Source organism: Macaca thibetana, chromosome 7 (assembly GCF_024542745.1).
Source record: "Macaca thibetana thibetana isolate TM-01 chromosome 7, ASM2454274v1, whole genome shotgun sequence".
Lineage (NCBI taxonomy): Eukaryota > Metazoa > Chordata > Mammalia > Primates > Cercopithecidae > Macaca > Macaca thibetana.
Window position 1 is genome coordinate 164707415 of NC_065584.1, and position 72089 is coordinate 164779503.

Consider the following 72089-nt stretch of genomic DNA (forward strand, 5'->3'; position numbering starts at 1 on the left):
TCTAGTTTTATTCTTCTGCAGGTGGGTATAAAGTTTTCCCAGCACCATTTATGGAAGAGCATGTCCTTTCCGTAGTGTAAGTTTTAGATGCTTTTTGTCAAATGTCAGTTTTCTGTAAATACATGGATTTATTTCTGAGTTCTCTATTCTGTTCTATTGGTCTATGCATCTTTTTATACCAATATCATACTGTTTTGGTTACTATAGCTTTGTAGTATATTTTGAAGTCAAATAATGTGATGCTCCTAACTTTGTTCTTTTGCTCAGTATTGCTTTGGCTATTCAGGGTCTTTCGTGGTTCCTGACAAATCTCAGGACTATTTTGTTTGTTTGTTTGTTTTCTGTTTCTTTGAAGAATATCATTGTCATTTTGATAGAGATTGCATTGAATTTGTAGATCGCTTTGGGGAATATGGTCATTTGAGCAATGTTAATTCTTCTGATCCATAAGCATCTAATCTTTCCATTTGTTTGCATCCTCTTCCATTTCTTTCATCAGTGTTCTGTAGTTTTCCTTGTAAAGGTCTTTCACCTCCTTGCTTATATTTATTTCTAGGTATTTTATTTTTTCAGCTGTTATTAATTGGACTTCTTTCTTGATTTCTTTTTCAGCTGGTTCATTATTAGTATACAGAAATGCTATTGATTTTTGAATGTTGATTTTGTATACTGTAATTTTGCTGAATTTGTTTATCATTTCTAAGAGTTTTGGTGGAGTCTTTAGGTTTGCTATACTTAAGATTGTGTCATCTGCAAAGAGAGACAATTTGACTTTCTCTTTTCTAATTTGGATGCCTTTTATTTCTTTCTCTTGTCTGATTGCTCTGGTTAGGACTTCCAGTACTATGTTGAGTAAGAGTAGTAAAAGTGGGCATTCTCATCTTAAAAGAAAGACAGGCTCTTAGACAAAGCTCTTAGCAAAAAAGGCTTTCAGCTTTGCCTCATTCAGTATGATTCTAGCTGTGAATTTTTCATACATGGTTTTTATAATGTTGAGGCATGCTCCTTCTATGCCTAATTTGTTGAGATTTTTTTTAATTACAAAAAGATGTTGAATTTTATCTATGATTTTTCTGCATCTATGGAGATGATTGGATGGTTTTTGTCCCTCATTCTGTTGATGTGATGTATCACATTTATGGATTGGCATATGTGGAACCATCCTTGCATCCCTGGGATGAATTCCACTTGATCATAGTGTAATTATCTTTTTGATGGGTATTGGATTCAGTTTGCTAGTATTTTGTTGAGGATTTTTGCATCTATGTTCATCAGGGATATTGGCTTGTAGTTTTCTTTGTTGTTGTTGTTGTTGTTTTTGTCTGGTTTTAGTATCAAAGTAGTACTGGCTTTGTAGAATGAGTGAGGAAGAATTCCCTCCTCTTCAATTTTTTGGAATAGTTTGAGAAGAATGGATATTACTTCTTTGTAAGTTTGATAGAATTCAGCAGTAAAGCCATCTAGTCATGAGCTTTTCTTTATTGGGAGACTTTTATTACTAATTCAATCTTGTTACTGGTTCTTGGTCTGTTCAGGTTTTCCATTTCTTCCTGGCTCACTCTTGGGAGGTTGTATATGTCTAGGAATATATCTATTTCCTCTAAGTTTTTCAATTTGTTACCATATAGTTGCTCATAATAGTCTCTAAAGATCCTTTGAGTTTCTGTGCTATCAGTTGTAATGTCGCCTTTTTCATTTCTGACTTTATTTATTTGAACGTTCTCTCTTTTTTTCTTGGTTAGTCTAGCTAGTGGTTTACATTTTTTTTCCCAAAAAGTCAACTTTTCATTTCATTGATTCTTTTTATTGCTTTTTATCTCTATTTCATTTAGTTCTTCTCTGATCTTTATTATTTCTTTCCTTCTACCAGTTTTGGGTTTGATATACATTTTTAGGTGATTTATTTGAAATATTTCTACTATTTTGATGTAGGCATTATTGCTATAAACTTCCCTCTTGGAACTGTGTTTTCTGTATCCCATAGGTTTTGGTATGTTGTGTTTACATTTTTGCTTCAACAAATATTTTTATTTTTTTCTTAATTTCTTTATTGACCCAGTGGTCATTCAGGAGCCTGTTGTTTAGTTTCCATGTATTTGTGCAGTTTCCAAAGTTTCTCTTGTTAGTGATTTCCAGTTTTATTCCATGTGGTCTAAGAAGATACTTGATATAATTTTGATGTTTTAAAGTTTGTTGAAATTTGTTTTGTGGCCTAACATGTAGTCAATCCTAGAGAATGTCTCATGTGCTGATGAGAAGAATGTGTATTCTGCAGCTGTTGGATAAAATGTTCTGTAATTGTCTGTTAGGTCCTTTTGGCCTAAAGTTCAATTTAAATCCATTTTTTGTTGATTTTCTGTCTAGATAATCTGTCCAATGCTGAGAGTGGAGTGTTGAAGTCCCACTATTATTGTACTGGAGTTTATATCTCCCTTTAGATTTAATTTGGTTTACTCCATTACTGGGTTCCTATGTATTTAGAATTGTTGTTATTTCTTCTTGCTGAATCGATCCTTTTACCATTATATATTACTTCCTTTCTTCCTTCTCCTTAAAGGACTTACATTTCCAAGGAGCTGGTTCCCTGACCAAGAGTTGGACCTAGGCTGTGATGATGAAGGCATGGAATCTTAACTATTAGACTACAAGATGGAGTGCCTTTATTACAAATCCCACAGGAGATCCAAAGTGGGCAGTTTGAGCATACAAAGGATTTTAACTTTTTTTTTTTTTTTTTTCTTTTTCGAGACGGAGTCTCACTCTGTCACCCAGGCTGGAGTGTAGTGGCACGGTCTCGGATCACTGCAACCTCCGCCTCCAGGGTTCAAGCGATTCTCCTGCCTCAGCCTCCCAAGTAGCTGGGACTACAGGCATGTGCCACCATGCCCGGCTAATATTTTTGTATTTTTAGCAAAGACCAAGTTTCATCATGTTGGCCAGGCTGGTCTGGATCTCCTGACCTCAGGTGATCTGCCCGCCTCGGCCTCCCAAAGTGCTGGGATTACAGGTGTGAGTCACCGTGCCCAGCCTTAACTTTGTTTTAAATCTGATTTCTACTTTTAAAAAAGGATCTTGCCAGTCGGGTCTCTCAGGCCATATTCTTTGTGTAGCTTTGTATAGGTAGAAATGAGATAGCTGTTTAAAATGACAGTTTGCTAAAACATTTTCTTTTAAATATAGCCCACTTACTCATTCCATAGTGAACTAGTTCACATACTTTTTTTTCCTGTTAATCCAGTTTTGGGAAGGGAAAAAGACAGACTATTTACCACCCTCTTTTAACCTGGTCACCATAGGCAGAGAGCTGGGACAATTGGCTTGGTAAAAAAAAAAAAAAAAAAAAAAAAAAAAAAAAAAAAATCTTACTTTTCTTTGCTGACTTTTCATCAGATATCCCAAGATGCCACCCCAAGGCTCCTGAACAAACCGAGTGATTTGTTATCCTGTTCACACTGCCAAAACTGTAGGAAAGATTACATTTCCCCCCTGAAGTTTTGCTAATTTGAATCTATAAAACAAACTGATAAGAGATTAACAGAAAAGAAAAGCATGCAAATTTTATTATGTGCACATATATGCACGGGAATAACACAAATATTAAAAACTCCCCACTTCCCAGCGTCTTAGGACTCATTCATGAACCCCCTTACTGCTGGAAATATGTATGTTTTGTGTTCTAGTTTGTGTCTCCATGGCATGTTATACATGGTAAGGACACTGTTCGACTTAGATCTTGAAGACATTTTAATGGCTATCCTGATTTCTTCATTTTTGTTCACATATTTACTTTCGTATTTTAACTATAATAATCACTATCAATTGTTGAATGTTTTAACTATAATTGTTATACATAATTGTTATACATACATAATTGTGTTATACATAATTATAACAATTGTATAACAATTGTTATAATTGTTGAATGTTTTAACTATAATAATCACTATCAATTGTTGAATTTTAACTATAATAATCACTATCAATTGTTGAAGTCAGACTATCTGCTAGGAACTTTACATGCATTTTCTTATTTAACTCTCACATCAACCCTATTGTGCTGCAATTATCATCCTCATTTTACTGATGAGGAAACTGAGGCTCAGAGAGTAATATAACTAGTAAATGATGTAACTGGGATGCAAACCCAGACCTATGTGAGGATAAAGCCTGTGCATTTAACCAGTAGATTACATTCAGTGATAGTCTGGTAAGCAAATTTACAACTGGCTCCCTGAGGAAAAAAAAAAAAAAAAAAAGCCATAATTTATAGTCTGCCTTTTCTGATTTCCATGGTGTAAATACTTCCACCATGGTCAGTGTCAAGCTAACTAGGTGACTTCACTGATAGCAGTGTTAAGAAAAGATGCACGCATTTGACCTTTCTGATTCAGTAGACCCGGCTCTGGCATACCACTGGTTAGACTGCCCCTTACTCTGAGCTGGACCTTGTGCTAATCCCTGACAATACAGAGGTAAATGTTCCCACGGTAGAGGGGCTCACAGGCTCATACTCTAGAGAAGCATGAGGCTTCAATCTCCTGGTGGTCTATTGCATTGTTGTAAAAAATCTCGCAGCCTGGCCTGTCAACCTGCCCTAGTAAAGAGCCATACTCCCATGCCCTGTGCTACTGGCACATTCTCAGATTCCCTGCCACTCTCCTGAGAATCCTCTCATAAGAATCCACAAGCCATGCATAACCATGCATGGGCTCTGCCTAGAAGCTCTGGTTCAAAGAGGCCAATAAGGAGGCAAGGGTAATTCATGGATGTTCCAGGATATATACCCTCCACTGCAGAAAAGAGGTCTGGGGACACTATCTCATCCTTTAATAGACAATACAGAGTGCATTACAGAAAAATCTAGGGAGAACCCCCCACCCTCAAATCCTTGGATGTGACAGTGATCCCCAAAGTTTTTGGCATCAGGGGCTGGTTTCGTGGAAGACAATTTTTCCATGGACCTGGAGGTGAGGATGGGGATGGTTTTGGGATGAAACCATTCCACTTCAGATCATCAGGCATTAGTTAGATTCTCATAAGGAACACACAGCCTAGATCCTTCTCATGCACAGTTCACAACAGGGTTCCCACTCCTTTGAGAATCTACTGCCCAAGCTGATCTGACAGCAGGCGGAGCTCAGGTGGAAATGCTTGCTTGCTTTCTGCCCACCTCCTGCTGGGTGGCCCAGTTCCTAACAGGCCACAGACTGCTATAGGTCTTTGACCCAGGGATTGGAGATCCCTGGCCTGTAACCCAGGAGGTCCGAAAGCCTGACTGACAGCACAGCTAGACATTGTCCATCTTGGAGGAAGAGTCCTGGTAAAGAGCTTCAGCACAATCCAGAAAACTGAATTCATATTCAGATGTTCCAGGGACGTTTCTGCTTTCTTGTGATGCCCTATTTATTGGCCACTGTTACGGTAGACCATGTTCCAGGAAGCATCATACACATCACCTCATCCAGAGCTAGGAGGAGTCCCAAAAGGCCTCTACTCTAACTTCCTTCTCTAAATAAGCCTCTCTCTCCTGATGGCCCCTGGAGGGTGACCTGGACAGAGTGCTGGCATCATGGCTCTAGTGTTGCAAAGGAGCTCAAATTAAGGAATAGATTTCTACCTGGGTCAGCACAGGGCAGGATCCCCCAGGGAGGGCAGGCCAAATCAGGAAGGAGAACAAGTATGGCCCAAAGACCAAGAGCATGGGTTCCAGCATCAGGTTCGCTGGGTGTGATTCCCAGCCCTATCCAGCACAAGTCATGGCACCTTGGATAATCTACATAATCTTCCTGTGCCTCACCTTCCTCACCTATGTTTCCTCATCTAGGTAATCTTCCCATGCCAGTTTTCTCATCTAAATATAATAATGTGTCCTTGTAGAGTTATAAGAAATGCATATGTTAATGTAGATAAAACTCTTAGCACAGTGCCCAGCACATTAAAATGTTCAATAAAGAGCAGCTTTGGCTTAGCTTAGCATAATTACCTACTACCTCTAGGAAATGCCAAAGTTCAGATACCAAGAAGATGAAATATAAATGCTGAATCTGGATGACAAGGGGAGAATGGATGTCAGGATAGTGAAATCTCCAACAGGGGATTTTCAGCAAAAAACCCGATCTCAGTTTTGTATTTTAAATAAAAACCTCAGCAAGCTATAAGAGTAGATTAGATGAGAGAAAAGGAGACCCACTGCATCCAATTGAGTGACAGGGAAGGCTTGAAGTAGAAATAGAGATGAAAGGAGAGTTTTGAGGGTGGAGTAAGGGATGGATTGGCCTGGTGATGATGACAGGCAGGTTAGGGAAAAGGAGGAATTTCCGTTTCTGGTGTGGGCAGCCAGCTAGACAGGGAGGCTGTGGGAGGCACAGGAAGGTTGAGGGTGGGTCTGATGAGGAAAGCTCAGGACATGGTAGGAGGAGATACATGGTAGGTGGTTGGGGAGGTGAGTCTGGAGCGCTGGTGGCAGAATCAGGAGTCATCGGGCTCCCAACTTTTTTGGCACCAGGGACTGGATTCATGGAAAACACGCCCCCGTGCTACCTGGCACATCCAGGGGCACATCCCTCTGACAACCAGTCATCATGTTTCCTCCTTGAGGAGCCGAAGCTTTCACCAGAGCACCGAGTTCTGAAAAACTGGCAAAAGGTAGAAGAGTTTTTTCGGAGTAAATGAGGAGGTGACAAACAGCAGCTGCTGGAAAGATAACAGCTTTCCATGGCACGGAATGTAATCTCACAGAAATTAAAAGTAGGCAAGTATTTCAGAACCACAGCAGGGCCTCTTGAGATAGCAGTAAATATGATAGACAGTCAAAAAAATTAGAAAAACAAGACTCCATTTTAGGATGAACTTTTTTTCCTGTAAAATAAATTAGTTTCCATTATTGTGTATATGAGAAGATTTTTTAAATGACCAAAAAATGGGAAGACAGAGAGAACTATGAAACACAGTCTCATACAAACACTAAAATTATTAACATTTTAGGTTTTACTTCCAGTCTATTTTTACTGTGTATATATATGCATATATATACATACACACACATAAATATATACACACATACATATATAAACTTTGTATTTTATTTATTCACTTAACATTATAACAAAAGAATTTTTTTTTACTATTATTATTATACTTTAAGTTCTAGGGTACATGTGCATAATGTGCAGGTTTGTTACATATGTATACTTGTGCCATGTTGCTGTGCTGCACCCATCAACTCATCACCACCCATCAACTCGTCATTTACATCAGGTATAACTCCCAGTGCAATCCCTCCCCCCTCCCCCTTCCCCATGATAGGCCCCGGTGTGTGATGTTCCCCGTCCCGAGTCCAAGTGATCTCATTGTTCAGTTCCCACCTATGAGTGAGAACATGCGGTGTTTGGTTTTCTGTTCTTGTGATAGTTTGCTAAGAATGATGGTTTCCAGCTGCATCCATGTCCCTACAAAGGACACAAACTCATCCTTTTTTATGGCTGCATAGTATTCCATGGTGTATATGTGCCACATTTTCTTAATCCAGTCTGTCACTGATGGACATTTGGGTTGATTCCAAGTCTTTGCTATTGTGAATAGCGCCACAATAAACATACATGTGCATGTGTCTTTATAGCAGCATGATTTATAATCCTTTGGGTATATACTCAGTAATGGGATGGCTGGGTCATATGGTACTTCTAGTTCTAGATCCTTGAGGAATCGCCATACTGTTTTCCATAATGGTTGAACTAGTTTACAATCCTACCAACAGTGTAAAAGTGTTCCTATTTCTCCACATCCTCTCCAGCACCTGTTGTTTCCTGACTTTTTAATGATTGCCATTCTAACTGGTGTGAGATGGTATCTCATTGTGGTTTTGATTTGCATTTCTCTGATGGCCAGTGATGATGAGCATTTTTTCATGTGTCTGTTGGCTGTATGAATGTCTTCTTTTGAGAAATGTCTGTTCATATCCTTTGCCCACTTTTTGATGGGGTTGTTTGTTTTTTTCTTGTAAATTTGTTTGAGTTCTTTGTAGGTTCTGGATATTAGCCCTTTGTCAGATGAGTAGATTGCAAAAATTTTTTCCCATTCTGTAGGTTGCCTGTTCACTCTGATAGTAGTTTCTTTTGCTGTGCAGAAGCTCTTTAGTTTAACTAGATCCCATTTGTCAATTTTGGCTTTTGCTGCCGTTGCTTTTGGTGTTTTAGACATGAAGTCTTTGCCCATGCCTATGTCCTGAATGGTACTACCTAGGTTTTCTTCTAGGGTCTTTATGGTATTAGGTCTAACATTTAAGTCTCTAATCCATCTTGAATTAATTTTCGTATAAGGAGTAAGGAAAGGATCCAGTTTCAGCTTTCTACTTATGGCTAGCCAATCTTCCCAGCACCATTTATTAAATAGGGAATCCTTTCCCCATTTCTTGTTTTTCTGAGGTTTGTCAAAGATCAGATGGCTGTAGATGTGTGGTATTATTTCTGAGGACTCTGTTCTGTTCCATTGGTCTATATCTCTGTTTTGGTACCAGTACCATGCTGTTTTGGTTACTGTAGCCTTGTAGTATAGTTTGAAGTCAGGTAGTGTGATGCCTCCAGCTTTGTTCTTTTGACTTAGGATTGTCTTGGAGATGCGGGCTCTTTTTTGGTTCCATATGAACTTTAAAGCAGTTTTTTCCAATTCTGTGAAGAAACTCATTGGTAGCTTGATGGGGATGGCATTGAATCTATAGATAACCTTGGGCAATATGGCCATTTTCACGATATTGATTCTTCCTATCCATGAGCATGGTATGTTCTTCCATTTGTTTGTGTCCTCTTTTATTTCACTGAGCAGTGGTTTGTAGTTCTCCTTGAAGAGGTCCTTTACATCCCTTGTAAGTTGGATTCCTAGGTATTTTATTCTCTTTGAAGGAATTGTGAATGGAAGTTCATTCATGATTTGGCTCTCTGTTTGTCTGTTACTGGTGTATAAGAATGCTTGTGATTTTTGCACATTAATTTTGTATCCTGAGACTTTGCTGAAGTTGCTTATCAGCTTAAGGAGATTTTGGGCTGAGACAATGGGGTTTTCTAAATATACAATCATGTCATCTGCAAAGAGGGATAATTTGACTTCTTCTTTTCCTAACTGAATACCCTTGATTTCTTTCTCTTTCCTGATTGCCCTAGCCAGAACTTCCAACACTATGTTGAATAGGAGTGGTGAGAGAGGGCATCCCTGTCTTGTGCCAGTTTTCAAAGGGAATTTTTCCAGTTTTTGCCCATTCAGTATGATATTGGCTGTGGGTTTGTCATAAATAGCTCTTATTATTTTGAGGTACGTTCCATCAATACCGAATTTATTGAGCGTTTTTAGCATGAAGGGCTGTTGAATTTTGTCAAAAGCCTTTTCTGCATCTATTGAGATAATCATGTGGTTCTTGTCTTTGGTTCTGTTTATATGCTGGATTACGTTTATTGATTTGCGAATGTTGAACCAGCCTAACAAAAGACTTTTTTGCAAGAATATATAAGATCATCCTTTCAACATAAAAACTAGCCTTAAAACGGACCATTTAACTCCAGGCATGGTAGCACATGCCTGTAATCTGAGCTACTCAGGAGACTGATAGAGAAGGAAAACTTGAGCCTAGGGGCTCAAGTCCAGCCTGGACAACAAAGTAAGACATTGTCTCTTTTTTTAAAAAGTTGGGGGCATTTCATATAGAACAATTTATCAAATTGTAAGAGAGGCATTAAAAAAACAATGGGAAAGCAGAGGTTTATCAATAAGTGGTACTGGAAAATTAGTTGGCAACTTCAAAACAAAAACCAGACATTCAGTTAAGGGTCTTTGTCTTACCCCTTGCACTAAAACAAATTCCAGATAGGTTAAAATTTTTTTAAAAAAAAAATCAAACACAAAAACTAGAGAAAATATAATCATTTACTAAACTTCTAGAAAGGACTGTTTTAAGTTAAGACTTGATAGAACTAATCAAATATAAACCACAGAGGATTGACATCTCTCCTTTGAGAATGGAATCAAATCGATCAGGAAATCACTAAAACCCCTAATGATAAAATGACAAAAGACACAAACAGATCAAAAGAGAAATACAACTAGTCAACAAACAGAAAACTGTGTGACTCCAGTAATAAAGAAATAAAAACTAAAAATAATGTTATTCTTTTTAAAAAAAAAAACCATTAAATTAGCAAGTTTTAAACATTGCACTCAATAAAGCAGTCAGGAACGACTGTAATAACAAATAACCACAAAGAGTCGATGGCTGGAAAGAAGGAGTGACAAGTTTTTCTGTTAAGGGACAAATAGTAAATATTTTAGTCTTTGTGGGCTTTCTATTACAACTACTTAACTCTGCCACTGTGGCAAAAGGCAACCATAGATTATTTGTAAATGAATAGGTGTGACTGTGCTCTAATAAAACTTAAAAAGACAAGAGGTGGGCCAGCCTGGCCTGTAGGTCATAGCGTACCAACCCCTGGCTTAAAATAAGTTTTATTTCTCCTTCATGCTTCATGTCCATTGCAGGTCACCAGGAATGTTCTGTTCATTATAGACACTCAGGGATTCAGGCTGCTGGAGGCTCCAAATTGACTTCGGCTTCTACAATGACCTCATCAAAAGAATTCTAGAAACTCTCACACAAGGAATTAAATGTTTCAACCACTCTCTTCTATTCACATATCATTAATCAGTCACATGGTCTTGCCAAACCACAAGGGGGGCCAGAAAGTTCAATTTTTCCTCTACCCAGAGCTGGATATCAGTGAAAAGCATGAATGTGATAAGCATACATAGTGCTAGTGAGGATGGGGAGAAACATGTTCTTATGCTTGGCTGACTTTTGACATTCATGCAAGGACAGTAGGTTGCCAAATATAAAAATACAGGACTCCAGTAAAATTTGAATTTCAAATAAACAACAAATAACTTTTTAGTATAAGTGTGTCCCATTCACACATTCCTGCCAGCCTGCATCGCGTGCACTTGTCAGACCTGTGGTTACCACAAGGGGACCAGCCATCATGGTAAGGATTTCAGAGTCCAGGTCTGTAAAGCTGTGTATACTGAATGCTGACTATATACTTGACACATGCATGTATATAAGTTATTTTCATATTATAGGAAACAGGCTAAAAGAGTTTAAGTACAAATGTATAATATTACAAATGTGGTTAATGGTGGATCAAGGACAAGACTCTTAATCTCCATGCTGTATTGGTCCTGCCATGCCATAAAAGAGGTCTGGAGGTGCAGAGTTATCCTGCCTCAGTTTCTCATCAGTAGAATGATGGAGTTGGACCCAGAGGTCTTTAAGGATCCTGGTTCGGAGAGCTTTTGAGTCAGGGATGCTTTGAAATCAACCATTCCAACAAATGTGTATTGTGGACCCAGGGACGTGCATTTTGAGAACAGTTCCAGTTTAACGAATATCAATGCCAGTTTTGATTGTTTCAAATGAAATTAAGAACTGTAACAAATTCAGTGACTCACTTATTTCAAAGAAAGTGCCTGATGGGTGGAGGAGGTTAGGAACTTCAACCTTAGAGGCCTGAAGAAAGAGCCTGTGTTTGTCGTAACTGCGCTGGTCTAACCTGGGTGCCAGAACACTTGGGACAGAAATGAGTTCAACCTTTTACTAACCATGAGCACTTAGACAAGTTACTTCTCCCTTCTGTGCCTCACTTTTCTTATCAGCAAAATGGACAGCAATAATAGACAAAGTTTTTATAAGAAATAAATGAAGCAATACATAAAATGTACTTGAAACATTGCTTGGCACATAAATAATAAACAAACAAAAAACACATAAATGCTATGTTTTATTATTATTACCCTTCTCCAGCGTCTAGTCCCTTTGGTTATTCCTTTCAGCCTCTGACTCCAGAATGACCCAACAAATGTAAATATCATACTTCCCTTGCAAAGATTTTGTCATCGACCATACTTATGCTTGATCCTGTAAATAAAGATTCCCATCCTTCCAAAAATTATTTTCATTCATTTATTCATTCACTCATTTACTACATATTTACCGAAAGCTTCCCTTGAGGCAGACACAGATTCACAGATTGGAGGTTACAGCAGTGAAAACAAGGGGCAAACCTCCTGCCCTCAGAGAGTGAACAGGCCAGTGCAGGAGACAGATAATAAACAGACCAACATGAGTATAGATGAGTAAACTGTTTTAGACAATGTGGTCAGTGTTGACAGAAAGAGTTCATTTTGTTCTACACAGTAGAGTGAAGAACAAGCCTTTGGCTGCTAATTTGAAGGAGACAGCTGTGTGTACCTCACTTGGGGGACATTCATGTTATAGAAAGGCTTTCTAGGAAGTCTGGGGGCCTTTCGGCTTTTCCAGTGGGGATACCTGGCCCAGGGAGGTTACAACTCTCCTAAGTATCAGAGTTTGGATTCTAATGAAAGTCCAGCTGCTGCTAAAGCTGCAGAGATTTCCATGGGATCTGTCACCTCTTGTGGGTCCTGGGTTCACTGACATGTGACTCAGTGGCCACATCTTAGGAGACAGTGTGAGACTCTTGGCTTAAGAATTGATCTCAGGGCACTGAGACCAGCTCCCAATGCAACCTGGGTATCATCTCCATGGAGTTCTGGGAATATCTGAGCAACCCCCTCTTGATTTTCCCAAGGACTTCTGCAAGGAGTCCCCGTGAACCTAAACCACAGGGAGGGAGTCACCTTTTGACTTCTCTTCTTCAGTTTTTCACCTTCCCCACATATACACTCAGAGCACTCAGAGAGAAGAAACTTGTTCTCTGAGAATATCAGGTAAGAGGATGATTTCCAATGAGGCACTGGGCGTGCTTCATCTCCCCTGGAGAAATTACCAGGCATCATCTCCGGTCTCAGCCTATTGACCCCATCCACCAACGCTGGAAGATGCTGCCTGCTCCTGGAGAGGAAACCTAGGGAGGGTCCTCTGTGGGGGATCCCTCTCCACAAAACCCAAAAAGGTCCATCTTACAGCCCCTATGGCCTTTCTCTGAACCACACAGACCCACCTCCCTCAAAAAGACAAACCGTATAGGAAAACATCTTAGCATATCTCATCTTATTCTAAGCAGAGCATCTTCATCTTGAACTGGCAAACAAAACAGATTTGTGAGGGAAGTCAGGCACAGCTGGGCACACCTAAAATGCCCAAGGGCTTACAGGTTTAGTGGGTTTAGTGATAGCTTCAGAACAAAATATAAAGAGTCGTACACTCAAAATAAATAAAAATGCATTTCATTCCCAACCAAATTGAAAGGCTTCAGGCTCTGTGAGTAATCTTGGGCTTGTCTTTTTATATTCTCAGCCTCCTAATTTAACCATCTGGAATTCTTTCTAAAGTGCCATCCTATTCAGCATTTAGAAATGAAAGACTTGACTTTAAATGGAAAATCTACATTTCATTGTAAAGAGAGAACTTGACATCCGTGGCCCATTCTGCACAAATCACAAATATGTGTACTTAGCGGATGATGAAGGATAACTCCAGAAATGTATTTCACACATGGCAGGAGACATGCAAATGGAAGAATGCACCGAAGAACCCATCAGTGCACCCCTGTCCAGCATCCTAGTGTCCTACAGTATCTTTTCTGAGCTTCTGGAATGTTAGTGTAACACATGTTGACATCATATCCAGATGCAGAGTAACCTGTAGACTGCAGCATGATCCTTGGCTGAACTACACACCACGGTCCTGTCGACACAGTTCAAAATCAGTCTTAGTTGCTTGATCTCTAAAATGGGACTGAAAACAAAACTTCACAGTATTTTTATGATGCTCAAAAGTTAAAATCAAGAATATGTGTATTATCTTGGGAAAATTTAAAGCACTATTTAAAAGTTACTTTCCAAATAAGAATAATTCAGGATGGGGGCGGGGGGTGTCTAAGAGTTACAGACCCCAAAGGACCCTGGAAGTGGGATGGGGGCCTTGAGGTCCTCAGCATTGTCATGGCTATCATTTGGCAAGGGCAAACCCTAAAGAGCCCAATGTGCCCTCATAAATAGCATGGGCTTTATCCGGTCAGGGTGAGGAGCTTCCAGAGGTTTTCTCACAGGGAAATGACATGAACAGATCTGAGTTTTCTTTCTTCTGCTTCAGCTCCACTTTAGGCTACTCTGACATTTCCATTTCCTGCATATTACAACAGCCTCCTAGTGTGTTATCCTTTTCCCAATGGTGGTGCAAGAAGAAATTGGGAGCAGGATAACACATTAGGAGGCTGTTGTAATATGCAGAAAGTGGAAATGTCAGAGAAGCCTAAACTGGAGCAGAAACAGAAGAAAGAAAAGGAGGAAAGATACTCATAAGTATTTAGAAAGAATTGGCAGAGGTGGGGTGGGATGCAGGAAGGAAAGAAATCTAGAATGACTCCTAGGTGCCAGCTTGGGAAAACTAAGTGGAAGGTATTGATTGAAGTCATAAATCCAAGAAGAAGTCGTAAATCCAAGCAGGATTTTCCCAATTTCTTCTGGCACCACCCTTTGCAGGGTTTTTGCAAGGTTTTTGCACCACCATTGGTGATCACTAATATGTTGAGCCTTGGAAATGTTGTGTCTGAAGATGCCGAGATGGGAACAGATCTCCAGCAGGCAATTGGATATCCTGGTCCTGAATTCAAGATGGATGTCAAGGCAAAGAAATTCAGTTTGGAAATTGTTGGCACTCTATTGCTAATAGTTGAAGTGATAAATCCAGATGAGATCGCCTATATGGAAGACATACCGCTTTACTTGACGTGGAAGTATCAAACACGATTGTTGGGGATGTCAGTCATAAAGCTGCCACAATCCCAGGTGAAACATGGCCAATCATAGCAACCAAGGCCCTTGCATTATTCCAGGATGGGCACTTAAGCCAAGAAAGACCAATGCAGAATCTTCTCTGAGGTAGATACATGGAATCAAGGAAGCCTAACTGCAGACTAAAGCCCCCACACAGAGGAAGACAGAACAAGAGATGGAAAGAAAGACAAAATCCAGACAACAACGCTTGCATCATAATTTAGCTAAGCCTGAAGCTGGATTCTCCCCTGAACTTGCCAATTGTGAGCCAATGAATTACCTTTTATTATTGTTGTTGTCTATGTTAATTTGATTTGAGTTTCTTGCAAACTAAATAGTCTTCACCCCAGAAATTGGTAGCAGAAGTGAGGTGCTGCCAAAAACAAACAAATAAAAACAACAACAACAAAAACAAACAAACAAACAAAAAGAAAAAACAGCCTAAGAACAGAATTGGCGGAGTCAATGCAAAGTGGAGAGTGATGGAAATCCCTCTGCTTTCTGACTGAGAAGCTGGTGATGCATGTCGTATAGTAGCAAAGTAAGTAGCTGAATCCTCATCTATCTCAGGACTCAGATCATCTGCCCATTAAGCCAGGAATCTTAGGGAACTTAGTTAGAAAATATGCATCTAGGGGAGAGGGGTAATAGAACTTGGCTGGTGCAGCTACACTGTGCAACAGGTTGAGAACTGCGAGATGGGTTACATAAAAGAGATTGAGTATATAAGTAAACATACTGCAGGTAATTATAGCCAGATTTCTCACTGTCACCAAAGAGAAGTAGCGTATGAAAAGTGGAAAGATATGAACAAATCCTGGGGTGGTGGATTGGAACTGGAAGTATCAATGTAGATTTACCGTTTTTAATAAACAAAGGGAGATAAATATAGAGAGACATGTGGAGGTATGTATGTACATAAATGTATTTAGATACACATATTTCCTGACTGTTTCTACTAAGAGGGCTGAGAAGCTATGACCTCCCAGAAACACACCAGATCTTTTGAATTTTGGCTTTTAGATCTTATTCTTCACTAAAAGGAGCAGGACTCCATGAAGAAATCCCTGAGTGCAGGGAAAATGCAAGATGGACCTAGAATACCTTGATATGCCAAAAACAAAGAAAACACTCGAACATTAATAGAAACATGGACACAGGACAAAGGAGCCAACTTGGAAGGTCTCCCACTAGTCAGGCTTTGGGCATCAAAATAAATAATGATAATAATGGATTGTAATCTGTTTAATAAAATAAGAATCCATGAATCTGTATTGATTTAAAAAAAATAAATGGATAAATACACAAAGGAGAAGTTCTACCTCATAGTAGAATACCAACTAATAAATGTAGAAGAAAGAATGGAATTAGAAGAATCACCATATGGCCAACACTACAGTCATAATTGACTAAGGCATGAATTATTAGTAGTTGCAAAAATTAGTAAGTGAAAGTTTGATGAGGAAGAGAATGCTTTGCAGAAAACTACAAAGCAGGAAACATGGTTGAGAATAAGACTAAGACCCAGGTGGAGCTCCTCTCAAACTGTCCCTGCTGGCAGATACAGGAGCCAGCAGGAGAACCTGATGCAGGGTAGGCACACCTCAAAACTGGGACTTAGCCTGGGAGGGTTCTTGGCTTTGCCTGGGAAGGAATTCAAGGGCAAGTCAGTGGTGTTAAACAGCAACTTTGATTGAAGCAGCAGTGTAAGTGTACAGCAGCAGCAGAGGTGCTGCCCCTTGCAGAGCAGGGCTACCCCATAGGCAGTGTGCTCAGGGTAGCAGGTCAGAGCCAGTTCTGCAGTCATGTTTATACCTACTTTTAATTATATGAAAATTAAGGGGCAGAGTGCAGAAATTTCTAGAAAAAGGGTGGTAACTTCTGGGTCATCAGTCATTGACATGGAAAGGGGTGATAACTTCTGGGTATTGTCATGGCAATGGTAACCTGACATGGCACATTGGTGGGCATGTCTTATGGAAAGGTACTTCCACCCTGTCCTTGTTTTAGCTAGTCCTCAATTTGGTCCAGTGTCTGAGTGCTGCCTCTGGAGTCAAACCCATCCATGGTGATGCTACCTGGGCAAGGGCCTTACCTCCCAGTTCTGTTGTTTCATATTGCCACAAAGCCATGTCTGAAGAAAACTACAAAGCAAAACATCTAGGCCTGTAGCTAAGACACAGATATTAAAAAACTGAAGCTTAGATTCAAAGAGCACTTAAAATTTTTCTGTGCAACAAGAAGGCTGGAAGTAGGTGGTTACTGACATCAATCCAGTAGCTTTAGGGCTAACATCTCTGAGATTTTCTTGGCTTTTCCCTCATATTCCTCCCCCAAACTGCTGCAACTCCAGCCACCATATCTGCATTCCAAGCAAAAAGGAAAAGGCATATCAGTTGAATCTGTTCCTCAATGGACAAGAGAAATTTTCTTAAGGAGCGAAATGAAGTGTAGCCAAATTGATTGATGATGAGTCACCCCACTGCCAGAAAAGGGAATTGTTGCTTTTCCACTACAGCAGAACATGTGACCACAGCATATTATTTCTCCTCTCTTTTTCTATAAGGGGAGACTTTATTGTGGTTATACAGCACAGCAGTTATGTGTTGCCTTCAAGAAGCAATGCAAAGCAGAGGCTTAAGCAATGAAGACATTTAATTACCTCACATTGAGAGATGTCTGGAGGAAATGAGTTCCAGCTTTCGAAAGTAGTTCAAGGATATGATCAAGAGCAAAGCCCTTTTCACCTATCTGCTCTGGCATTCTCAGTAGATTAGCTTTTTGTCTTTAGTTGTATAGGATTGACATGTAGTCTTAGGAGAGATATTCTCTCTCTGCTGGGGTTTCCATGCTGGCAAGATGTGAATCTGAAGCCTTTGAAGAAAATTTTCCCACCACATGGAAAAAGAGTTTCTTCAGCACCAAGTCAGCAGACAGGAAAAAGTCAAGACCCAAAAAGTGGAACTGTACCATGACAGCACCAACCGAGCTCCTATGTCCAAGCGGCCCGGAGTCCACCTCCACATGTCCCAGTTACTGTGCCCACAGCTCTCCCTTTTTATTTTTTCTTCTCCTATTTCTCTTTTTATGGGTGTGTGGGGGAGTTTAGAAATGGAGTGGTCCAGCAATGCCACTTTTGGATATATATCCAAAAGAATTGAAAGCAGGGTCTTGAAGAGACATTTGTACACCCATGTTCATAGCAGCACTATTCAAAATAGGCAACGGACAGAAGCAACCCAAGTGTCCGCTGACAGATAAATGAATCAACAAAATGAGGTATATACATATGATGGAATATTTTTCAGCCTTAGAAAGGAAGAACATTCTGATACATGCTACAATATGGATGAATTTGAAGACATTACGCTAAGTGAAAGAAGCCATTTACAAAAGGACAAATATTGTAGGATTCCACCTACGTGAGGTACCCAGAGTGGTCAAGTTTACAGAGACAGAAAGAAGAATGGTGGTTGCCAGGGCTGGGATGACGGAGAATGGGGAGCTCTTAACGGGTACAGAGGTTCCATTTTACAAGATGAAAACATACTGGAGATTAGTTGCACAACAATGTGAATGTACTCAACACCATGAACTACACACTTAAACCTGATTAGGATGATAAATTTTATGTTACATGTATTTTGCCACAATTAAAAATTTTGAGACAAGAATTGAGTGGAGTTTTTGTCACATGCAACTAAAAGTGTCCTGACTTGAAGAAGAAGAGAGGGAGAAAAAGAATGAAGCATATTGTGGAGAAAGAAGAAAAAAAGATAATGAACTGAGCACCAGAGAATCCCAACATTTAAGGAAAAGCTGGGCAAAAAGTAACCATGTAGATGGCTGGGATGAAGCTTCCCAGAAGTGAAGGTGGATGAAGGTGACGTCCCTTCATTTATGAGACCAGGAAAGAGTCACAAGGAAGCCAGGGCAGAAGGGTTTCAGGTTGGAGGGATTAGTGAACAAATCCAAGTGTATTTCAAGAGGCCAAATAATATAAATAGTCAAAAGTGTCTACTAGATTGGACAGTTAGAAAGTTTTTCCAGTGAAGATTCAATAGAACCAACAGAGAATACTTTGATGCAGTGGGTTCAGGAGCAGATGAAAAGGGAAGTAAAGAGACAGAAAGCATGCATAGCTTCTCAATGACCTTAGAAGCCTATCACCTAAAATTAATTGCACAAGTATAGTTTCCAGGTGATTAACAGTGAGGCCAAAGTTAAGAAGTAGCTCCCATTATCCACAACGGTGGGAAAGAGCAGAAAGGCTTGTCCTTGGCACAGTCCAGGGGGCCTTGTTGAGTGGACTTCCTGCTGACAGCCTGAAAGACTGTGGAGACTCAGGCTGGCCTGCTCCCTCGGTCTCTCTTCTCCCTCAGATTCTTTGCAAAATGAGGGGTAGCCATGTTTAATATTTTACCACATGTGTCTTATCTCTCTCTCTCTCTCTCTCTCTCTCTCTCTGAATCTCTCTCCTCCATGTATGTGTGCATGTAAGAATATGTGTGTGTGCACGCATATGTGTATATATGCAGATGGCTTTCTCTGAACTACTTGTATTTCATGGCCATAATAATTTTTTAATTGAAGTTTTATTTTAGGTTCAGGGGGTTCGTGTGCAGTTTTGTGGCTTGGATATATTGTGTGATGCTGAGGTTTGGGGTAAGGATGACACCGTCATGGAGGTAGTGAGTGTAGTACCCAATAGTTAGTTTTTCAGCCCTTGCGCACCTCCCTCCCTCCCTTTGGAGTCCTCAGTGTCTATCATTCCTGTCTTTGTGTCCATGCATACTCCAACGTTTAGCTCCCACTTATAAGTGAGAACATGCGGTATTTGGTTTTCTGTTCTTGTGTTAATTCACTTAGGATAATGGCCTCCAACTCCATCCATTTTGCTGCAAAGGACATGATTTCAACATGATTTCATTCTTCTTTATGGCTGCACAGAATTCCATGGTGTATATTTACTACATTTTCTGTATCCAGTCCACCATGGATGGGTACCTAGGTTGATTCTATCGCCAATAGTGCTGTGATGAACATACACAGTGAGTGAGTGCATTTCGTAGAAAAAATTACTTTTCTTTGTAATAAGATTACTGGGTCAAAAGGTAGTCCTGTTTTAAGTTCGAGAAATCTCTAAACTGCTTTCCACAGTGGATGAACTAATTTACATTCCCACCTGCAGTATATACGTATTCCCTTTTCCCCACAGCTTTGCCAGTGTTTGTTATTTTTTGACTTTTTTAGTAATAGCCATTTTAACTGGTGTGAGATGGTATCTCATTTCAATTGGCATTTTTCTGATGATTAGTGATGTTGAGCATTTTTTCATATATTTGTTGGCTGTGTATGTGTCTTCTTTTGAGAAGTGTCTGTTTATGTCCTTTGTCCGCTTTTTAACAGCATCATTTATTTTTTTGTTTGTTAAATTATTTAAGTTCCTTATAGATCCTAGATATTAGACCTTTTTTGGATGTATAGCTTGTGACTATTTTCTCCCACTCCATAGAGTGTCTGTTTACTCTGTTGATCTTTTCTTTTGCTGTGCAGAAGCTCTTTAATTTAATTAGGTCCTACTTGTCATTTTGGTTTTGTTGCAATTGCCTTTGAGATCTTAGCCATAAATTCTTTGCCAAGGCCAATGTCCAGAATAGTATTTCCTAGATTTTCTTCTAGGATTCTTATAGTTTTAAGTCTTCTATTTAAATCTTTGATCCATCTTGAGTTAATTTTTGTTTATGGTGAAAGGTGGTGGTTGTTTCATTCTTCTGCATATGACTAGCCAGTTATCCGAGCGCCATTTATTAAAGAGGGAATCCTTTCCTCATTGCTTACTTTTGTTGATTTTGTCAAAGATCAGATGGTTATAAGTGTGCATTTTTATTCCCAGGCTCTCTGTTCTGTTCCATTGCATGACCATAATATTTTAGAAGAGTTTAACCCAGTTCCATTGCAGGATATCACATTTTGGTTTGCTTCAGATTTCCACATGGTTACATTTGTATTATGTGCTTTTTTGGGTTTTTTTGCAAAAATAACAGATATAATCCTGTTTTGTCTCAGTGCTTCATATCAGGAGGCACACAATGTCAATTAGTTACATAGCTTGAAATATTTAATATTCACAACAATCCAACAAAGTTTGCACCAATACGTAAACTCTTCCCCCAGAGAGCCGAGCTAAATTGATCAAGGTCAAATAGCCAGTAAAAAGCTGACCCAGACATCAAACCCAAGTCCATCTGGCTTCAATATCTATGTTCTTTCCACACCACATCCGCTCCCACTAACAGCATCCCATGTAGGCATAGCACACTGTGGATCTCCATCTGAATGTCACCTGCTGCTTGCCCCTGTTACTGATTTTCACTACCTATACAAATATTCTCATCACCCTTTTACTCTCTGACAACAGTTTTTTGCCTTGATGTCCTCATACCTGCTGCCGCCCTCTGAATATCATATTTCCTGGCTACTCAAAGTGTGGTCCACAGACCAGCACGAGACATCACCTAAGAACTTAGAAATGCATAATTTTGTGCCCTACCCTCAACCTACTGGATCAAAATCCATATTTTAACAAGCTCCCCATGTGTATACACAATGAGGTTGAGAAGGGCTGCTGTGTTTCACTTGCTTACTGGACTTCCTCGATGACCAGTCCTCCACCCTCCCTGCCCCACCACTTAATGGGGGCATGTCTTCTTCCAGGCTCAAGTGCTTCCAAGTGGCCCTGTCCCCTGCAGGGTGGCCATAACAGGAAAAAGCCAGAATTATCACAGTTTCCACCTGTGACTCCTACAAATGAGACAACATGCTAAGACCTTTAGGAAGAATCTCTGTCCATAAACTGGATTTGTGTGCTTCTTTTCTTGGGTTCTTTAGCAGGAGTGTGAGTGTTTGCATCTAGAAGGGATTTTCATTTTTAGTCTTCTATAAATAAGCCAAACACATGCCATCCTTCGTCACACTCTTCCTGGCGCCTACCCCTTCACTCTCATCAGCACCCACAGCTGGAGCAGCCTGAACTCCCACCCTCCCCAGCTCGCGGGACCCGTGCAAACTGTGGAAACTCGAGCCCTCGCCTGAGGCCTCAGTGTCCTCAACAGTCCTGTGTGCCTGACTTGGATGCAAAGCCAGACCTCACAGGTAGCTTCTGCTTAGATTCTCAGACACAGTCTACTTGCTTTAGCTTGTACTTCTGGCTTGAAGCCCCATCTCTGAGTTTTAGTTCTGTTAGCCAACCCCCCCTTCTGGAGCCCAACCTTCCTTGACAGGCAGCTTTCATTATCATGGCTGGGTCTGCCAGACACTTAACCATCCACCTTTAGCCTCCTGCTAGGACACATACTGATTCATCTTGTCAGTTGTTTGCAAGTATCAACCAGAGTCTCCCATAACCTTGGAAACCCTGCACCCTGCACTGACTTTCAGTCTCAGATTGACTGATGCTAGAAGAGAGGACACTCTTGGCAGGAGATACAAGAGGAACTACAACTGGACCTGGCTAGTTAGATTTTTTTAGATGAACAGAATGGATTTTATGTCATCTTACTTTTCTCATGAATTCTTTACAGTCTACAAACTGTCCTGCTTAATATCGCTTTCTTTGCAAGGCTGTCTGGGTGACCCTGGGAGAGAAGGCTATGCAGGTTTCTGGCTAGGGATAGAATCCCAGGGAACTGGATGATGCCAGAACAGGTAGGGGCTCACATTCAACTCTGGGGCATGGTGTGAATTTCAGTCAAAAGAGTATCAGGGTCAGGGTAGCTCTGAAATCCCAGCCCAAAAATGTTAAAGGGAAAAGGGAAGCAGGTTAAGAAGAAAAAATCAGGTTTAAAGCAAAGGATCTGCCACTCAAGTCAACCAGACAGACAGGAATAGGAGGCAGAGCCTGGGAAAACAGAACATCCTGGGGACACAGGGACCAAGAGAATGGGAGGGGACTTTTTATAGGGAGCCCATAAACTAGCCACAGGTCAGGAGAGAAATGAAAGGGCTAAACTGGTTCAGATAAAAACAAAGTAGGAACAGGGATGCTAACTAGTGCTACAGTATGTAGATATTGTACTAACTAGAAGCCTCACTAGAAAAAAAAAAAAAAAAACAGGATAAAAGTCATTTTACCAAGTTGACACACCAGAGCAAACCCCGGAGCATAGCACCCAAGGATACTCCACAATACGGCCAATAAACACATGAAAAATGCTCAATATAATTAGTCATTAGGAAAATGCAAATTAAAACTACATTGAGATACCACTATCCACCTATTAGAAGGGTGAAAAGTTTTTTAACTGATCATACCACGTGTTGGTGAAGATGTGGAGCAACTGGAACTCTCATTAACTACTAAGGGAATGTGAAATGGTACAACCACTTTGGAACATCTTCACTCCTAGGTATGCATCCAAGATAAATAAAAGCACAAGTCTACACAAAGACTTGTACCCAAATGTTCTTATAAGCTTGATTTGTGATCATCACAAACCAGAAACAAACCAACTTTCCATGTGCAGGAATAGATAAATAAATTGCGGTATAGCCACACAATGGAATACCACTCAGCAATAAAACAGAATGAACTGTTGATACACATACAACATGAGTGATTCCTCAAATCATTAAGCTGCGTGAAAGAAGCCAGTAAAAGAAGAGTAAGTGCTGTGTGCTTCTATTTATGAAAAAAATTCTGGAACATGGAGATCAACCTGCATTGACAGACAGCAGGTCCCTGGTTGCATGAAGACAGGAGTGGAGACAGGCATGTGAAACAAGGAACATTTTGGGGATGATGAAAATGTTTATTCTCTTCATCATGGTGAGGATATCAAAGGTACATGCATGTCTCAAAATGCATCAAAAGGTACACTTTAAATATATGCAGTTTGTGATACTTGAATTACACCTCAAGAAAGTTTAATAAAAGAAAAACAAAATGAAACAAACAAAATTTCCACGTACAATTTATCACATTCCCTTCCTTCTTCCTGCCATGGAGCCCAGTAACAGATAGAGAGTGAGGTCCCTGTCAGCCTCCATATCTGCATGAGACATGAAAAAGTTTCCCCTGCCAAAGCAGGGATGAAATTGTAGCAAAAGCAAAAATAATCCTTTACTGATTTAAACAGGTGAGATTTAGGTGTTATTTATAGCATAGTGCTAACCCGTCTGACTGACACAACCTCCAAACTCAGTATGTTGTCCCAAAGTCTCATTGAAAAAACAAGTTAAGCCGGGCGCAGTGGCTCAAGCCTGTAATCCCAGCACTTTGGGAGGCCGAGATGGGCGGATCACGAGGTCAGGAGATCAAGACCATCCTGGCTAACACGGTGAAACCCCGTCTCTACTAAAAAATACAAAAAACTAGCCAGGCGAGGTGGCGGGCGCCTGTAGTCCCAGCTACACAGGAGGCTGAGGCAGGAGAATGGCATAAACCCGGCAGGCGGAGCTTGCAGTGAGCTGAGATCCGGCCACTGCACTCCAGCCTGGGTGACAGAGCGAGACTCCGTCTCAAAAAAAAAAAAAAAAAGAAAAAACAAGTTAAGCCAGGTACAGTGGCTCCCGTCTGTAATCCCAGCACTTTGGGAGGCCAAGGCAGGAGGATTGCAGGAGGATTGCTTGAGGCCAGAGCTTCAGACCAGATAAGGCAACAAAGCAAGACTCCATCTCAGGAGAGGAAAGGAAAGGGAAGGGAAGGGAAGGGAAGGGAAGGGAAGGGAAGGGAAGGGAAGGGAAGGGAAGGGAGAGAGGGAGGGGAGGGGAGAGAAGAGGAGAGGAGAGGAGAGCAGAGCAGAGGAGAGGAGAGGAGAGGAGAGCAGAGGAGAGGAGAGGAGAGGAGAGGAAAATTAATTTTAGAAAAAGGAAAAGAACAAATTAACAGTCCAACACACAGTAGATCATGAAACACTTCAGTACATAAAATCTGCCCCCATAGAGTTTGAGAAACATAAATCAGACTTCTATTTGTTCAAGTGACAGAGTGATTTCAAGATTCAAACGCTTGAAGTGATCCATCATACCAACCACAGTGTATGTGGTGATGATGAGGGTTAGGACTTCATAAGAGAGAAATGGAGATATTGGACATGCCCAAGTCACCCCATCTGACACCACGATATTGTTCAGAGCCAACTGAAGAACACAGAATACACTATGATGAAAGAAAAAGTCAGTACTGTTAAGATGGTCACTTGTAGTGAGATAAACTGAAACATCCCTCTGCTCTTCAAAAGAAATTTGAAGTTACACAGAAACTATTTGAAGACAGCACCATCCATCCCAGATGGTTTAGGCAAGGTTTTCTCAATTAATATGAAGACTCCTTGGAAAGAGGGCAGACCCAGAAAGGAGATCAGGATTAATGTTTCATAAGAAGTAAGGCTGAAGTACTATTAATAAGAAATGCCAGTTCCTTACAGGAGACTAAGCTAGTCTTTAGAAAAAAATTAACACTTGAGATGATGAAGTATTTCATCTTGGCCATTCCAAGAAGGAATCAGAGGCCATGATCATCTAAGGAGAGAGACCAGAGTGTAGGTCCAAACCAGGGCCCTCACAAGAGAAGCCCAAGGGTCCACTAGGCACAGCCTTCTATTCCCAGAGGTCTCAAAGGTTCATGTTTTGAAGAGTCACTGAGCTACCGTGACAAAACTGAAAGCAAATGTTTTCAGCGTGGAGCATAAAATGTGTAGCCCATCATCAAACCCAGAGTTCAGTGTGATTTAATTCTTCAGAGCAGATTTGTTATAGGACATTTTTGTTTTGGAATTGTTCATTTATAAAACATAAACTTCAAAATATGATAGTTTGCAACCCAATTGCAGCTTTCCTTCATTTTTACAAACAAAAATATTGGCCCTCAGATAATGAAAATTCCCCAGGTATTCTAGGTTGTGAGAAGCTCAGTCATACACGTACCTACGCCATCAACCACCCCAACCCATGGGTCCATAGCTCATCAGTCCTGGCTTTGGAGCCAGCAAAAACTTAGGCCAAGAAGAACTCCATAACATATGGAAGAATCACTGCTCTGAGGTGGAGTAGGGTAATTTGTTCTGAGGAAGGATGCAGTCATCAGATGGTGGACCTCTTACAAAGAGGACTGTGGGAGAAACAGGAAGAGGACCAGGGAGGTGAAATTAATAAAATGAGGAAGTGTCCATGTAGGACACCCTCTGAAGTTCTCAATCATAATATCTAGTTCCCCTCTTTATCCCATGAATAGTTCAAGGCAAACAGTTGTCCATAAAAACTCTATAATGTGGAAATGCAAATCAAAACCACAATGAGATGCCATCTCATATCAAATGACTATTATTCAAAAGTCAAAAAATATTAATAACAGATGCTGGCAAGGTTGCAGAGAAAAGGGAGCTTATATACTGTTGGTAGGAGTGTAAATTAGTTCAACTATTGTGGAAGGCAGTATGTCAATTCCTCAAAGAGCAAAAAACAGAGCTACTATTCGATGCAACAATCCCATTACTGAGTATATACTCAGAGGAATATAAATCATTCTACCATAAAGACACATGCACATGAATGTTCATTGGAGCCCTATTCACAATAGCAAAGACGTGACTCAACCTAAATGCCCACAAATGACAGATTGGATAAAGAAAATGTGGTATATACACCATGGAATACTATGCAGCCATCAAAAAGAATTAGATGATGTCTATTGCGGGAACATGAATAAAGCTGGAGGCCCTTATCATTAGTAAACTAACACAGAAACAGAAAACCAAATACCACATATTCTCACTTTTAAGTGGGAGCTAAATGATGAGAACACACAGACACAAAGAAGGGAACAACAGACATCAGAGCCTACTTGAGAGTGGAGGGTGGAAAGAGGGAGAGGAGCAGAAAAAAAGTAATTATTGGGTACTAGTCTTAGTACCTGGGTGATGAAATAACCTGCGCAGCAAACCCCCGTGCCACTAGTTTACCTATATAACAAACCTGCACAGCTACCCCCGAATCTAAAATAAGTTAAAAAGAAACTCTCTAGTGTGGTACTGCTGCAGGATGCTTATTGGAACACTGTAAAACAAGTCACCTAGGCTGGGCACGGTGGCTCATGCCTGTAATCCCAGCACTTTGGGAGGCCAAGACGGGTGGATCACCTGAGGTCAGGAGTTCGAGACCAGCTTGCCCAACAAGGTGAAACCCCGTCTCTACTAAAAAATATATTAAAAATTAGCCAGGCATGGTGGCAGGTGCCTATAATCCCAGATACTTGGGAGGCTGAGGCAGGAGAATCACTTGAACACAGGAGGCAGAGGTTGCAGTGAGCCGAGATCATGCCATTTCACTGCAGCCTGGGCAACGAGAGAGAAACTCCATCTCAAGGAAAAAAATACAAAACAAGTCACCTAAACACCCTCCAGAATTCAGTGGGAGTCCAATCCATGGAAAAGCTAGATGAGCCCAAGAGATACTCCTTCCAATCTCTTCACAATTCAGTCTTTAAATGCCTTTAAGGCTGCACCTAAGCTAGGTGTGGAAGAGCATCATAATGATGTCTTCCAAAGGAAGGAAGAGTTATGGACCTATACCAGGGATTTGCAACCCCTGCACTGTCTTATTCACACTTCCTTTCCCTGCGCCAGGACTCAGTCCTATTTTAAGACAAATTCCTAATTAGGCTTCACACTGTCTCTATTGCTAACCCACAAAATGCCTTTGGGAATTATACAAGGTGTAATTCTTAAATAATAGAGTCAAGAAAAAATATATATGCAATTAAAATAGCAAGATTATTAAAAAATTTTCCTGCAGAAGTAGGAGGTATTCCTTTAGAAACATACAATTCATGCTCACTTCACCTGAGAGCAATAACTCTCATTCTGCAAAAATTAAATGGGCATGGAGGAGAAATTAACCCTAAACCAATTCCAAATCTGGTTGGGATGTAGGGGGAGTCAAAGGAGTGGTCATATCAGAGATAGTCAATTTACATTTCCAAAAACCCATTATAGACCACACAGCCATTAAAAAGTATAATTATGACAATTACACAATAAACACAGAATATGCTCAGAATATGCCAATATAAATGATCACTGTTGTGTGATTAAATTTTGTGTGCACATGAGCAAACACTTGAACAAAGAATGGATGAATATAAACAGCTTGATTGTGTGGCAGTGATCAGAGCATGGGTTAATTTTTATTTTTTATTTATTTTTTTATTTTTTTGCAATTTGGTTTCTATTAATGCTGTTCATACAACAAATAATTTGTAAAAAGCCATTAAGGTGCCTTGGTGACAATTGGAAAACCAATTATAAATTCCTGCACCTCTAAAATGAGACAGAACCAATGGTGCAGAGCCACAGCATGGAGAAGCAAAGGGCCTCTGCATTCGAATGTAATTTTTTGCCTGAATAAAAGGAAGGCTTGATTTAAAGAGAAAGGGCATTTTATCTGGGTGTAATTTATCTATGTTTTATTCTAAGAATATGGCCTATTTACAAAAGCTCGCACAAGTAGTCTCTGAGATTCATCCCATGTAGTCACCGCCATGGGGTCTTGTTAGAGACACTGACCTACTGACACCTACTGACACAATGCCCCATGTGTTACCCTGTTTAGTCACTAACCTGGAACAACCCATGCCTCCCTGCAAGGCCCTTTTGCATATACTTCTCTGATACTGAAGTCATATTATACTAACTGTTCCATCAACAGTGCTCTAGCAAAGCTAGATCAATCACTAGACCCCAGGTAGAGCCCTAAGTGCTCTGAGATGAAAGGCCAGGACTCAGAGCCAGGGAGCAGATATTTTGGTTGGCTCCGCCCCTCCCCCAATGTGTAACAGCTTAGAAGTGCATCCTGATTGGTCTAAGTCAGTTGTGGTGCTCCCATCCTCCTTACCAATGAATAGGTTGAGACCCCAGGATGACGTTTTTCAACATAAGGTTTTCCTGTGTCCTCAGGATTGGTCCAACTGGAGCCAATGAGACTCTAGCAAAGGTTGCTGGTGGTTCTTTCTTTAGATATTACTGCAACCACATGTGTGGTGCAGAACATTATCACCCATTCTGTTGCTAGCCTGCGAAGAGCAGAGCCAAGAGGATTGCAGGGCAACAGAATGTGTGCCACTAGATTAAGTCAACCTCCACATCTCCCTACCTCTGGGTCTCTAGTCTTGAGGCCCTTCATGTTTATGCCAGTTTGAATTTCAATCTTTTTTTGCATCCCAATTGATGTTAAACCACATCCCTGACCTCTCTCCTGAGCAGGACAGAGGCATGCAGCTGACACGAAAAGTCAAGGAGGTGGGCAGACAAAAGACCATCTCTAGGATTCTCTCACCCTCTTTATCCTCAGTCATTTTCACTACCATCTCCTGCCCACTCATGTGCCCAGAATTTAAATTTCAATGACAATAGAAATGAAATGGGCTATAGAGCTCATCTTCTTTAAACTTCTCATGATAGTTCTGAGGAAATTGAGATTTTGGGGGAAAGAAAGGGCACTTACCAAATACAATTCAGAGGCAAAACTACATCCTTTAATGCCCAATGAAAATGTCTATTTCTTAGCAAACTTTTCCCCAGTAATCACGCCCCTCCTGCACTGCCCCAGGCAGAATTGGTTATTTCTTCTTCATCACCACCAATATATTTTATATCCACCTCTGTTAGAAACAGCCCCTATATTGTTGCATAATTATTGGCTCCCACTAGACTGTGTGCTTCTTGAAGACAGGGTGCCTGGTTTTAATATGCGCTTGACTGTTAAATGAATGGAGCAACATCTTTATCAAACCCACTAATTCCATCCTTGTCAAACTCATTAATTCCATCTTTGTTAAGCCCATTAATTCCAACTTTATTCACATAGAATCTGTGATATTTCTAATTAAGGACAGTAGACAGAATCTCTTAAATGACCTCCCAAAGATGTTTCACCCTAATCCCCTGCAATCTGCGACTACAACGAGATGTCACTCTTGTGGCTATGCTATGTCATGTGGCACAATTGAACTCAAAAGGGCGAGTTAACCAGTAACTTAATGTAATGTTACATGGGCCCTTAAAATTAGAGAACTCTGTCTGGCTGGGTGCATAAGAGGAAGGCAGAAGGGAAAGAGAGATTTGAGGAAGATTTGATCCCTGTTGCAAAACAGAGGGCACAAGCTAGGAAATGCAGGCAGCCTCTCAAAGGTGAGAACAAGCCCTGGCCAGCAGCCAGCAAGGACATGAGGACCTCAGTTCTACAACCACACAGAACTGAATTCTGCCAACAACCTGAATGACTTGGAAACAGATTTACTCCCAGAGCCCCAGCTGACAGACACCTTGATTTCAGCCTTGTGAGACTCTAAGCAGAGTACCTAGCCATGCCTGCCTTCACTTCTGACCTACAACACTATAAAATAATAAATGGAAGTTTTGGAGTGATAAAAAAATACTGTTTTCAGTTGCTAAGTTTGTGGTAATTTGCTATGAAGCTAAGAAAACTAATAGGGTTCTTTGTGGAGGGTGTAGGGAAGCTTTGCTAAGCAAAGAAGAGGCAAGATTACATAGTCAATCAAGACTAGAAATAGGAACCAAAGCCTCCTAGCACACAAATCTAATTTTCTTTGCACAGTGCAGAGTTTACTAAACTCAACAGAGCTAAAAATTAATCCTGCTCTAATTTGCACCCCAGGAGTCCCCCAGGCCCTGGCAGCAGCCCATGGCTCATATCATGGCACTGAGGTCTCCCTGGGAACCATATTTATAAGATCCACCCTGAGGAGCTTATATCCCTGCAACCCAATCTCTGCTCAGAACCGGCCAGTGAGAGGAGGCCATCTCTTCCTTCTCCTTTCCCACTCTTCTCCCAAGAAGCTAGGAACAAGCCACAACTCTTGGATGAAGTGAGAAGACTGGGAACTGGACTCTAACTCATCAGGACACCAAGAAGAAATGGAGACACAAGGTGGAAGTCAGTAGAGCCGAGAGGAAGCAAGCAGCTCACAGACCACGTAGAACTCCTCAGGCTACCATGCTTATTTACCGGCTGGCCCCACTCATTGCTGAACTGAGGGCTTATTTACCAGCTGGCCCCACTCATTACTGAACTGAGGGCAAAGCTAAGGTCCTACTGGCAATGACTCACAAAAAAGGCTATAAATAGGAACATTTATGACCATATTTATACAACCAAAGTTGGTTCAATGATAATGCATGGAAAAATATACTCTTTGCTGAAGAGGAATTTTAACTCCATTTGGGTATATGTTCCCAAGTGAGAAAAAAAAAAAACTTGGGCACACAGCCTTAAGAAGTGCGCTGGCCCCTGGTAATTGCTCCAATTACCTGTGAGTTAATTAGAGACCATTATGTATTCAGAAGTGAGATTTTCATCCTTCAAAATTTGCATTTCCAGCGAGCAGCTCATTCTCTATGCATCATAAGGTGAGTGTTCCCTGCTGATTTCTTTTCCTCATATATAACCGGGCTCACTCTGCGACTGATATAATCAGAAGTCCATTAGACAGGGCCCAAAGAAGTCAGGAAGAGGTAGCAGGCTTCTGGGGCAGACAGATGGGTCTGGAATCTGTCTAGCCCCAGAAGCACATATTTAAAGAGAGACTGATAATTTGGACAGCTTTTTGCAGGGACTGCTTTTGAGTTTGCTCAGTCACAGCAACAGACTTTCCAGGAGAAACCAAATACCAGACACCTCCCTGAGTAAGAAATTCTCACTGCCTGGGTCCTAATAGGAGTGCAGGAGAAGGCTTTCAATTGTTTGGGTGGGGCCTGCCGCTCTGACTCACAGTCATCTATGGGTTGACCCAAGGGCCAGGGCTGGATAAATTTGAAGATTGTTATAATTTATTTTGCACACACCTTAGCAGGCCCCACCTGAACAACTGAAAGCCTTCCCCTGGACTCTTTTTAGGGCCTAGGCTATGACCATTTCTTACCCACTGAGGTATCTGATATTTGGATTCTCCTGGAAAGTCTGTGATTGTGACTGAGCAAATTCAGAAGCGGTTCCCACAAGGAGCTGTCCAAGTTATCAGTCACCGGAAATTAGAACAATTACCAGGGTCCAGCACACTCTTTAAAGCTGTGTGCCCAGGTTTTCTTTCTCTTGGGAACACATACCCAAATGGAGTTAAAATTTCTTTTCAGCAAAGATTATATTTTTCCATACATTATCATTGAACCAACTTTGATTCAATGTGGTCATAAACCTTCCTACTTACAGCCTTTTCTGTGAGTCGTTGCCAGTAGGACCTTAGCTTTGCCCTTGGCTCAGTAATGAATGGGGCGGTCTGACCCCATAATCATCTACAGGGTGACACAAGGGCCAGAGCTGCGTAGATTTGAAGACTGTTGTAATGTTCTCAAAGGCATGGGGCTATTCATACTTTTAAACTCAGTAATCCAACAGCAGAAACCTTTTTAGACAAAAGGAAATCATCCCAAATAATGAAAAAACTTTATGTACTGTCTTAGCCTGGGCTGCCCAGAAAACTGGGCTGAAGTTGCAAATATTTATGTGCAATTACTTTATTAAAGGGTGTAATATCAGGGAAATAGTCGAGAGGGAAAAGGTGAAGGAAGCAAGAAAGGAGGAAGAACCAACAGGGGGTGCCTTACTGAGCTGCCCATTGCTAAGTATTAAGTGAGACTGATTGCTTGATCTCACTAGACAGCCTCCCAAGGCCATAGCATGACTATGACTTAGAGTGTCCGTGGAGGAGTGGGAGTGTGAGGTGAAGACTTTATTCCATGGCTTCCATCTCCCATTGGTCAAAGTTTTGCCCTGTGAAGCATTAATTCCTTCACACTTCCAGGTTACACTTGTGTGGATGTTGAGAGTGTCCCACTGTGTCTCACACCCCAGATTCAACAAGGAACCCAGGAGCCAGAGGTGAAGTGCAATAGGCTGTGAACCCGTGAAGTTGGACAGGGTCTATCCGGAGTGGCAGTTCAGGAGTAGATGCCCAAAAGCCATAGAGATGGGGAAGCTGCAAGGTCATAAGAGGTCTGATACATACCTCAGTGTGGCTGTGGCTTTTCGCTGTGTCCATCTCAGTGTGGATCCCAGTGAGGAAGCCCAGGCTTGGCAGTTAAATCATCTTCTCTGTGAATCCTTATGCTAATACTCATTAGCTGTAGGACTGAGGGCAAACTAACTCCTCTGCACCTAGATATCTGTGACTGCTGAATGAGAATAATGCCTACCACACAGAAATGTTTCAAGGTTTGAATGAGATAATCTGTGTAATGTATGTAGCCGAGAACACAAACTTAACAAAACTAAATTTTCCTCTTATATAATAATAAATTGAAACAACATAAACATCCAATTATTGAAAAATGGTTAAATAAACCACACTACAACCAGATAATGGACCCCTGTGTATCCTTTAAAAATAATGATACTGAATAAGTGACAAAATTGAAAATTGCTTCTGATATTGAAAAAAAAGATACAAAATTGTATAGGTACAGTGCGGGAGGAGAGTGTTGTAGCTGATATGAAATACCAGGTGCAGATGCCTAGGGATATGCACATGCATGGCATTTCAGGGGAAACACTAAGAATTGCTCCTGAATACTATTCATTTTTCTTTCTTGTTAACAGCACTTCAGATTTGTTCGAAGTGCTAATGTGCTCATCCTCAAGTGACAAATCATGATTTGTCTCAACCAATCTGGAATTTTTTTCTTCTCTAAATTTCCAACCTCCCTTGCAGTTGGAGAAGGCCATATGATCTGTTTCTGTACAAAATAATTTAATAGGAAGTCTGCTACTTCCATTCAAGGTCTAGTAGAGCTTTGCCTTGCTTTCATAATAAAAGGGGAAGTAACATGGCAGGCACTGTCTCTTCCTCTTTCTTTCCACTTTGGATATAGATGTGAAGTCTGGAACTCTGGCAGCCATCTTATAACCATGAGGTAACTAGCATGAGGGAAAGGTCAAGAAATTCAGCTCTGTCATTTTTGAGCCACCAAATCAACATCAAAAACTACTTTCAGTCTCTTGTTACATATTTATTTGTTTAAACATCAATGGTCAGATTTTCTGCTACTTCTAAACAAATACAACCTAACTGATCTAGGATGCCATGCTAATCAATTTACATGCCTTATCTCATTGATTTTTACAGTGGATGTTTAAGGTATGCTTTATACTTCTCAACATTTACAAGCAAGAAAACTGAGAGCCTAAGTGATTTACCCAAAGTCACCTCACTATTAAATCTCCAAAGCATAATTTTACTCAATCTTTATCCTAAAGTCCTTCTTGCCACTTGAATAGCAAATAGCATATAGAATGCAAAAAGATTGTAAGGCAGAGAAAAGAATGCTGAGCCATGAAAATGGTAAGAGGCTGGTCAATGGTGTAGTGGGACATGCTAAGAGGTTTTCACTTTGCTGTATTGGGGATAGGGAGCAGCAATGTGCTAAGACCTACCCATCAGCAACTGCCATGTTCCCAAGGCCTTATGCATGATAGAGCTCAATAAATGCTGGGTGAATGAACAAATATATGAATGCATAAGCCAAGAAATAATTGGATAAAATTCTCTAGGTGCATAAGGAGAATGAATTAAAGCAGTCAAGGCTAGAAGTAAGAAGATCATTTAGGAGGTTATTGCACATGAGAAATGTTAAGGTATGAACTATAGCAGTGTCTGTAGGACTGGAGAGGAGAGAACAAATTCAGGAGCAACTCAGAAAACAGAATTGATAGAGTCACAGTCCTCACATGGCCACTAGCTTACCTTCCTGAAAGAACATTGTTTATTACGCTATTTGGCTGAACAAAAACTTTCAGTGGTTTCCCACACCTTGCAGAATATACCATAAAGTTTGTTCCCTACATTCATGGTCCTTCATCAGCTTCTAGCTCTACATCTGTCCCAGAATAACTACTCATCAAATTCTGAATAGAAATGCAAATTAACTAATTCATCAATTTGCATAACACTTAATCATTCACAGATGTCTCTATCTACTTATTTGTTTGTTTGGAACTTCCCTTATTTGCTATTTATTATTTTCCAACAACCATGTGGCTTAAGCAGGCAGGATTGGGCACTCACAGGTAGCATGGTTTTGCAGATGAAGGAATTAATATTCAGAAAGGCCATTTGTTAAGTTGACCCTCTGGCAAGAGCCTCCTCCATGTTACTGCCCCTGCAACTCAAAGCCTGTCCTGCTCTGCAACTTGGCTGGATCTTTCCTTGCCCCAGCCTCGTGCTGGACTCACTCAGCTTCTGGCCCAGAATGGAGGACACGCCAGCTATCCATCTGATTTATCTAATCCTCAGATGAACTCGTGATCAAACCCCACATCCAGACAGCTTTCTTAGCAAGAAAATTGAAGTCATCTCTCTTAACCCAGAAATTGGTTTACAGATCTTTGTCCCACACAGATGGATAATAAACTGCTCTGTTGAACACTATCAAATATGAAACTTCTGAAAGTTTTTTTTTTGAGACATGCTCTCACTCTGTCACCCAAGCTGGATTGCATGAATTGCAGTAGCACAATTACTACTCACTGCAGTCTTGACCTCCTTGAGCTTGAGCAATCCTCCCACCTCAGTCCCCTAAGCAGTTGGGCCCACAGGTGTGCACTACTACACTCAGTTATTTTTTTATTTTTTGTAGAGATGGAGTCTCCCTATGCTGCCCAGGCTGGTCTTGAACTCCTAGGCTCAAGTGATCCTCTGGCCTCAGCCTCCCAAAGTGCTGGCATTACAGACATGAGCCATTTGTTAGGCACTTTTCACCCTCACATTAACACCCTGGAACAGTTGGGGAAACAAGTTTCTTGAGTTAAAGTGGTTTGGCAAGAAGGGCTGAGCTGGGATTAAGATTCCACTCTTCCCAACTCTGAAGCCCCTGTTCCCTTCACTGCTGCATCCTGCTCATTTTCCAGGCCCAGGTTAACAACAATGGGGAAGAGTTGAGAGATATTTTTCTAACAGGGCAAACCTTCCTCCCAGCCCAACTCCACCATCCTGGGCCACTCCTCTAGTCACATGATCCTTTGTACCATTGGGCCCAATTGACCTTGATCTCATCCACATAGGTCAGAGACAGGGTGAGATCTTTCTCATTTCTCGTGGGAGAAAGGCAAGCTCTGCCAAGCCCAGAATTTCTGGCCCCTCCTGTCCCAGCACAAACCATTCACAGTCTTCACACAATTATTCCTGGTGCGGGGTTTCATTTCTAGGAAGCCTTCTGTCCCTCAACCTCACCAGCCCTCAGCTTTTCAGCCCAGAGGTTCAGGACATTTGAGGATTGCATGTTGGCTGTGGTCATGGGGAATTCGGTGACTACCCCGATTGGCATTCCTTACCACACCCGGGGGAATGGGAAAGCCAAGAGATGGACTGAATGCAGGCTCAGGCCTCTCTCTCCTTGCCCCCAAGGGCATCCTCTCCAGCAGGTGACTGGCCATGACAACTACAATGCTGATCTGAAACTGGTCAATGGGTTCAACAGAAGATTTGGCAACCGCAGGAACACCCGAACCCTCCGTCGGAGCACGTCCGTCTTTGAAGAGGTCACCCACTTCCCTCTGTTCTAACGGCATCTCTTCCCTCGACCTGAATTTCTAAGACGGATGGTTAGATGAACTCTCAATGTTATTTTACATTTAAAAAATGTGTGTCTCCAAGTGTGTTGTTTCTTCCCTGAGATTGGACGAAGGAGCCAGCTCTACTCCCGGCTTCTTTTCCCCCCTGGAAAGGAGGTGAGAGGAGAAAGGGCTTCTCAGGCCTATGCCCTTGCACTCCATACCAACAAGTGCCAGGTTTGAAAGGAGAGGCTTCCGCTCTCCCGGGCCAGTGGGATAAGAAGGAGCCACACTGCTCAACCTCAAAAAAGCACTTCTCCAGCTATCAGCAGGGCCCCAGGTCAGAGCTGGCTATTGTTTCCATCAAAAACAGAGCAAAGGCCAAGCTCCACAGTTTACACCTATAATCCCGGCACTTTGGGAGGCTGAAGTGAGGCCAAGATGGGAGGGCTGCTTGAGCTCAGGCAGGTGGATCACTTGAAACCAGCCTGGGCAACATGCCGAAACCCTGTCGTTACAAAACACACACATACGCACACCATATATATATATATATATAGAGAGAGAGAGAGAGAGAGAGAGAGAGAGAGTCTCACTCTGTTAGCCCAGGCTAGAGTGCAGTGGTGTGATCTCAACTCACTGCAACCTCTGCCTCCCAAAGGGTTCAAGCAATTCTCCTGCCTCAGCCTCCCTAGTAGCTGGGATTACAGGCGCCTGCCGCCACGTAATTTTAGCAGAGACGGGGTTTCACCATGTTGGTCAGGCTGATCTCAAACTCCTGACCTCACCTTGGCCTCCCAAAGTGCTGGGATTTCAAGCGTGAGCAACCGTGCCCAGCCCAGGATGTCATTTTTCAAGCGTTCCCTTTCAGTTTATTAGTGGCCAAGGGACAAGCCAAAGCAGATGATGGATAATTAAGAAGGTGGGGCTTTAGAACACAAAGCTTGCCAGAATTCTAGTGTGGGTGGAACTTGATTGTGTTGAGTCACCATAAGTGGACAAGGAAGGAGCCCCTAGCAGGTGAAGGGGGTATAGCTCAGGGGTAGAGCATTTGACTGCAGATCAAGAGGTCCCCGGTTCAAATCCGGGTGCCCCCTTCCCGGATGTTTTCTCTCCATTTTAAAGCAGTACCGTCAGCCAGTGTCACCAGAAAAGATGAAAAAACTTTCAACTTGCTCTTGTGCTGAAATTGTTCCTCCCACATTCCAGCTGAGGACTAGGACAAAAAGCCCTGTTAGGATCTCCCTTGTCTTCAGTTAAGATCATGTGCCTGAGGAGATTCTAAATCTGTAAGTCTGAGATCTGTGAACACAATTTGACAATTGGGTGTGTGTTGAAGTATAGATAAAAACGTTCCTTCAACATGTATTTTTGAAAACTTAGTACACACAAAGCTCCCTTGAATTAAAACATGAAAGAAGAGCTAGGTGCAGTGCCTTACGCCTATAATCCCAGCACTCTGGGATGCCGAGGCAGGCAGATCACTTGAGGTGAGGCAGGCAGATCACTTGAGGTCAGGAGTTCAAGATCAGCCTGAGCCACATGGTGAAACTCCGTCTCTACTAAAAATACAAAACTTAGCCGGGCATGGTGGTGTGCACCTGTAATCCCAGCTACTTGGGAGGCTGAGGCAGGAGACCTGCTTGAACCCAGGAGGTGGAGTCTGCAGTGAGCTGAGATCATGCCACTGTACCACTCCAGCCCTGTGACAGAGAGAGATTCTGTCTCAAAACAAAAACAAAAACAAAAACTCCTTGATAACATCCTTTGCCATGGTCCTTAATGCTACACAACGGCAGCCAACCACTTTATGGGGTTTTCCTTCTGTCATTTTCACAGTGGACCACCCCTTCCCCTAGTTTCTTGTCATCAACCTTAATTAGGGTGATCTGGTGTTCAGCACCAAGGGCCTTCACCAGTCACATAGGCAGGCTCATCACAGTTGGGGACAGCACACAAGGATGGGCCCAGCACTTGTCTAAGGTTTTGGCAGCTTCTCAAATTCCACATGCTAGGCCATCATGGATGAGGGCGGCCTTCAGGACCTCTTGTAAAGCAGTATTAAGGCCCATGACACCTCCAGCAGTGATGCCTTCCTGGGCCATGGTGGTGGATTATAGGTGAAGCTGATTCTTGAACACACCTGAGCCTCTGCCTCCATGACTCAGTGGTAGCAGGGAAAGAGCAGCAGTTTGTTCTTGGTTAACACTGCACCTAAAATGTGGTCTAGGTTGCATGAAAAGGGGTTAAACTTGGCCAAGAAGTTGATTAAGTATTTTGGCCAGTTTGCTTGTTACCATTGATGTAATAAAGATTAATATGTTACAACCTCTGAGTATTTTTATTCTTTTTTTTAGACAAAGTCTCACTCTGCCACCCAGGCTAGAGTATAACAGGACTGATTTTGACTCACTGCAGCTGCAACCTTGACCTCCCAGGCTCAAACAATCCTTCCACCTCAGCCTCCTGAGTAGCTGGGATTACAGGCGTCCGCTACCACACCAGGCTGGTTTTTTGAGGTTTTGGGGTTTCTTTTTTGTAGAGACGGGATTTTGCCATGTTGCTCAGGCTAGTCCAGAACTCCTGGCCTCAAGTCATCCACTCGCCTTGGCCTCCCAAAGCACTGGGATTATAGGTGTGAGCCACTGTGCCTGGCCTTGAAGGATTTTTCATTTTGCCCTACTCCCCAGATGACAATGAAAAGTAGCAAATGAACAGGTGATTTTGACAGCAGCACTGAGCTGTCATAGACCCCTTGCTAACTAGCTCAGTGTTTGCTTACTTATAGCCTTCTAGAGATAACAATGAATGGCACACACTGGTTATCAAAAATGCCCACAAATACTGGCCAGACGCGGTGGCTCACACCTGTAATCCCAACACTTTGGGAGGCCAAGGCGGGCAGATCACTTGAGGTCAGGGGTTCAAGACCAACCTGGCCAACATGGTGAAACTCTGTCTCTACTGGAAATACACAAATTAGCCAGGCGTGGTGGTACATGCCTACAATCCCAGCTACTCAGGAGGCTGAGGCAGGAGAATCCCTTGAGCCTTGGAGGCAGAGGTTGCAGTGAGCCGAGATCATATCACTGCACTCCAGCATGGACAACAGAGTGAGACTCCATCTCAAAAAAATAATAAGAAAAAGAATAACGCCCACAAATAAATACTGCTTCATGTCCCATGTTGCTGTGGATACCCTAGAATCCAACTGGCCCAACATGATTTGGAGGGCACTGCCAGACTCCTAGGTGCCCCCCAACAAGAGTCCTCAGGGACATCCTTCATCTAAGACCAAGTCAGCCCCTCCCTATCTAGATCTGTCCTGATCTCAATCTTCCACCTAACCATCTCTAAAAACAATTTCAGGCTAAACCCCATTTCTTCTTGCATTTCTCCATTTGTACATGTTGTTAAAAGGCTCTGGTCCCACTCTAAGTCTGTCCTCTCCAGTCCATCCACTGTACTGCCACTGGCATGATCTTTCTAGATCTTTGCTTTCAATGGCTTCCTATGCCTCAGATAGAGTGTGTGGCCTTTTGTGATCTGACCTCATCTGCCTCTCCATCCTGTGGCGCCATCCCTGCCTCACACCTGGTGCCCTCGGGACACCACATTTCAAACCTGTCCCCCACACACCTGGGCCTCTGCTCAAGCCAGCCAACTCCTTTTCATCCAGAAAAGTCTGACTCTTAAGGCTCAGAGTAAAAGACACCTCAGGGGAGTTTCGTTTCCCCAGCATTTGGCGCAATTACACACTTGTTATATTAGATGGACAACGTTTTTCTTTTTTTTTTTTGGCCAGCATGATTTCATTCCTACAACCCTAGGAAGTAAGTTTCCACACTTTGCTGAAGAAAAAAAACTGAATCTCAAGACAGTGATGTGCCCAAGATCTTCTGCTAGTAAGTGTAGCAGAGCCAGTTGGACTCCTACTCAAGTTCAAGACTCGATTAGGCCCCTTGTGTTGGGAAGAATGGGTTTCTTACTGAAGTTCATTTAAGATCTTCTTGGATTCAGTTCAACAGTTTCTCCTTTTCTCCTTCTTTCCTTAAGACTGACTGCCTCTGTCTCCCACGGTGCCTTCTGGCCTGGGCCTGCCTATCGTATTTTTGCTCATATCTCCCTGCTTGCTCCTACTGCCTGCCTGCCTGCTTGCACTCTTGGCCGCACGTGAATAAAAGCAGCTATTGCAGTACCAGCAAGGATATTCTCTGTAGACACCACAATCTGAGCAAAGGTGCGCAGACAAAAATGCTCTTGGTAGTCCAGGGCAGCCAGAACTGAGGTGCCGTGGTGGCTGGGAAATCCATTCAGGCTCTTCTTGTGTTGCAGTATTTTTGTGTTCGTTTACATAGAGACAGGGTCTTGCTATATTACCCAGGCTAGTCTCAAACTCCAGGCCTCAAGTGAACCTCCCACCTCACCCTCCCAAAGTGCTCGGATTACAGGCACTAGCCACCGTGCCTGGCCAAGTTCCAGTATCTTTGGACAGGAAATGGAGTTATCTAAGGATAAGGCCAGAGCCTTAGAGAGATTCTGGCTAGAGTTAAGGGTATGGCCAGTTTAAGATGGCCGTTGAAAACGTGGCAGTGGATAAGTCCCTCAGTACAGCATTATGTACTGGAGGACTCCAGGGCCTGCTGTCTACAAATGCTAGTTTCAAAGACGGCTCTGGTTAGATGAGCCTGTCCTAAATTACAGATTATCTAATCCCACAAAACTCCATACCCTATGGACTTTAGTGTTCATGAGTCTGTGACAATTTCCAAAGTACAGAAAAAAAAATTATACCAGGTGCAATTTAAGAGTTAGGAGTTAGAAAGTACTCCAATTTTGTACAGTCACTAAAACGTCCTATTCATGATGAGAAGAATTACAGACTGCGATTGTGGGTTCCATCGTCTTTCCCTAGTGATGGTAGGTCTGAAATGGAAAATGCAAATATAGCTGCAAAATTAACATTAAATCAGAAATTTTTTTAACTATTGGAAGCTGGTCAGGAGTAGTGACTCACCCCTGTAATCCCAGCACTTTGGGACGCCAAGGCGGCAGAGTGCTTGAGCCCAGGAGTTCAAGACCAGCCTCGGCAACAGGGCAAAACCCCATCTCTATAAAATTCAAAAAAAAAAAAAAATTGGAAGCTTAGCTCATGTTATAGGCTAGATCAACTTGCTTAATCTCTCAGCCAGTGAGTCTTTTTAGTGAAAGATAAAGTTGCTTTTAGTGAAAAGTGTTACTGCCAGAGACCATGAGAATCTCCAAGGCCAATGGAAATGATCAAAGCTAAGCTTGCTGACCACACTAGCAGGTACCTTGATTCTTAACTTTACTCCTAAGGAAAAGATACTGACCTTACCTGGAAATGCAAAAGAATTCACAAGCTGCGAAGGGGAAGGAAAACAGGGAGAGAAGCTCTACAGGGCGATGGTGATAGAAGGGGTCCAGGCCTGCCTGGACTCAGGCCAGCTTGGAGTGTGCCCAGCAATGCTGGGCTTCTGATCCTCTAGGAGCCAGCACCTTAGGCTGTAAGACAAGAACACTACTGTGGACCTTCCAGTGTGGCTGTGAGAATTAACTATGTAAAGCTCTTAGTATAGCGCCAGGCGTGTAACAGGCACCTAAATACTGGTTCTCTTTGCTTTTCCAGTTCCCAAATAAATCAGTGGTTAAACCCAAGGGATGTTTAAGGATCCCAGTGGGTCTCATTGATCAGGAGACCGCGTCATTCTCGGCCACAAGTTGCGATCTCCAGACACAGCCCTCAGGGATATGTTTAACAACTGTCTGTACCTATGAGCAAGTCTTTTAAACCAGAAAGTGATTAAAAGCCTTTACGTGGCTCCCCTGAAAAGGAGAGGGGACTAAATTCTGTTACTACATGCCAGGATAGTGGTTACTTCTGGTGGGGGGAGGGACCAGGAGTTCTTGGGGGACAGCCAGGGTCTGTTTCTTAATCTGGGTGCTGATTGGTTATGTAGTGTTCCGTTTGAGAAAATCAAGCTGAATTATAGATGTATAATAGTTCGATAGGTTTGTTTTTGTTGTTGAGACAGGGTCTTGCTCTGTCACCCAGGCTGGAGTACAGTGGCATCTCCAAGGCTCAAGCGATCCTCCTACCTCAGCCTCCCGAGTAGCTGGAATTACAGGCGTGCACTGCCACACTCAGCTTTTAGGGGGAGGTTTTCTTGGCAGAGACAGGGTTCGCTCGCCACATCGCCCAGGCTGGTCTCAAACTTCTGGGCTTAAGTGGTACACCCACCTTGGCCTCCCAAAGCCCTGGGATTACAGGCATGAGTGACAGCGCCTAGCCAGGACCATGTATCTTAAACCTAGGGAGTGAAAATCAAGACTAATACCCCATCTCTTCTACTGTGCAAGAGGATCCCTCAACAGACCCTGACCCGACAGCTGCCAGAGCGTAACCCAGACAACCCAAGCTGTGAAACTACTACCACTGAGCCTTGCTCAGTCAATGCCACGGCTGCAGAAAGGGGGTCTGCCAGGTGACCCCAGCTGCAGAAAGGTCTGAGGAACAGCTCTAAGTCAGGATAAGTGGTGAGTGAGAACGTGGAGGCCCTCTAGTCACTAGAAAGAATTCCATGCCCGTCAGCTATTGCCTTCCCTAAATAAAGGAATATTCATCACAAACACAAAGCTCTCGTCCCAGTTAGCACACTGATCTGGGCGGGGCATGCTATCTAGCAAAGGGCTGGGGACAACAGGCTGTGGTCATGAGACTGACATCCACTCTACAGGATCATGGTTTGGGGGTACTTGGCTATGATGTTGTTTGTTTTTTTAGACAGAATTTCACTCTTGTTGTTCAGGCTGGAATGCAATGGCACAACCTTGGCTCAACGCAACCTCTGCTTCCCGAGTTCAAGCAATCCTCCTGCCTCAGCCTCCCGAGTAGCTGGGATTACAGGCATGCGCCACTACACCTGGCTAATTTTTTGTATTTTTAGTAAAGACAGGGTTTCTCCATGTTGGTCAGACTGGTCTCGAACTCCCGACCTAAGGTGATCCCCCACCTCAGCCTCCCAAAGTGCTGGGATTATAGGCATGAGCCACTGCGCCCAGCCAGCTATGGCTTTTAAAAAGTTCTTATTTGTCAGAGTAATAGACTGCAGTATTTGCAAGTAAAATATTACCACCCTAGAAACATGCTCCTTACTTGACCTCTGCTTCAAAAGCCACTATCAGCTGGAGAGAGACGGTGGCCAGAAGGCACTGATGGAATGAGAGGAAAGAGCCAGCACAGTCGAGATGCAAGAAGATTCCTCTATGATGGCAAATTGGATGGTACACAGTTCTAGAGTAGGGCCCCAGTCACTGGGTCCCAGGAGGCAGGAGAAGCAGGGCTGAGAGGGACGACACACTCCAGGGCTCATGTCACACTGATACGTGCACCAGGAACGACAGCCATATACTTCCCTAAAGATCAACCCACCCACCAGTTCAGTCAAGAATTATACTTTGATTCTTCATGTTTGGCCACTGAAGATCAAATCCACCATGATGAGAGGATTTCAGCACAACAGGCTCTTTCCAGCCATGACAGACAGAGATGTCCAGGCTCTTGAGGAGAAACAAAAATTCCTTTGACTTCTCTTGCAAGGACCAAAGAGATAAATTTTTTCTTTATGATCTGTTGAAATATTTATATAGACTTTAAAAAAACAACTAACAGTCCATTCTGTGCTCTGTTTCCCTGGAAGGTTTCTCATGATCGCCCCTCCGGGAGCTTGAGGGGTTGTGTGTGTCTGGGAACAAAGGATTAAGGCACTTTAAAATAAGCAATGAAAATCCTAGTGTGACACTCAGAAGCAGATGGTGGGCTCGAGGGGGCCAAGGGGTGGGAGGCGGGTGCTTGGATTGAGGAGCTGGGCGCCACCTTTTGGGAAAGCCAAGTGGAGACAGAAGCGTCAGGGCAGGAAGCCCAGCTGGGGAAGGCCCAGTTCCTTCTTTGCTGCCTCCTAGGGGACCGGAGGCAGCAAAGTCCCTGCATTTCCACTTATCAGGGCCAAAGACCCAACCTCTGACCCTCCACCCACTCCAGTGACCTGCACGCTAAGTTGGGTGGTCTCTGACTAAAACAGACTTAAGCCAAGAACTGGGATTGGACTCCCAGAAGACCCAGGGAGAATCCCCTTCAAGCCGTTTCAGGCAGAAAGGACCTGAGAAGCATGGAGGGAAGAGCCAAGGACACGAGAGGCTTCCAAGGCTCCGAGAGCAGCAGCAAGAAGGGGCCAGCCACATGGTGGGCGTGGACCTGGCTCAGCACATGAAGAAGATGTGCTGCCACTGCCATCTCACCCTGTGTGGGGGAGACTGTGCAAAGTCTTCACAGCCAGCAGCAGCCTCGATACGCCCCGAGTGCCTTTCACATGTATATGTGGAGAGAGATATATACACATATATATTCATTATTTTCAACTGAAATAAATGCAACGGATTCGGGTTCATTCCCCTTTGCAATGAGTTGCTCATCTTTGCCATGAGTTGGGACTACAGTTGTTTCCTGCCCTGAGGGGTTCACGCCTTCAGGACCGGCTCACCCCACTGAGGGAAAGTTGTCCTGGGATCCGGAGAAGAGAGGACACACACCACAGCACGTGACCAAGAGGAGGGCCTACCTCACAAGACTGTTTCTAACCCTGAGAATTGTGAAGGACTGACTCGGAGAGGGGGCTGGGGTTAAAGGTCACTGGGCTTTTTATTCCAGTTGAAGCAGACTCGGACGGGACGGTCCCATCCACAAGAAGGGACAGCCCGGCAGTCCTAGGAGCACTTGTCCGCAGGCCTGGCGTGGTGCTTGGAAAGCTTCATGCTGAACTCCTTCCAGCAGTTGTGGCAGTGTAGGATTTCATGCCAGGCACCCAGTACGCAGGCCTGGCCACATCCTTTACCAGACCTATGCCAGGGAACAATGGTCAGGCACCCAAAGCCCAATACCCCGAGTCCCAACTAGCAGATGCTTACTGGCTTATAATTCCAACTGCACACAGAACCACTGACAGAGCTTTTTAAAAATACAGATACCCAGGCTCCACACTCAATCCAGATCACAGTCTCACTTTCGCCCAGGTTGGAGAGCAATAGCATGATTTCGGCTCATTGCAACCTCTGCCCCCTGGGTTCAAGCAATCCTCCCACCTCAGCCTTCCAAGTAGCTGGGACTGCAGGCATGCACCACCACGCCTGGCTAATTTTTGTAGAGACGGGGTTTCACAATGTTGTCCAGGCTGGTCTTGAACTCCTGGCCTCAAGTGATCCACCTACCTCAGCTTCCCAAAGTGCTGGGATTGTAGGCATAAGATTATAGGCATAAGCCACCATGCCCTTTCTTTTTCTTTTGAGACAGGATCTCACTCTGTTGCCCAGGCTGGTCTCAAATTCCTGGGACTCAAGAAACCCTCCTGCCAGAACCTCCCAAGTAGCTGGGATTATAGGCACGCACCCCCACACCCAGCTCCTTGATATTTATATATCTATGAAGCCCTCCTTGTAAACTGAAGGGGTAGCTGTGTTAAGAACCCCTGGAGGAACTATAAAGAAGTCTGGGCTCTGGAGTCACTCAAATCCCACCCAATTCTATTGAGATCAGGTTAATCAGCAGCTGCTGGATTAAGAAAGGTTAGCTAAGGCCGGGCGTGGTGGCTCACACCTGTAATCCCAGCACTTTGAGAGGCCAAGGCGGGCAGATCACTTGCGGTCAGGAGTTTGAGACCAGCCTGGCCAACATGGTGAAACCCTCTTTCTACTAAAAATACAAAAATTAGCCGGGTGTGGTGGTGTAATCCCAGCTACTTGGGAGGCTAAGGCATGAGAATCGCTTAAACCTGGGATGTAGAGGTTGCAGTAAGCCAAGATCATGCCACTGCACTCCAGCCTGGACAACAGAGCGAGATTCAGTCTCAAAAAAAAAAAAAAAAAAGAAAAAGAAAAGAATAGAAATGTTAGCTAACCTCTCAGGGGCTTACTCATCTTTAACAATCCACCTTCAAGAGCTGTGATGAAGATGAGAAGAAAGAACGTGCCTGACCCACTGGCCCGGTACTGAATACCCTGTAGATGCTTAGGGTGGGAGCACTTGGTGAGCACAACTTGCAGGCTATGCTCTGCCTTCTGTACCAAGGACAGTCCTTGCCACTCCCAGGTACCCCTGAGGATAGATGCAACCTGAGATTTAAGCTTGGGCAAATCCAGGAATTCCTACATCATCTACTCACTTTGTGAGATGCAATGAGGAAATCTGCTCCAGGCCATTTTCATCACTATCCACTTTTGCTCACTCCCCTACAACGTGCCTCACTACCCCAGGCCTGGCCAGCCTTGCCTAAGCCCGCCATGCACTGATTCATTTTCCTCCTGCTCCCCCTTGCCATCCTGAATACAAAATACCCCTCATGTCCAGAGCTGGGTAACTATTTTAAATCTTTTTTTTTTTTTTTTTTTTTTTTTTTTTTTTTGAGACAGAGTCTCACTGTGTTGCCCAGGCTGAGTGCAGTGGCGGGACCTCGGCTCACTGCAAACTCCGCCTCCCAGGTTCACATCATTCTCCTGCCTTAGCCTCCTGAGTAGCTGGGACTACAGGCACCCGCTACCACGCCAGGCTAATTTTTTGTATTTTTAGTAGAGATGGGGTTTCACCGTGTTAGCCAGGATAGTCTCCATCTCCTGACCTTGTGATCCACCCACCTTGGCTTCCCAAAGTGCTGCAATTACAGGCATGAGCCACCGCGCCCGGCCTTCTGAAAGCTTTTTAATGGACAAAGATGATTCTAAATCTTTCCAAATCTTCTCATGATGAATGCCCTTGCAAACATTTTCACTCTGGCTGGAATGTTTGTCAGTATCTGGAGTTTCTGGCTAAGTACAATTTGTCTTTCAAAACCCTACCTTAAGTCTATCTCTTTCAGGAATTCCTCGGGGGCAGAGTTGGTTCACTGCCCACCAAAGACTTATACTTCCTTTCTATAGGTCAGAGCTGATTTTGGAAAAAGGCTACCCAGCCAGGGAATAAATTTCCAACCCTCTAAAGCCTAGATGGGACTATTTGATTGGTTCTAGCCAATAAAATGTGAGGAAAAGGGATGAGTGTCACTTCCAGGCTAAGATAATTAAAAACTGCATGTATCTTCTTTAGTCTCTCTCTTCTTCTATCAGCTGGTTGGAGTTCAACCCTCACAGAGACTCCAGAAGCCACAGCAGGTTGAAGATGCATGGCCTCTATTGGACTGAGTCTCCAGACACGTAGAGTAGAACTTCTCCATCTCCCTACTCCCTCACCTACAACCCCAATCCCCACCTACCAGAAACACCTGCAATAAACTATTAGATGGATAAGAAATAGCTTCCATAAAGTCAAGCCATTGAAACTTTGGATTTTGTTGTTGTTGTTGTTGTTGCTGCTGCTGCTGCTGCTGCTGCTACTGCTGCTACAGATATTATGATAACATACCTTCAAATCTCTCCCATATAGTTTACTATTCCTTTTTAAGCTGTACTAGAACAAGAGTCCATGGCTGCTCTTGCTTTGTTATTATATAACACAGATATTCATGTGTCCGTCTTTCCTACCAGTTTATATCTCTTGAGGGGAGGTACTGGGTTGTTCTTTACTCTGCATGTCTAGTTACTGGAACAGAATGGCTAGTCACTAATGTTTGCCAAATCAGTTTCTGAAAAAAATAAATGAAATTCTGTGATGTTTAGTAGTTTACACAGCACTTCCCCATATTTGATTTCAGTTTTGATCTGCACTCATTCAGCATATCTTTGTATAAAACTGTTTGTTCTCTGAGTGGGGAGACTCTGGTAATACGGTTCTTATTATCCTGGTTTTACCAAAGAAAACTTTGACACTCAGAGAGTTTAGATTGTCAGAGTGGCCTGGCTAAGTATGGGTACTATGTGCCACAGGATGGTGGCCATAATGATTGTCTCTTAAGTGATTCTCACTTAGATGTATGTGGTCAGGGTGACCTAGCTAATAACTTGCCTTCTGTTGTAGCAACATTTTCTCTCTTTCTCCTTTGAAGAATTGTTCAGAGATTTCACTGCCTGGTGAGGTATATGAGGAATGTCAATTCTCTCATCCCCAGGCCTGCCTCCGCCTAGCCTGTGCAAATATTGTCTCAGAAACATAGGATGCCATAAAACATATACAATTACTTTGTAAATCATAGAGGCAATAGCAGGTGAGCTGGTGCCCAGATACATGCCTACTGGGTTTAATGCAGTGTGCTGTACTCTGGAATCACTGATGGGTTTAAATCCAGAAAATTAAAGTGCAATACTAAATGCCAGAGGTCGGCATCCTGGCACTGGCACCCCTATCTGTAGCAGACACTGTTGGCTGCCTACTCAACGGCCATCTGCCTCTTCTTCCTAAGAAAACCTGATTTTGTCCAAGGACAACAATCTCCCTACACGGCCACGGGCTCCTGCTTTAGGGATGGGCATGTCATGCGATGCTGGCCCAGAGATGTAAGGAGAAGTCTGCTGGGGACCTCCTGTGAAGGATAAAAAAGAGAGACAAGAAGAGGTGATCTTCCTTTTTCAGGTGAATGTGGCCAGGTTTGGATGTGATGTATGGAACTACTGCAGCCAATTTGGAGATGAAAGCAATGTACAGATAAGGCCAGAGCCAAAAGATACCCAGGGAAGAACAGTCAGAGCTCTAAAGTATCACACCTCCAGTCTGTCTGACCGATGGGCTTCCTTCCTACGTGAGATGATAAATTCCTGGGTCCGTTAAGCCTTTTTGAGTTTACTTGCATTTGAACACACTGTAAACAATACATTACCAATATCAGCCAGTCATTGAATTTCGTTAACTGTAACAGAAAACTCAAGAGAAGCTGAACCAGGCATGGTGGCTCACATCTGTAATCCAAGCTACTGGCCTGGGCAACATAGCAAGACCTCATCTCAAAAAGAGGGGCGGGGGGGGAGAGAGAGAGAGAGAGAAGCCTAAGTAAGAAAGGAGATTATTTCTGTCCTGTAATAGTAAAGCTAGAGACAGATAATTCATGGCATTGGTTTATTGGCTCAAGGATGTCAGGGCTAAGATCTCTAAAATTATCTTGGCTTTTTCCTCATATTTGGAAAAAAGATGCTTCAGCTCCAGTCATTGTATCTGAGTTCCAATAATGGGGAAGGACCACAAGGGGAAGGCATAGTGTTAACTTTAAGAAAGCAAAACTTTATCAATAATCCCCAGAAGGTTTTTGTTTCCAACTACTGGTTTCAAAGATGGTGTAGAATAATAGTTTTTCATCTGAGCACAATGCCATTCTCAACAAAGGGTTTTTGTTTGCTTTCTTTCGTTTTAGTAAGGAAAAGGAGGAGAATAGCTACTGGGTAGAAAAACAGAAGTTTCTGCCATATCACTTTTTAATGTTGAGAGCTGAAACTTCCATTGAAAGAAGAATCTGTGTCCTCAACTGGAATATCCAGAATCCAATCAAAGTAGGCAATGAGTAGTCAAAAAGTACCATGCATGAATGATCTCTGACACCATAAAATATCTAACAAAGGAGAAGTTTTGTAACCAAAGGGGATACAAGCAAGGGATCTGGACAACAAAGGTGAGAGTTTAAACAATCATCTGAGCATGGACCTTGAGAAAATCACGGCAAGGAAATGGTGCTTTGCCTCAGCCTGGGAGCTGTTTGGGAATGAATGAGTTGCAAGTATTGTTAGTCCAAGGTTTGCTGAGACAGTAAGTGGAGAAGCTGTCTGTATGGGGAAGGAGAGTACAAAAAGGTAGCTCCACGACCTCACTTAAACGATGTTATTCTTCTATTCGAGAGCTTTACTAGCTGTTCCCAGATGGAAACTGAAACCCATGCAATCATCTTCCTGCTCCCCCAATTTTCTAGTAAAATGTCTAAGAACATAAAGACAGAAAAATCTGTATCAGCGCAATGGAGAGTACCATCAAAGGCAAGAAATTTTATAGAATTCATGTAGATTGAAACTGGTTGAAGAAATTTTTAGTCATCTCCTAGTTGATAGCATCTAAAGAAGAAGCTCTTATAGGCAGCAAGTGGGATGTATCCCTAGTAGAACCATTCTTCAGCCATTCTTTTTCTCTTGTCACTCTGAGATTCAAATTGCTCATACAGCTGGTCTCTGTCTGATATTGTCCAGTGGTATGCTGGTTCACGTGTAACAATAAGCTCTCCAGGGAGCGAGAGATGGTTCCTGGTGTGTGGCATTTGCTGATTTCCATGATAAATAACTCCACTAAGGTCAATTTCAGTTCAGTTCTTTGTCACTGAACAAGGAGTTGGAAAAATATGTGCATAATTGTCTCTCATAAGCTAGTGAAAGCTAGCTGTACTACACCACTGGCATTGTGGCACAGATTTTGAATGCTCTGTTCTGGGTTTGTTGTGGGTTGTTGCTTTTTTAAAAAATCTTTTTCCTTTTTAAATTTCATTTAGCTAATTCTGATTAACTTATCTTCAGGTTCACTGATCATTTCCTTGGCTGTGTTGTGTCTACTAATAAGCCCATAGAAAGTATTCTTCTGCGTTACTATGTTTCTCAGTCCTAGCATTTTCATCCAATTATTTCATAGTTTCCATCTCTCTAATAAAATCAACCATCTGGTTCATGCATGTTGCCCACCTTTTCCATTATCGTTTTTAACATATTAATCATTGTTGTTTTAAATTTCCTGTGTGACAGTTCCAACTTCTGTGTCATATCTGAGTCTGCTACAGTTTATTTCTTTGTCTCTTCACAGTGTGTTGGTTTCTTCTTGCTTCTTTGTATGCTTCATAAATACATGTTGAAAGCTGATAGGATATGAGAGAATATATTAAGTAAGTATTACACCTGGAAATGCCTTTCCTTCTGCCAGAACTTTAATGTGATATTTGAATCAACTTAGTTGGAAGTTAAACAAGTTTTGGAATTTGTTGTTGTTATGGTTAATCTCAGTGTTCTATAGTCTTCAAAATTCTCCAATGTTGCTTTTTGTCAGAGTGGGGGCTGGTATGCCAGAAAGGGTTTCTTAACATATGCTCTACTCACAACTTTGGGGCTTCCCTTCGCACTGAATTTCAGAGAAGATTTCCTCCCATGCTGCTGTCCCTCTCCCAGAATATCCCACTGTTACTTGACATTTATTAGCCTGATGAGGTGGGTGAAAAACAGGGGGCAGCATTTTTAGTATTCTTAATTAAACCTCAGACGTGGACAGGCACTGTATCCACAAATCTTAAGGGTGGAATATTTTCAGTGGTCCTTCCCTGCCCCCAGTTGTAGGTCTGGACTGGTCACATATCCTTACCCATCTCTTAGGGACAGAGGGTTTTTTCTATTTCCTTCCACCCACTGCAATGCGTTTTCACCAGTGCCCTATAGGCAAAGTACTTTTCCCTATCCCACAGGACTTGGGACTTTTGTCCCAGAGAGAAGATGCTGTTCCACTCCACCAGTGCTGCACCAGAATGGACACTTTCTTAGGACTCTTACCCTGCCCCTAATCTTTTTTCTGAGCACCTGTTGAGATCCTTGGAGAAGAGTCTCCGGTGGGTGGGAATTCCCTTTGTGTCTGTGGTCCCAGATACTATATATTCTCTCACTAGCCCACACTCTGCCTTTAACATTTTGTTAAGGTTTTAGCTGAATTCTTCTTACCAGCATCCACTGTCATCTACCCTGGGTAAGGAAATGCTCATGACCCATCTCTCCTTGGTGATGCTGCCTTTCCCTAGATTTTATTTCAGTCAGTTGTCCTGCAGCCTCAGCTCTCTGATTAATTCAAGAAAAGTTGTGTATTTGTAGATTTCCAGTACTGTCTTAGCTATAAAAATGAAAACTAGTTTCTTCCCTGCTCTCCACATCCCAGGCAGAAACCAGAAGCCCCAAATATGGACTCTCCATATGTAAATTATAAAAGAATGCTGTGTTCATCTGTAAAAATAAATTTCAAAATCTCTGTGAAATATATATATTTCTTTAAATCTTATTCTCAAAGTTATATAAACTATTTTGCTATTATTAAAAATTGAAGATATGAAACTGGTTTGTTGATGGTCTGAACTCAGTGGGACACAAATATGAATTTTTTTCAGAGTCTTCGACTCTGCCTTGTCTATTTCTCTTATCAACACCTTGATGACACTTAGGACAAAACCTACATAGCTCTCTGGTCACTTTTAGGTAATTTTTTAAAGGTCCAGTTGCATTTAAAACTTAAACTTCTTATCATCCTCTCTCCTCTCCCAAGTGTTTTCTTAGTTACACCGACTGACCATCCATGCCCTCCATATAGCAGGCACTCAAGTGCTGGTTCTTGGGGAGGTTAGAGGCAGCAGGGCATGAGTTTTTCAGAAACGTACTCTCCGTGACACAGGGAGATGGCTCTGGGACCTCTCTCAATGTGGAATATTTGGTATTTATTTTCCTCAACTTTAAGGGATTGACAGCAATTCTAGACAACACAGAAAGCCATGCTTATTAATATTCTTTCACACAAGCTTCCCCTCTCTGGTATATCTTCTGCATTTCAGAAAGATAAACCACATTCAATAATGCCATCTGATTATCTTTGAGCAGCTCCCCATCACTAAGAGTACAATGCTTAAATTCCTTAATAGGAACTACTGTAAGGGAAAAGGGGCAAGGAGCTAACATTTGCTGAAAGTCTACAGTGTGCCAACCACTTTACCTGGGTTATTTTATTTGAAGCTTATAACCCCCTTGAGAGGTAAGTCTTATTATTCTAAGTTTTTAATTAAAGAAAGTCAGTCACAGGAAGATTAAGTAGTTACCTACAGCACATAGCTATAAGCATAGATGTGGGATTTGAACCCAATTCTAAATCTAAACTTAAAACCTGAACCCTGGTTTCCAAGGCCCAGTTGATCCCACTACTACACTTCGCTGCCTTCCTTCCTGATGTGGAACCTCTCTTTGTCTTTGAGCAGGGGCTTCCAACCTTGGCTGCAGATTGGAATCACCTGGGAAACTGTTTATGAGTAGGTAGGGGTGGGGGTGGGGGTGGGGGTGGTCTGGAGGAGGATAGCGTTTGAAAAGCCCCAGGGATTTTAGTGTGCAGCCAAGGCTGAGAACAGCTGCTTTAGAGCTCATCTCTGACCTCTTTCTTTCAAGCGCTCTGCTCTAACCTCAGAGATTCTTGGGGGGCTCTCCCACATGGGGCATGCTTATTCCACCTCCAGGCCTTTGCACATGCTATTCTCTCAGAGTAGAAAATCCCCCCCATGATTTCTCATCATACAAGATTCAGTCCCAGTGTCATCTCCTCTGTGAATCGTTCCCCAGACCCCCTTGGCACAGTTTCTTGCTCCTTTATCCTTAAGGCACACTATGTATAAATCTGTTGCCATTTATCCCAAGTTATTTTAATGATTTTTGAATAATAATTCTTCCCTTTGAGAATCTGAGCTCTTTGATAAATATTCTCTGTTTCTCCATCTCATAACATCATCCATGACCCATATCAGGCCTTCAGAAATATTAGTTAAATTAACAAATTTCACTTTCATAGGAATAAAAATCATAATTGGGCAAGGAAGACTCTACTTGCTCTCAGATTCTTCTGTCTCCACCTAAGGTGAGCTTGACCTTGAAACCACATGGGTGGAGTCTTGACATACAAAGAGCAATAAAGCAGCTGCAGGAGAGAGCTGCCCTTGCAAATGTAGCCCGCCCCTTAAGGTGACAGCTTATGTGGCAGCTGGTATTCTGCTACCACAGCCAGGCCCAGCTCCTGGCCGGGCCCTTCCTTGCTTGCCTGCTGTCCCGTTCCCTGGGCTCCATCTGCAGAACAGGACAGCTCCCATTGCCCGTTTTTCTTCACTCCAAGGAACACTGCATTGTGGATTTAACTTGAAGTTCAAAATTCCCAGAAACACTCACTTTAGAATAGTGACCCTCAGGAGTGGAAGGTAAGGCTGGCATCCAGCGCTTCCCATCAGAGTCTATGAGCCACTGTCATATATATCTTCGCTTATAAGCCTCTAAACTCCTCTCAAAAGTAGGCATTATCACACTCATTAAACAGATCAGGAAAGCAAGGGTCAGCAGGAAAAAGGGACTCATTGCTCATTGCACAACTAATTAGGGACAGAGCCGGGATCCAGTGCCAGCCAGGTCCCCAAGCCCTGGAGCCAGCACCTCCATCCCTCAGGGCTGCCTGATTCCACTGGGGACATTCCTAGGAGGTGAAACAGAGTTTCTCAACCTTGGCACTGTTGACACTTTGGACTAGATAATCCTTTATACAGGGGCTGTGCTGGGCACAGTAAGATGCATGCCTGGCCTCTATCCATTAGATGCCAGTAGCACCTCCCAGTTATGACAACAAAAAATAAAAATTGCCAAACAACCCCTGGTGGCAAAATCCCCCACGGATGTTCACAGTGTAAAGGATTGGACCCCATTCCAGTCTCAGATCATGCTTGCAAATAACCGAAACTGATCCTGGTTCGCTTAAGGGGAGAAAAAAGGGATGCATTGGAAATGGTATTGGATGACTCATAAGATCCATGGGGATGCTGTAGAATAAGATTCAGAAAAAAAGAGGAAGGAACAGAGGAAGCCAGATCACCAAAATCACACCACAGGAAGATTTCATTCATTCTTCCAACAAATATTTAATTTAACACCGATGGACGGAATGCCTACCATGTGCCAGGTCCTTAGGATACATCAGCAAACAAAACAGACAAAGCTCTCATCCCCATGAAGCTTGGATTCCAGTGGGGAAAACCATAAACAATAAACACTTTAGAAAGTAAGTAACATGGTATATTAGAAAATGGCAAATGCAGCCTTTTTTAAAAGTAGAGGAAGATAAGGGGGAGATGTGGATGCTGAGAGGGGATAGGGAAAGATAGGCCTGATTTAGTCTAGCTGAGACATCACTGCCACATGCAGGTCACTCACTACTTCTGGCACCTGCCTGCTGCCCACTAGAGACCATGAATATCAATTCTGTCCCGAGACTGTAGAGGTCATTGCTAGAGGAATGAATTCTCTGTCCCTTGCTTCTCAGCATCACTAACTCCAGCTTTATTGTCTCAGGTAGGAGCATCTGCTTGGACAAGCCTGGATCACATGACTGCATCCCAGCTCACATGACTACATCCCAGCTCCCCGGACATGGGATGGCAAATGTCTGGCCATTTTGGCTTCTATAGTAGGACATACACGTCAGATGCCGGGCTAAAAAAAATAAAAGAATGCCCATTGTGAGGACATAACCTCAGAAATTAGGCCAACAGGCAGGGCCGATGAGAGGAATGAGGTAAAGAGATCAGCCCACATTGGCAGAGGCTTTATGAGATGAGATTCTGATTTCAGAGGCCAGCTCAGTGGAGCCCATTATGTGTCTTCTTATAAACAGTTCCTTTAAAAGAATCCAACAAACTGTAAATAATTCTGTACAAACTAGATTTCCACTTCAATGAGTCTGTGTTAAGCAAAGTCTGATGAAGAAAAATCGAGCCATTTTTAGATTGCTGTTTCCATAACCAGCACTGAGTATCACATTTGAATTTGTAGAAACAGTGATTAGGGCACGGGGGGTCATCTTTTCAAATGCAGCATCTCTCTCCTGTGTTGTATTAAGCACCTCTTCTGGCTGTTTGCCTGAACACGGGGTCTTGATTCATCCTCTAATTGTCAAGATGCAGTTCAGTCACGAAGGTCAAAAAAACAAAATGTCTAAATCAGCAGAGAAATGAATAGTCATGCTCCTTCCCGTTTCGCTAATCTATTTAAGCCAATTTTGCATCTATTGTTTATGAGATTTTCCTATTGGTTGGTGGCTTTGCAGCACATGTTCAGTCAGGACACATTGTCACAGCCATCCTGTTGTTGATGGCCAAGAACTACCAAGATTAGTAGGTAGCCATGCTATACCAGACACTAAATATTTGAACACCTCTCTGGTAGAGCCTCGGGGGAAATTGGCCCTTCTTCTATGTAAGTCATGAAACAGAAATTTGGAAGTGACCTTACAGGGTATGGGATCCACTTCACAGGGGTGAAAACAGAGGCCAAACAAAAGCAAGGACTTCCTTAAAGATACACAGTAAGCCCCTGACTTCCTGGCTTCCTTCCTGGTTCAGAATGAGAATTAAGATCAGCAGAACCTAGAGCAGCTCTGGCCAGTGGAAACACAACACAAGCCACAAATGCAAGCTGCACGTGTCATTCTAAATTTTTCAATAGGCACATTTTTAAAAGATAAAAAAAGAACCAAGTGAAATAAGCACAAATAATATATATTTTATTTAACTCAGTATATCCAATGTGTTATCATTTCAACATGTAATCAATAGAAAAACTATTAATTAAGTCTTTTACATTTTTACTAAGTCTTCAAACCCCAGTGTGTGTGCATTTTCTACTTGCAGCACATCTCCGTCAGGAGTAACTGCACGCAGCTCCTGAGGCTACCATATTGGACAGCGAGGGAGCCTGCTCTATTTTTGCATCTGGGAAGTTCTTTCTCTAATTAACCAATGAGTTCTCAAAAAAATCTTTTAAGAGTTAGCAGAATGTGAAAAAAAAAAAATAGTGTAATCATTAGAAATTTCAGGTTGGGCAGCTGGAAGAATTTCAGTGCCTTGCAGTGTGTTTCCAGGGAGGATTCAGTGCATTTTCCTCTCTGGCAATTTTAAGGAACAACTGGACTCCACAAATAGTCATTGAGGGTTGACAGTGCCCCAGGTACTGAGCCAGCTGCTGAGGATGCCCCATTAACAAGACAGGCTTTCCTCTCCTCAAAACCCTTGGCCCTTTGCAGAGGAACGATCTATGCAAAGAAGGGGCTGGGGATGAATCCACACCATGTCTGTGATCATGGGATGATAGCACCACTCTGTGGGACACCCATGGCCACTGGAAAGAGGATAGAATAAAGTGCTGGAATGTAGAGTGCTAATAAAGCACTCCTCTTCTTTCTAGGGCTTTAGCCAATTGAGAGATGCCACAGAATTCAGATGGCTATCAATGTGTCAGTCTGATGGCTGCTAGTTAGCTCCAAGGATAAAATAGTCTTCCTTCTCCTTCCCCATGAGGGAACTCCTAGTTACAAAGAGAACAGCTGTAACTCCTAGTTACACAGAGAACAGCTGGACACCTGTGTCTCTCCTCACCAAGAAGCTAGGCCTGCCACATGCAAGAATGCATAAAAAATTCCCAGAAAATGCCATGAAATATGCCCAGAAAAAGAGGGCCAGTGAGAGAGGAAATTAGGCTCTACAGGGGCAATGCCCTATTCTAACCTCATTATCAGGTGAGCCATGCCAATCGCACTGGGGGTGAGAAGAGCGGTGCCTTCTCCTCAACCCCTCCATAACTCTGGAAGCTCCCAGAAGCCAGGCTGGTCAGGGAACAGTGGTTTATCTTACTCAAGGTGACTGTTCTACGGCCTTCACAATGAAGCACTACATGGTCAACCGGGAGCATTGGTGTCCCCTGAGAAATGGGACAGAAAAGGGAGACCAGACTTTCATCAAGACAGGCCTGCTCCTCCTTTCTGTGTGGCTCCTCTGCAAATAGCAACCTCTCCTTCGGGAGTGATGGCAGTTCAGTTTTTGCCGCCATTCTAGAACTCTGGGATGGATCCAAACAGCATATTAGCTAAAGGCCATACTGAACTTGAGGCCAAAAAGGCAGTCACTATTCTATTTCTAATTTTAAATTTTGCACAGCCACATTGTTTAGATAGCCCACTCAGAGAGTAAGTAACAAATACAAATGACAACACAGAATTTCTCCAAGAATTACAATGCCAATCATATAATAGTGCTCTAAGTTGGACCTCCTCTCATGTCTAATTTCCCAAGAAAAGTGGAAGTCCAAAAACATAAGTTCCCTTCCCTTGCAACTTGAAGTTCATGCAAATTCTCATGGTTTCTTTTGCTCACTGATCTTTCAATTCAATCTGTCAATCCCAGCAGTTAAGGTTACAGCCTGACCAGAGAGAAGCTTCTGTCAGCCACTCTCAGTCTGGGCTCTTTTCCGGGAGTGGTTTAAACTCTTTCAGGCTCAGTATTTTAGACTCTAAGTGTCCATAGGCTACAGAAAGATATCAGAGCACCAGCCTCAGCCACCATCATCCTTAGATGCCAGAGAAGTTGTCCCAGGGGACATTTAATTTTCAGGATGCAGTGCCCAATGTCACCCAGACCCACATTGCTATTGTTGGAAAACAATCCAGCAGAGATTTAGTGGCCTCTTGGGCAAACAGAAAAATCTGAAAGGAAAGAAAAAGCCTTCTTTTTTTTCAGTTGTGCCAGGATGCTGGCCCATCCACACTGGTCATCTAGAGTTCATGACCAGCGAGCGTTCACTCCAGTGGAAGAAACTTCTCATCAAGGGCGCAGTTGTGCTCCCAAGTCCTTCTCCTCCCCAACCAGGGAGAAGGTGGACACTCTCTCAGCCCCGGGCTTCCTGTGGAAACTCAGAGAGAGGCAATATCCTCCACCATGTGCTTTTTCCCCAAATCTTGCCTTTTCAGCTTTTAATTTCTTGTGCCTTAGTTAACCTTCTCTGCTCTGATGGGAGTATAAAAAACATTTCCACCCACTCTTTTCCTGTTTCAGCAAGATTTGATTTATCCTGGATGTCAATCCCTTAACCAGAGTTGAAAAAAAAGGATGAAGGCAAAACCAAGCAAAAAAAAAAAAAAATGTATTTGCCTTTTACCCCCAATCCTCAGCAGTGCACAAACTAAATGCTAGAAATCAATGCATGTGCACTTGAACCTGGTGCCCCAGGGACTGGGGCAAAACAACATGAGGGTCTACCTCCTCCACTACAGTCTAGGAGACAGCAAAGACCTCGCCCTCTTCATGTGGGACTCTGAAGTCCCCAAGGAGTGAAGCTGCTTCCTCAGTGTCAGCTCCCTAAGAAAGATCGTCCTGAGACCCAGAGAGGAAATAGCTACTTCAGTCTGAGAATAGACTTCCGCATGCTAAGGTCCCAAACAAGCCCATCTTGACCTAAGGTAAACAAGGCAAAGCAATGCTTGGGTAACCCACTGACCAATGAGGTCCACTCATATGAAAGAAGCCTGTTCGGCCAGCACCTATTTCAACCTACTACACACCTAAAAACATCAGTCGTGATGCAAACTATTGCAGACCACAAACACCAAGTGGTCTAACTAAACCTTCCAAGCTGTGCCAATCAAATCTCACCATGCAGGATTTTAGTTACCATGCTGTTACTGTTTCTCAGTAGGGTTTCCCAGTCAGTATACCATATGTTGAAGATTCAGGGCAGTGATTAATTACACTCCTCTCCATTTCATAATGTGGAACACACCAATCTCATGGAAATCAAAATATCTATTTATTGCTGGCAAAATTGGATGAGGTTAGAAAATGGAAATTATACCCAAGGGCAAAGTGCTTTTTCTCCATCCAACTGCAAGCAGAGGATCTAGACAACTTGAGGCTGCCCTTAGGGCCTCCTCACCGTGCCCTCGCAGGGGCAGAGCCTGCCCCATGTTGCTCATTGTGTGCAGGAAGCAGAGAAGAGGAGAGGAGGCAGGTGCTAACAAGATTCCAAAATAGGCCGGGCATGGCGGCTCACATCTGTAATCCCAATACTTCAGGAGGCCGAGGTGGGTGAAATGCCTGAGACCAGGAGTTCAAGATCAGCCTGGGCAACACGGCGAAAACCCATCTCTACAAAAAATTAGCTGTACACAGTGGCACACACCAGTAGTCCCAGCTACTGGTGAGGTTGAGGTGGGAGGTTGAGGCCACAGTAAGCTGACATCGTGCTACTGCACTCCAGCCTGGGCAATGGAGACTCTGTATCAAAAAAAAAAAAAAAAAAAAGAAAAAAAAGTCAGGCAAGGACACACCTGTGTGATGGCATTTTTCCAAACCTCACCCATGAAACAGGTACCCTGCCACTGCCTCCAAGGGAGAAACAAAGAAGGGGTGGAGGAAAAGGCAGAAGCCATCTCCCAGGGCTCTCAGGGTGCAAGTTCCCAATGCAGGGAGATGAAAGGGATGGTTCCTTTGCAGAAATCTGTGAAGAATTAGTTTTGCTAAAACTCTTCAGAAGTCAGTGGAAAGTTGGTCGTCGAGGGACCTTAAGACCCCAGGGAAGCTAATTGACTTGTTCACGGTCATACAAGAAAGCTCCTCCGAAATCCTAGACCTCCTGGTGCCCCAGTGTGTGCTCTGTACTGAAACCATACAGGCTTACCCATGTATTTTTAAGCTAACAATGACTAAGCACTTACCATATGCCAAGTATGTGGTATTACATTTAACTTATACAAGAATACTATAAGAAGGGGACTATTATATCCATATTATAGATATGGAAATTTGGGCATAGAAAGGTTAAATAACTTATCTCTCTCTCAGTACAGTGTGTACACACTGTACTGCCTGCAGTCCAGCGGGTGCCTGCACCTGGAAGCCAGGCCCCTTGTCTCAATTACTGTTCTCCCCAGTCTTGGCTTGTAGGAGGTCCCTGCTCAGGGATGGAACAGGCCTGGTAGGATTGTTTGGGAACTCTCTCTCTCTCACCTGCCCAAGAAGAGACTCACCTCCTCATCTCCTATATTCACAAAGACACCACCAGATATTTCTTTGGTTTTGAGGTAGAATGGCAAGCAAGATACTGTCCCTGCCCTCTGGAACCCACAGTCTTCTCAGAAAGACTGACCCATAAATAGAGTATTATAAAACAATGTGGTATTGCTGAAGCGGTATTGCTGAAGCAGGGATGTGTACAAGCTGCTGTGGGGTGTATTAGTCCATTCTCATACTGCTATAGAGAACTACCTGAGACTGGGTAATTTATGAAGAAAGGAGGTTTAATTGACTCACAGTTCTGCAGGCTATACAGGAAGCATGGAGACCTGATTTTAAGTTTCCCTCCTAGGAGGCTCCAGGAAACTTACAATCATGTTGGAAGGTAAAGGAGAAGCAAGCACATTTTACCATAGTGGACCAGGAGAGAGAGAGAGCAAAGAGGGAAGTGCTACACACTTCCAAACAACTAGATCTTGGGAGAATTATATCACGAGAACAGCAAGGGGGAAGCCATCCCCCTGATTCAATCACCTCTCACCAGGCCCTTCATTCAACACATGGGGATTACAATTTGGCATGAGATTTGGGTGGGGACACAGAGCCAAATCATATCGGGGGCATAGATGAGACTGTGATTAACTCTGTATCAAGCAGGGTCCTGGTAGGACCCATACGATGCACCCAAATAGGTTCATTTGAAGACAGACTAAGAAAGAGACTACCTACAAAGGTGAAAGCAAAATTAAATACAACACCTGGAACAGCCTGAAGACATCACCACTCCCAGCTGTGTCAGACAGCCCTCTGCACCCATCTCCCCATTCCAGATTCCAGTAACTACACATTATCTCCAGGAAAGGTAACTTTTAAGAACTATTTCTGTGGGCTACTAACTGGATCCCTGTTAGTATACATTAAGGAGAGTGCAATAGCAACCCTTAAAATTGCTCTTGGCTGCTGGATATATTTTGCTGCATGCAATATTGACTTATGCTGGGCTGCTTGGAAGTAGAGCTCTTATCTAGATTACCTATTTACAGAGATTCATAAAATCATGCATTCTGTAGGAAGCTTGGTAAAGGCAGACAGATGGAGGCAGAAGATATGGGGGATGAGACTTGCTGAAAATGTAGATTTGAGACAGGCTGAGCATAGTCTTGCTGTCCATGGAATGCCTGCCGGGGAAATACACAGAGAGAGTCCTGGGTCCAATCCAAAAAGTGAGAACTGGACCAGGAGGTGAGGGAAGAAACAAATCTTCACTGGAGAAAACTACAGGAAGGTTGATTGACCGAGGCAATAATCTATGAGGATTGAGGTGCCAGAAAGCTAGTAATCAAAGTGAGTACTGAATAGAGAGAACTATACGTGCCTGAGACAGTGTGCACTTGAAATGTTTTGCTGACCTAGGATCAACTCTAAAAACGGCAGTCTCCAGTTGGCATGAGATTCCACCAGACTCTCTCAGTTAAGGACCCATGGCAGCCCTGAGCAAGCTGGAAGATGAAGCCCAATAACCAAATGTGCTGGCTGAAGTCAAGCCATCAGAGTTTGACTTGGAAAGCTGTGTTTATGTTTAGACAGGAATCCTTTCCTAGCTTTCAGGATTTCTGACTTGGAGTGGGAGAGAAGGGAGTGATAACGGAACCTACAGTGGAAAGAACAGAGGCTAAGTTACATCATCTGCAGGGATCCTCGTCCTGGTCTTTCTTTGAAGGCAGAGGAAATGGGATACAAAACAGTCAATCAACTGGGTCATCAAATGCCAAGAAGAGGTGGCAAAGCCAACAGCAATGGAAATCTCAGGAGGGTCCTACAGGAGAACAAAGGCCTGGCACTGCCTGTTCTCCACCCCACACTCTGCACTCATGTATTAGGCAGTTCTTGCACTGCTTTAAACAAATACCTGAGACTGGGTAATTTATAAGAAAATAAGTTTAATTGGCTCACAGTTCTGCAGGCTATGCAGGAAGCATGGCCGCATCTGCTTCTGGTGAGGCCTCAGGAAGCTTCCAATCATGGCAAAAAGTGAAGGGGGGCAGGCACATCACATGGCAAAAGCAGGAGCAAGAGAAGGGGAATGCAGGTAGTTGTAGGGTCTGGGGTACTATATGCCACACACTTTTAAATGACCAGCTCTTGCAATCACAAAGACAGCACCTAGCCATAAGGAATCTGCCTCAATGCTCCAAACATCTCCCACCAGGCCCCACTTCCAGCATTAAGGATTACAATTCAACGTGATATTTGGGTGGGGACAAATATCCAAACTATATCAACTCACATATACCTAGACACTTGCACAAAGGGCATGATGTATTTGGAGACCTGTCCCTTAGCTGGGTGAGCTCTAAGGGTCAAATGCTAACATAAAAATAACTACCCTTGCCACAGGTAATCTTTAAATCTAGGGACCTGGCCACACTTATAAAGGGAAAGTCAAATACGGGTATTTAGGCTGAAATGGGCATGTTTTTCATAAAACAAAGCATCTGAGTACATCAAAGAACTGGGAAGGAGGCTCCACTGCACTGACAGTTCTGTTATTCAGCCAGAATTTAATGAGCTCTGTCTGAAATAACATCACTGAGAATGCTTGCAAATCATGTTTGCTAAGAGTAAACAGCCAAATTTTCAATACACCTCACTTAGAAATTAGCATAGTGCCTTGAGAGTAATTAAACATCATTACTTTAGAACCAAAATGTCCCACACAGTGGAAAAATAACTGCATACATAACTGTCTAGATACTCCCTTAAACAAAAGACAGCCTAGTCGAATAGGGAGATGGGTGATGGAATTGGGTCGAATTTTATATTGGTCTTGTTTTTCTGTGTGAACCTGCCTTAAAGTCCCACAGTGGTGGTTTTTATAGTTTTCACGTTTTGTTTTCAACTAAGAATAGAAAGTTCTTTCATGTTGACCTGAGAGGCTCATATTCCCTCTTTAATATCATCATGCATCTTATCGCAAATTCAGTATTTATGGGTACTTCCTGCCTTCTCATGTTGAAGCCCTAAGAACGCAGTGAGCCAGGACTCCTGGCCTTGACCCCTCACGGCACACACACACACCAGGTCTAGAGCAGGGTTTTCAACCATGGCATTCTTGACATTTCAGGCAAGATAGTTCTTTGTTGTGAGAGGCTGTCCTGTGCATTGTAGGATTTTTAGCAGCAGGTACCTGTAGTACCCCTCCCCCAAGCTGTAGCAACCAAATATGTCTCCAGACATTGCCAAATGTCCCATAGAGGGCAACATCACCCCTGGTTCAGCACCACTGGCCTAGACAATCAAGGTCTGCATGGAAGCCCTTCCACCTTTTCAAGGTAAATGGGGAGTCAAGGGCCTAACTCAAGAAATGGACTTGTAGACATTTGCCTTGAACTCTAAAATGGACCCCCCAGTCTGGGTCCCAGTAATGTCAGCTGGTGCCAGTAATGTGCAACCGGCACAAGAAAACCACCAAACCAGTTTCAAAGCTACCCTGTTTTAGATTGTGATTAAACTGTTCAGAAAAATGTCCTTCCCTGTTAAGAAGTATCTGACAGAAAGTCAGATGTAAAACAACCAAATAAAGCAAATAAGTCTTCAACATAAAGTGGTCATTAATTTCTTTTTTTAAGTGACAGGGTCTTGCTCTGTTGCCCAGACTGGAGGGCAGTGGCATGAACATGTCTCACTGCAGCCTTGACCTCCTGGGCTCAAGCAATCCTCCCACCTCAGCCTCCCAAGTAGCTGGGACCACAGGCATGCACCACGACACCAAGATAGTTTTTTAAAACATTTTTGTAGAGACAAGCTCTTGCCATGTTGTCCACACTGGTCTAACTCCTCAACTCAAGTGATCCACCCACTTCAGCCTCCCAAAGTGCTGGGATTACAGACATAAGCCATTGTGCCGGGCTGGTTATCGACTTTTTTTTTTTTAAAGAAGAGGATTTAAAATAATTAATAACTTAGCAAAGGTTGGTTGGTTGATTGATAGTGGTGTACATCCCTGTCTGCTTCCCACAAGTTTTTAAGACCACTAAAGTGGTTCTTTTCCTGAATGAGCAGAAATAGTCACAAGTGTTTTCTAATGGATTTTTTATTGATATATAATATTTGTACATATTTATGTGGTACATGTGGTCATTACACATTCTGTGCATTTGTCAAGTTTTTGTGCAAAAGAAGAACAGCCAGATGGCTGGTTAGAAGCAGCTATAGTGCGTCGCACTCACAGAAAGGAGCACAAGGGACAAGTAAGCACAGCACCTTCAACTGAAACACCCAGGTACTCATATTGAGATTATTCAGGGAAACAGCTTGACCCATGTAGAATGGAGGAAAGCAGGGCAAGGCAATGGCTCACCCAGAAGTGACACGGAGCCAGGGGAACCCCCACCCTCAGCCAAGGGAAGTGGTGAGTGAATGTGCAACCCCAGGAAACCACGCTTCTCCCATAGATCTCTGCAACCACGAACCAGGAGGTCCCCTCATAAACCCACTCCACCAGAGCCTTGGGTCTCACACACAGAGCTGTGTGGAGTCTTGGCAGAGCAGCTGCTCAGGCATGCACAGAGACCCAGAAGCTTTATATACTGCAGCCCCAGGATCCCCGGCAAAGATGACTGCAACTCAGGCAAGGCAAAAGGTCTGTACATACCCCTAGGAAGGGGGCTGAATCCAGGGAGCCAAGCAGCATCAGTCTGCAGGCCCCACTTCCATGGTACCTCACAAAAAAAGACCAACAGGCTTGGAATTCCAACCAGCCACCAGCAACAGGGTATTGCCTACCTGAGATGGGAGGGAGCTCCCCCTTTTTGCTGTTTGGACAACTCAGCCTTTCCAGCCTGTGGGCTTCGGAGAGTCCAAATGGACCAGAGGAGAAAGGAATTCCATAGCACAGCACAGCTGCTTTACCAAAACGTAGCCAGGCTGCTTTACGCAGGACCCAGATCCATTCCTTCTCACTGGGCGGGACCTCCCAGACAGGGCTTCCAGCCACCCAACCCATATCCAAAGACTGGCCAAGAGTTCTGATTTCTCCATGGGATAGAGTGTCTGCAGGGAGGGCAGGCCACCACCTTTGCTGTTTGGGCAACTCAGCCATTTCAGATTGTGGGCTTTGGAGAGCCCAAACCAACTGAAGTGGAGGCAATACCCTAGCACACCACAGCTGCTTTGCAGAGGCATGGCCAGGCTGCTGCTTTAAACAGGACCTCAATCCATTCCACCACACTGGGTGGGACCTCCCAGCCAGGCCCTCCAGCTACCCCCAGCCATGTTCTGCAGCTAACAGAGTTATCATTTCTCCCTGGGACGGAGTGCCTGGGGAATGGGGCAGCCCGCCACCTTTGCTATTTGGGCGTCTCAGTCTTGGAGAGCCCAAACCAATGGGGAGCTGAAGGGATTCCCCAGTACAGCACAGCTGCTCTACCAAAACACAGTCAGACCACTTCTTTAAGAGAGTTCCTGATCTCATTCTACTAACTGGGTGGGACCTCTCAACTGGGGTCTCCAGCCATCTCCTACAGTGCATCAAGGCCAGCAACAGGTCTGTACCCTCCTGGGATAGAGTTTCTCAGAGGGAGGGGCAGGCTGCCATCTTTGCTGTTTTGCAGCCTTCACTGGTGATACCTCCAGGTACTAGAATATCTGAGGTGACTAGAGTATGGAGTGGACCCCCAGCGAACTGCAGGAGCCCTACACAAAACCGACCAGCCTGTTAAAAGACAGACAAACAACAACAAAAACACACACAAAAATAAACCTCATCCAAAAGGTCAGCAACCTCAAAGGTAGATAAAGAAATCAGCATAAAAATCCTGAAAACTCAAAAAGTCAGAATGCCCTCTTTCTTCCAAGTTACCCTAACACCTCTCCAACAAGGGTTCAGAACTGGGCTGAGGACAAGATGGCCGAAATCACTAAGTAAGCTTCAGAAAATGGATAAAAACAAACTTTGCTGAGCTAAAGGAGCACATTGTAACCCAATGCAAGGAAGGTAAAAATCATGGTAAAACAATATAGGAGCTAACAGCCAAAATAGCCAGTATAGAGAGGAACATAACTGACCTGAGAGAGCTTGAAAAATATACTACACGAACTTCACAATGTAATCACAAATATTAATAGCAGAGTAGACCAAGTAGAGGAAAGAATCTCAGAGCCTGAAGACTGGCTTTCTGAAATAAGACAAGCAGACAAGAATAGAGAAAAAAGGAATGAAAAGGAATGGACAAAACCTTCGAGAAATATGGGATTATGTAAAGAGACTGAATCTATGACCAACTGGGGTACCCAAAAGAGATGGGGAGAATGGGACCAATTTGGAAAACGTATTTCAGGATATCATCAAGGAGAACTTCCCCAACCTAATTAGACAGGCCAACATTCAAATTCAGGAAATGCAGAGAACCCCAGTAAGATACTCCACAAGATCATCCCCAAGAAACATAATCATCAGATTCTCCAAGGTTGAAATGAAAGAAAAAAATGTTAAGGGCAGTCAGAAAGAAAGACCAGGTCACCTACAAAGAGAAGCCCACCAGGTTAACAGTGGACCTTCTCAGTGGAAATCCTATATGCCAAAAGAGATGGGACCAATATTCAACATTCTTAAAGAATATAAATTCCAACCCAGAATTTCATATCTGGCCAAACTGAGCTTCATAAGTGAAGGAGAAATAAGATCCTTTTCAGACAAGCATATGCTGAGGAAATTCGTTACCACCAGACCTGCCTTAAAAGAGCTCCTGAAGGAAGCACTAAATATGGAAAAGGAAAAATCATTACTAAGCCACTACAAAAACACACTGAGGTACACGGACCAGTGACACTATGAAGCAACCACAAAAATAAGTCTGCAAAATAACCAGCTAGCATCATGATGACAGGATCAAATCCACACATAACAATACTAACCTTACATGTAAATGGGCTAAATGCTCCAATTAAAAGACACAGAGTGGCAAGCTGGATAAAGAATCAAGACCCACTGGTATGCTGTCTTCCAGAGACCTATCTTGCATGCAAAGACACACATAGGCTGAAAATAACGGGATGGAAAAAAATTTATCAAGCAAATGCAAATCTAATATCTGACAAAACAGACTTTGAAGCAATAAAGATCCAAAAAGACAAAGAAGGGCATTACATAATAGTAATTATGTAATTTAACAAGAAGAACTACTATCCTAAATATATATACACCCAGTATAGGAGCACCCAGATTCATAAAGCAAGTTCTTGGAGACTGTCAAAGAGACTTAGACTACCACACAATAATAGTAGGAGACTTTAACACTCCACTGACAACACTAGATAGATCATCAAGACAGAAAATTAGCAAAGATAGTCAGGACCTGAACTTGGCACTGTATCAAATGGACCTGATAGATATCTATAGAACTGTCCACCCAAAAACAATAGAATATACATTCTTCTTATCACCACTTGGCACTTACTCTAAAATGGATCACATAATTGGAAGTAAAATGCTTCAGCAAACACAAAAGAACTGAAATCCTAACAGTCTCTTGGACCACAGTGCAATCAAATTAGAACTCAAGACTAAGAAATTCACTCAAAACCATACAACTACATGGAAATTAAACAACCTGCTCCTGAATGACTTTTGGGTAAATAATGAAATTAAAGCAGAAATCCAGAAGTTCTTTGAAACTAATGAGAACAAAGATAAAACATACCAGAACCTCTGGGACACAGCTGAGGCAGTGTTAAGAGGAGGAATTTATAGCACTAAATACTCACATCAAAAAGCTAGAAAGATCTCAAGTTAATAACCTAACATCACAACTAAAAGAACTAGAGAACCAAGAACAAACAAACCCCAAAGCTAGCAGAAGACAAGAAATAACCAAAATCGGAGCTGAACTGAAGGAAATAGAGACATGAAAAACCCTTCAAAAGATCAACAAATCCAGGAGCTGTTTTTTGGAAAAAAAAATAATAATAATAATAATAAAATAGACCACAAGTTAGACTAATAAATAACAAAAAAGAGAAGATTCAAATAAACATAATCAGAAATGATAAGGGGGATATCACCACTGACCCCACAGAAATACAAGTAACCATCAGAGAATATTATAAACACCTCTATGCAAACAAACCAGAATATCTAGAAGAAATGGATAAATTCCCAGACACATAAACCTTCACAAGACTGAACCAGGAAGAAATTGAATCCCTGAACAGACCAATAAGGAGTTCTGAAATTGAGGCAGTAATAAATAGCCTACAAACCAAAAAAAGCCCAGGACTAGAGAATTTCACAGCTGAATTCTACCAGATGTACAAAGAGGAGCTGGTATCATTTCTAGTGAAACTATTTCAAAAAATTGAAAAGAAGTGACTCCTCCCTAACTCATTCTATGAGGCCACCATCATTCTGATACCAAAACCTGGCAGAGATACGACAAAAAAAGAAAACTTCAGGCCAATATCCTTGATGAACATTGATGCAAAAATCCTCAACAAAATACTGAATTCAGCAGCACATCAAAAAGCTTATCCACTACGATAAAGTGGGCATCATCCCCAGGATGCAAGGTTGGTTCAACATATGCAAATTAATAAATGTGATTTATCACATAATCAGAAGTAAAGACCAAAAACAAAAAGACACACAATGGATGATGGCCAGGTGTGGTGACTCACACCTGTAATCCCAGCACTTTGGGAGGCCGAAGCAGGCAGATCACCTGAGATCAGGAGTTCAAGACCAGCCTGGCCAACATGGTGAAATCCCATCCCTACTAAAAATAACAAAAATTAACCGGGTGTGGTGGCAGGCACCTGTAATCCCAGCTACTTGGGAGGCTGAGGCAGGAGAATCACCTGAACCCAGGAGGTTGCAGTGAGCCGAGATCATGCCACTGCACTCCAGCCTGGGCAACAAGAGCAGAACTCCATCTAAAAGAAAAAAAATTATTATCTCAATAGATGTAGAAAAGGCTTTGCTAAATTTGCCATTTCTTCATGTTAAAAATTCTGAATAAACTAGATATTGAAGGAACATAGCTCAGAATCATAAGAGCTATTTATGACAAACCCACAGCCAATATCATACTGAATGCACAAAAGCTGGAAGGATTCCCCTTGAATACTGGCACTAAAGAAGAATGCCCCCTCTCACCACTCCTATTCAACATAGATTGGAAGCTGTGGCCAGGGCAATCAGGCAAGATAAAGAAATAAAGGGCCTTCAAATACGAAGAGAGAAAGTCAAACTATTTTTGTTTGCAGGCAACATGGTCCTATATCTAGAAAATACCATTGTCTCAGTCCAAAAGTTTCTTAAGCTGATAAGCAACTTTAGCACAATCTCAGGATACAAAATCCATGTGCAAAAATTGCCAGTATTCCTATACACTAACAACAGGCAAACTAAGAGCCAAATCATGAAGGAACTCCCACTCACAATTGCCACGAAAATAATAGGAATACAGCTAACAAGGGAATACTCTCTACAAGGAGAGCCACAAACCACTGCTCAAATAAATCAGAGATGACACAAACAAATGGAAAAACATTCCATGCTCATGGATAGAAAGAATCAATAGCATGAAAATGGCCATATTGCCTAAAGCAATGTATAGATTCAGTGCTATTCCCATTAAACTACCATTGACATTCTTCACAGAACTAGAAAAAAACTATTTAAACATTCATATGAAACCAAAAGAAAAGCCCAAATAGCCAAGACGATCCTAAGCAAAAAGAACAAAGCTGGAGGCAGCATGCTACCTGACTTTAAACTATACTACTGGTGTACAATAAACAAAACAGCATAGTAGAAGAACAGATACATAGACCAATGGAACAGAATAGAGAACCCAGAAATAAGACTACACACCTACAACCATCTAATCTTTGACAAACCTGACAAAAACAAGCAACAGGGAAAAAATCCCTATTTAATAAATTGTGCTGGGAGAACTGGCTAGTCATATGCAGAAAATTGAGAATGGACCCCTTCCTTGCACCATATACAAAAACAAACTCAAGATGGATTAAAAACTTAAATTTAAAACCAAAAACTATAAAAACCCTAGAAGAAAACCTAGGTAATACCATTAAGGACATCGGCATGGGCGAAGATTTCATCATGAAATCACCAAAAGCAATTGCAACAAAAGCAACATTTGACAAATAGGATCTAATTAAACTAAAGAGCTTCTGCAGAGCAAAAGAAACTATCAACAGAGTAAACAGACAACCTATGGAATGTTAGAAAAATTATCCAAACTACGCATCTGGCAAAGGTGTAATATCCAGCATCTATAAGAAACAAACAAATTCATAAGAAAAAAAAAAAAAAACATAAAAAAAGTGAGCAAAGGACATGAACTGACACTTTTCAAAAGAAGACATACACGCAGCCAACAATCATATGAAACAAAGCTCAACATCACTGATCATTAGAAAAATGCAAATCAAAACCAAAATGAGATACCATCTCACACCAGTCAAAATGGTTATTATTTAAAAAATCAAAAAACAATAGATGCTTGTTGCAGGAAGTCAGGGACCCCGAACAGAGGGACCAGCTGAAGCCGCGGCAGAAGAACATAAATTGTGAAGATTTCATGGACACTTATTAGTTCCCCAAATTAACACTTTTGAAATTTCTTATGCCTGTATTTACTGCAGTCTCTGAACATAAAATATGAAGATTTCATGGACACTTATCACTTCCCCAATCAATACCCTTGTGATTTCCTATGCCTGTCTTTACTTTAATCTCTTAATCCTGTCATCTTCTTCGTAAGCCAAGGAGGATGAATGTCGCCTCAGGACCCTGTGATGATTGCATTAACTGCACAAGTTGTTTGTAGAGCATGTGTGTTTGAACAATATGAAATCTGAGCATCTTGAAAAAAGAGCAGGATAACAGCAATGTTCAGGAAACAAAAGAGATAAGACTTCTGGCCACCAGTGAGCTGGACAGAACAGAGCCATATTTCTCCTCTTTCAAAAGCAAATAGGAGAAATATCGCTGAATTCTTTTACTCAGCAAGGAACATCCCTGAGAAAGAGAATGAGCCCTGAAGGTAGGCTTATAGACAGCCCCTTTAAGGTGTGCCGCCTTTTACGGTCGAAGCCGAAGGGATGAAATAAGCCCAGGTCTCCTGTAGTGCTCCCAGGCGTATTAGGAGG

General features: G+C 42.7%; 1 non-coding gene across 1 annotated transcript; it reads left to right on the forward strand.

Moving 5' to 3' along the window:
• The first annotated feature begins 37376 nt into the window (after nt 1-37376).
• TRNAC-GCA (transfer RNA cysteine (anticodon GCA)) lies at nt 37377-37448 on the forward strand. The gene has a single exon. It is a non-coding gene; the product is annotated as a tRNA-Cys (tRNA).
• The last annotated feature ends 34641 nt before the right edge of the window (nt 37449-72089 follow it).